The sequence below is a fragment of the Genypterus blacodes genome, unplaced genomic scaffold (assembly GCF_046128005.1).
Source record: "Genypterus blacodes isolate CSIRO-AG114 ecotype Tasmania unplaced genomic scaffold, CSIRO-AGI_Gbla_v1 ptg000076l_1, whole genome shotgun sequence".
Classification (NCBI taxonomy): domain Eukaryota; kingdom Metazoa; phylum Chordata; class Actinopteri; order Ophidiiformes; family Ophidiidae; genus Genypterus; species Genypterus blacodes.
Genome location: NW_027466885.1, coordinates 3,172,785 through 3,233,732, shown reverse-complemented (window position 1 = coordinate 3,233,732; position 60,948 = coordinate 3,172,785). Strand labels below are relative to the sequence as shown.

The following is a 60,948-nucleotide window of genomic DNA, read 5'->3' as shown; positions in this document are numbered from 1 at the left end:
AAGGGCTTGTGGTGCGGCTCCTCAGGACGCGGGGCTCCAGCAGGGCCTGGGACAGGATGCTGGGGCCCCTGTGCCTGATGGGCTCCATGCGGCAGGTTGGGAGCCCGAGGCCCCATGCCGAAGGAATGCTGCAACGTAGGCGAGAGCGTCTCCATAATCTAGAAAAGGGACAAAAAAGTCAGCAAGGTTAAAGACGAAAGAAAAAGAAGACATTTAGCTTTTAACCTGTGGGCAAACTTTACATACATGCAAGAAGAAGATTAACACTGACAATCCTGCACAGCTCCCATAGGAGGATTTTAGTAGAAATGAAAGGTGAAGACAAAAGCTAGACCAGCTGCACTGATTGGAGGGGGTTTGGTTCCAGGTGACGATCGACCAATTAAACACCGGTGATCAACGTCACACTAATGATGCATCAGCTCACCTGAGACGAGGGAGCGGAGATGAGAGGAAAAGAACTAACATCGACTCTGCTTCACTTGCTGTGACGTGAAGACAGACTGACGCTGATTGGCTGTGAGGAACCTGCAGCTCGTCTGCATCGTTGGCTCAGAGTAATACATCCTGTGTGATGTCATATCTCTGTGAAGCTCCAGGCTTATTTCACCTCCAGAGGGGGAATCTGCTCACACGCTGCAGTAAGATACATGTTTGCCCAGTAGAGAATTAATGATAAGCTCTTGTTTGATAACCAGGAGGAATATCTATAGAGTGAATATTCATGAAGAATAAACAAGCTCTGAGGGACCAATTTGTCAGTTAACTGTGTGGTCATCATTTAAGCTGATATGACCTCATCTGGGTCTACGTTTGCTTTCCGGAAGCCTACTCTCAGAGCACATCAGCACTTTTCAACAGCATCATTTCTAATTTGCTCTTGCAGGACATCTGTTAATCTTTACATGAGACAGGATAGAACATAACATGTCCTCGTATTATGATCAAGATACTCTTAAACATTTAAATTACAGGATGAAATTACCCACATCAGATCACACAAACTAAATTTGAATTTGTTCATACAAGAGATGTTCCATGAATCATATCTGATCTTAGACGATGATCTGTTTCTACCCATTAACAGTCAGTTCTCATTCATGCCATGTCTATATTTCTAGCTAAATATTTATCATGTCATCAGGTGATCAGCTGCAGTGTGACGTGAGGCGAAATGAATCCACACTGTCTAAATATGACAACATTTTATTGGAGGCCCCAGACTGTGACAAACCAACAACTGCAGCTCAAGCGTTCTTCCCTCAGCCGGCATTTGTGAAATCCTTTAATAATCAATCGTGCGAGGCTGTGACACTTACTCCCCATCTTAAAGTTTACTTCTTTTTTTTTTGCTTTTATTTAACAAAAAGAGACTCCCTTATCTAGTGCAGTGCTCTTCACCCAGTGCTCTAAATATGTACAAAAATATGATCCTGGAACATTTTTACACCTTTAGAGGGACCTGGAAGAGAGAAAAACATCACCTGGTTAAAACATTTTCAGGTGTTTTACAGGTAATAATTTTGAAACATGAATGGAAGAACGAAAACTAATTCCACCTACAGTTTAACACACTTTGTTCACAGTCAATCTGGGACATCAACATCTTGGTTCTCCTCTGATTGAAGAGCCTGAGAAATGGGAGAGATGTTTACATTTTAAGGTACAAAAACCAAAACTTGACATAGTGAAATTAAGCAGTTAACCTCTGTCCCAGTGCAAATGTAGCTCCTCTTCATCGTTTTCTTCGTCCCGTGGCCTGTGGTACATCAGCGGTTTGCAGGGAGCCTTCCTCTGAGCGCTCGTCTCTGTCCCGTCACAGGGGAAAAGGTTTCAATCATTCATAATGGAATAAGTCACAGACAAAAGCACTTTAAGTGCACTTAAGTAAAAATGTTGGTTATTCAAAGAAGTTCTTCCTTAATGTGACAAGTTTTCTCCTTCGTCATAACATTCCAACTTTGTCATGTTGTGCAGATCTGTAGTGTCCTAACCATGAAGGTCATTTTGGGGCGGCACATTCCTTTGACCTTGTCGTTGCAGGGGGGCTGCTTGTCTCCTCCTGGGAATCACTTCGCCGTCGCCCCACCTGCCTTGGTCTGAGGTGGTCGCATCTTCCCGGCAGAGTCCGTCTACAGAGGAGGACACACACACACCATCTACCATTCACACTGAAGGATGAGTTGTGGTCTAAAGACAGAAAGGGAGGGTGAATGTTTTGCAGACATTTACCTTGACATGTTCTGCACTGCAGCTCTCCAGCCTCTCCATCAGCTGATTCATGCTTACAGAGGTCACGACCCTCCTCCTGCTGCTCAGGAGCCTGTGAAGGATCCTTGTATTGGCCTCTTTTGTACCAAGGCTTTGAAACATGTCTGGGTGGCAGAGGATGGGCCTTCCTGGGTGCAGAATGCTTCCTCACCACCACTCTGACCGGCTGCTCACAGCATCTTCCATATCTGCCTTCTTCCTCCGAGTCCCCCGCTTCATCCTGGTACAACTTAGAGCTGAGAACTTTGCTCCTCGCCGTCCCTTTTGCTAAGCCTTTCCCACAGCAGGCGCACACGATCCTCTTCGCGCCCATCGGCCACACTCCCTCCACTTCTTCAGCTGCTTGAGGGGAGCTGCCGACAACCTCAGCAAGCCTGTTTGTGTACACACGTTTGGGGAAAAGATCCATGTCCTCCAGATCGGTGGAGAACATTTCGTCTCTGGAGGAGAGTTCATCCAGAGACGGGCTGAGGACACTCATCCGCTCGTGGCTGGGCTGAGTGGATAGGTAGTTGTAGTAGTACGGGGCTGCTGGGGAGGAGAGGCGGCTGGCTCCGGCCGCCAGCACACTATCAAACGGGAGCTTGAGGATTTGGTAGCTCGGCTCACTTTTGGCGTCGTCCCAGGAGCGTGCCTGACATTCTGCCTTTGGAATTTTGTTGCCACTTCTGGCGTCCTTGGGTGTCGACTGGCTGGATGAAAAGCAAGGTGCCAATGCCTGCGCGGATGGCAGGATGGGATCTACTCTCTGGGGTTCCTCAGCATTACATTTGGGAACACATGGATTGATCGGCGAGATATCTGTCTGGATATCTGTGACCTCCACTTTGTCAGAGAGGCTCAACTTCTCAAGAGAGCAATGAGAGAGGAACTGCTCATCTCCCGCTGGCTGCTCAAGGTCGGGACACTCTTCGTGGACAGAAGAGCTATCAAGGGGCAGCACCTCGTCAAATCCTCCGGACCAGCACCCCTGGGAGCTCAGGGTCCCTAAGCTCCTGTGGCTCGACTCACCGTCGTACACAGCTGCTGTGGAGTCACTGAGGGTCACTGCGGGCGACTGCAAATGGCTCTCATCAGGCACCGAGGGCAGGACGTGATCAGCAGCCCGCTCTTCACTTTTCTTTTCCTCTCCCGGCGAGAACATTCCAGAAGACTGGGAGGCGACACCCGAGTCTAGTTCCCTCTCAGAGCCGGCCAGCTCGTTGGCTCGGATTTTATCAAGGCATTCGATCAGCTTGGATATGGCGTCGCTGGGGTCCGTCTGAGCCTCTGAACAGGCCATGTCCCGACGCCCGTGATGAGGTGGGGGGCGATGCTGCTGCTGCTGCTGCTGCTGCTGCTGCTGAGGTGGCGGCGGCTGCTGGCGTGGCACGTCGTTCCATGCGGGAGACTGGAAGCGAGGTTCAAACATTCGCCTGTAATCCATCGGATATACAGGAGACTGTGGGAAAACATAGCCGGGATACTGCATGTACTGGTACGGGTGCATGTAGGGACGTCCAAAGTTAAAACCTGTGCAATATGAAGACAAACAGTGTCAGGAACAACCAACTGACAGACTGAGATTTTGGGGAAATTGCTACAGAACAAATTTAACTAAAAAAACACGTAGAATTTAATAACGGCAGAAGTATTCTGGATGGTGCTCTGTAGCATTTGTATTTAAATTAATCAGAATGTCAACTACATAAGTATCAGCCTTAAAAGTGACCATAACCTTCCTTAAAGCTGATCTAGAGACGCTTTGTACCTGCAGGCAAACCGTATTGGCAGTATGGGTTGTTCATCTGCCATTGCTGGTAGTAAGGCAGGTACGGCTGAGACGCAGGCTGGACGTAGAAGAAAGGTCTGGAATGTTGTTGACCTCGCTGCTGTGCACCGCCAAACGCATGTGGTTGTTGACTTCCATCTATAGAAACATGTACATTTAAAGTTTTGAGACAAATACAAATATTAAAATGACATGATAAAAAGCCAGAGCCTTGTTTGCGTCTCATTAAATTGAGGGAATGAATATATGTAGATAGATTTAGTAAGGAGTTATTTACCATCCATGGTCTCTCACTTGCTTTCTTGCTCAGCCTTAACAATAAAACACTGCGAAACAAGAAAATGACGCCGAGTAAAACAAAAGATCCTCCAGCAACTGGAGATTACAGGATAATTCTGCAGCAGTTTCTCGCTAAACAAACGTGAGGAGCAGCACTTCACTCTTCTGCGTCCATGAGGCTCCACTGACTCCAGCAGTCACACGGGCCAATTAGTTAATTAGCTCATAAGTAACACCTGCCGCCGTCTGCACGAGCGCAGATTTGCCGCGTGTTTGACAGGCGCCAATGCGTCACAACGTCACAACGTCAATGTTACCACGGTTCATTTTGGAGTAATGAAAAAACGATCTCAAAGGCATTACAGATTAAGAATATAATATAAAATAAGAAACAGAGCAAAGAAGACATGATTTTTGTAAGATTGAAATACAGTTACAATTGCCAAAAAAATAAATTGTAATCATTATCAATACGATTTATTTCTTACGCACAACGATTAATTTCTTAATTTACAAAACGGATAACATTTACATTTCAAGATAATGATGAATCTACCCTGGACATTTCGTTCATATTTATAATCAGATTTGGAAGAGCTAAAGTAGGGTAATGGAGGAGCTTCATTACTTGTGAAGACAATATGCTGAAATTCAATTACTTTTTCTATTATAATTATTTAATATTTATAATATTACAGATACTCAGATGTGTACATTTCTCTCACACACACAGTGAAACAGCAGATATTCAGAATACTGCAGCATCGTCAGTCGTGTCATCCTCTACATTGTCCAGCAGGGGTCAGTGTTTCTCTGTTAGCCGGGAGTTAATTTTGAGCGCATGCGCAGTATCCTCATTTGGCCTCGTCTTTCGGGCGCTTATGATGCGCTGAAAGGTTGTTTGCTGCAGAGCGCTCTTACTCAACTGTTTAGTTTCTCGACCCCGCTTTGGAAGCTTACTCGTCGCGTTGTGCCCCGCAGAAAAGCGAAGCGAAGGATCCACGCGTGGAGTCCGCCAGCAGGTGACGTAAGGGACATTTTGATCGTTGAACGGTTAAGTTGAAAAGTGGCTCAGTCAGGTAGCTAGCCTGCGCTTATTCAGCTCGCGGTGTATGAGCTAGCGGCGTGATCGCTCTCTAATTTATACTCTTTGTAAGTTTGTGTCTCTGCCGTTTTATTCATAGAACAATCTTATAATAGATTCGATCATAGCGGGGGCTCGGTTTAATAAGCAGTTAGCGCGCACTAGCAGATGTGCTACCTCGTTTGCTAACAGTTATGCTACCCCGGAACTGGGGAGCAGAGGAGCTAGTGCTAGCAGCTAACTTACGGCGGGTGGCGACCGGACGAGTGTCGCCAGCCGAATGTGTGTGTTTGCGAGCCGGGCGGAGAGGAGAGCGAGCGCCGCGCCGATACAACCGCGATTTGACGACTGTGTGTGCTTCGCTTGGTTAACAGCACCGAGTGGTTCCGGTTTAAAAAGGGTTTGTTTTGAATGCGCGAGGAAGCGAAGCGGCGGTTAACCTGCTTAGCTTAGCTGGTTAGCATCAGGTAAGTACATAATGTGTTATCTGTATATACTCGTCAACCGTCGACACACGCGCCTAAAGAGCGGCTCCTACGACGACTTTGCGGTGTTTATGAGCGAACCAACGACGGCAGCAGGGCGACGCCGCGTCCGTGTGTGTGTGGGGCTGAGTGCAGCCGTGTGACGGCAGAGCTGCGGCTGATGGCCTCCGTGAAAGATGAAGGTTGTGTCGTGGAGTGACCGAGTTCAGCAGTGCGTTACCTGCGGGGATCCACGGGGAACGGTTCTGATTCTGGCTTGGCAGACGGGAAAACAACAATAACAACGTCCCGGAATGTGGAGAAGCAACTCATCAGGCCTGTTGAAGTCACGGAAAATAATTAATAGAGTTATGAAAGATGTTGTTTGGATCAGAATGACTTGAAAGCTGCATTCATGTGAGCCATTTATCATTCCATTACTACAATTGGTTCAGAGTCCAGTTTTTGGGGCCCTCTGTCAGTCCCTTGTGTGGATGTGCGTTGCCATAGTAACAGTCTAGGGTCATCTGTAGGCCTCGCCTTTACTAAAGATGTGTACGTTGTTTACAGAATGTATGGAGGAGACGTCACTCTCCGTTCCTGCCACTGCCTGTTGTTTGTTTGCCAGCAGCACCAGCCCGTTGCCATAGGAACGTTGCGGTGGTTCGACCGGCCTCCTGCGTTGATAGAAACGCAGATCGGTTCTTAGAAACGTCCAAGCTGAGAACCAGAACTGGTACCAGCAGGTGGGCTCTCTGCCACTCTGAGCAAAGCAAGAAAGAGAATTAGGGTGAAGTTGAATCTGCATTTTAATCATCATTGTGTCTTTTCCCCCAACATTTGCTCTGTTCCGCTTAAATGGGAGTATTAATGGGATTGTCCACCCTTATCCGGCTGTTGTTTAGTTGTTATTGTCAGATTAATGGCGTCTGTTTGTGCAGCAGCTCCCTTTCGCTCAGACGCTCACGTAGCCTCATGTCTGGCTGTCAGCGAGTGATGGAGCAAGCGAGGGAGGGGTGGAGGGAGGGAGGGCGTGGTGGAGATGAAGGCAGGTGACCTGTCGGGGGGGGAGAGCGGATTGTTGACGGTGCAGTTTGCTCGGGCAGGAGAGGACACAGGGACGTTTGCTGCTGTGACAGGTCCACAGGGAGGGACGGGGTTCACTCTAATGCCCGCCTGACAAACTATCTGCTTTACACGCCGTAGTCAGGTTGGATGGTTATTGGCCACAGTGTGACTCTCCTGCTAAAAGATGGCGACAGTGTTGACTTGCTTTGCATTTGTCTAGTGTCCGTGTCCTCCATGTCGGTCTCACCGTTCCTCTCCCTCTCTCTCTTTGTCGCTTTCCTGTGTTTTCCAGTTGAGCACTGGCGCAGCAGCGTCGCAGACCGCCACCGGGCTCTCTCTACCTCCGCTCCCCCGGCGCCTCCCTGCATGACCTCAGAAACCAGATCAACACGGAGCGACTAGGGGACACGGCCCCGTCCTCACCAAGGACATTTCCTCCGGACTCCTGGCTGGTAGCGGGACACTAAAGCCTCCTCGTCTCATCTTTCATCTCATCTCCAATCAGACGGAGCAGCTGAATCCTAACACCTCCACTTTGTCCGGTGGAGGTGTGGACGAGACGTTTCCCCCCACGTTATCTCTTAATCCTTTCACATTTATTTTCTCCTGGTTGGCTGGAGTCCGGTTCTGCCGGCCGCGCGACTCTCAAAACTGGGGCGCGATTCATGGGATGCAACCATGTCGGATCTCAGTGAGCGCAGGCCAGTCAACACGGACTACGCCGTCTCCCTGCTGGAGCAGCTCAAGTTCTTTTACGAACAGAAATTACTGACTGACGTCGTGCTGCTGGTGGAGGACACGGAGTTCCCGTGTCACAAGATGGTCCTGGCCACGTGCAGCTCCTATTTCAGGTGAGTGCGTCCGGCTGTGAAGTAACGGCTGCTGTTATTGTAGGTCAGTGTGCGATTTGTGCTAGAAGTGATGAGGGAAACTCTTATTGTGATTACAATGAGATCAACACCAACACAGTATTTTCGGGTGCCAGCTACCATAGTACCTCACACTACGATGCCTTTAAATCAATCGGACCTTCTTGCCATTTGGTATCTTCACGTGGCAGAATTTCCTGACGTTGCCAACTCGTTGCTACGGGAGTTTCTCAGCTCGGTGACATGAAATAAGCCGCCTGAGGCAAACGGTGAAGCGCGCTTCGGCGTTTTTGCAGCGTAGTCGTCTCCTACAGTTTCAATAAATAATGCTGTGTGTGTGTGTGTGTGTGTGTGTGTGTGTGTGTGTGTGTGTGTGTGTGTGTGTGTTGTGTGTGTGTGTGTGTGTGTGTGTGTGTGTGTGTGTGTGTGTGTGTGTGTGTGTGTGTGTGTGTGTGTGTGTGTGTGTGTGTGTGTGTGGACGCCGATTACTCCCCGCACTCTGATGGAGATTGGGTTCGGTTACGTTGTGGTTATGTAGCACCGTTGTTGTTAGGAGGTAGGCTGTAGGCACTCGCCTTCTACAGTTACGATAAATAATGCAGCTCGTCTTGGAGCACGAGTTACAGACTCCATACATGCAGGCAGGCTGGAAAACGGAGGGGGGCGTGTGTGTGTGTGTGTGGTTATATATACATATCTAAGTTTATGTAGCCTGAACTTACAAGGAAGAAGTGCGTCATGATAGTGTCACGTGATGCCAATTGAGCATTCACACCCTTCTGGTGGGAATACAGGTGTGTGTGTGTGTAGGGTGAGACGTGATTCTGCCTCGTCTACATGTTCTGTATTTCAACATGGAACAAATGAAGCAATCTCTCTAACCTGTAGCTGTGGAGGAGAATCTCTCAAGGCCCCTGAGAGGCCTCAACGGTGCGCACTGCATTGCATAATGAGGTGTGTGTGTGTGTGTTGCAGTGAATATGGGAAGAGTCCATCTGTACATGACAGGAGCTCATGCAGCCTTTGAACACCGTCTACCTCTCACCCCTCCTCCTCTCTCTCCCTCTCTCTCTCTGCACACTCGCATTCCAAGGAAAGGTCCCCACAACTTGATGCCTCTCTCTCCCCCCCGATCTCCCTCGTCGTTTCCCACGCACTCGTTATCTGGTGCGAACACGCAAAGCATTTCCCCTGCAGAGGTGTTGCCTCTCTCTCTCTCTCTCTCTCTCTCTCTCTCTCTCTCTCTCTCTCTCTCTCTCTCTCTCTCTCTCTCTCTCTCTCTCTCTCTCTCTCTCTCTCTCTCTCTCTCTCTCTCTCTCTCTCTCTCTCTCTCTCTCTCTCTCTCTCTCTCTCTCTCTCTCTCTCTCTCTCTCTCTCTCTCTCTCTCTCTCTCTCTCTCTCTCTCTCTCTGCTTCAGGGGAAAGGGGGAGCGGCGGCGCTCTGGAGGAGGAGGTTGTCTCTTAGTTGACGGTGAGACACGGAAGAAACGCAGGGGGGTGTGTGGGGGGCCGGAGGAGCCTGCAGGGTTGCGTAATCCGGCCCTGGCAGGTCTGGCTCCTGCTGTGAACGGCACACAGACCCAGCAGCTCCCCCCCTCCCCAAATACAGGGGGGCCGAGTTGTTTTGCAGGCAAAATATTAACGCAGCAAGACGCCACAGAGTTCAGTGGGTGCATCACACACACACACACACACACACACACACACACAGGCTGAAGGAGAAGCTGCGCAGCACCAGATTTGGTGTTGGAACGCTCTGGAACGTCTTCTTTGCGTAATTAAATCAAAGGGTGTTTTGTTTGAGACGGGGTTAAAGAGTCCTGTGATGACTGGGCGCTGCTGAGCGGGAGCGTGGAGAGCGTGGGCGGCCCGTCGGGGCCGAGGCAGCGTGGGCGTCAGCGGCCCAGCTGGACTGAAAGTATGCACGCTTAGCCCACTGGCCAGATGCTGACTGTCACTTTGTCGGTCTGAATCACCAGTGAGTCATAAGGAAGTCGGCGGTCATCGAACTCAGACTCTTTCAATGTTGCTGTATTTATTAACACCGGTTTTACAACTGAACACAACCGCAGCTCAGGTCAGCTGAACGAGGCGCTGCTAATCAGGATCAGCTGCTGTGTGAGCGCGTCTTCACTGTCTCAGTCTGAGTGAAGCGATATCTGATCCCTCTCTCTTGCTCTCTCCTTCATCAAACCTCTTCAATAAGCGCCGCAAAGCTTCCACCTGCCTCACTCAGGTGCTGAAGGACGGCTCTACTGTCTGTTTGAACTCGTCTCCGCTCCCTCTACCCGTATGTAGCTCTACGTAGGATAGAGGAACATCAAACCAAACGTCTTCAATAGAGCAGCTTTCCTTCATGTGGCAGAAACAAAACCTCAGTGGTTTAGATATGATTGACTCCCGAAAAACAGCCGTAAATTTGAATGCAGCCTTACTTATGGTATGATCGTTACATTCTGCTCCATCCCTCCATGTGAACATACAGAGGAACCAGCAGGTGTCTCCTTGGTTTGGTTCATTCCCCAGTTTAACGCTGACTGTTTCCTGTCTCATTTTGCAGGGCCATGTTCATGGGCGGCCTTAGTGAGAGCAAACAGACCCACATCCACCTGAGGAACGTGGACGCGGCCACCCTGCAGATCATCATCACCTACGCCTACACGGGCAACCTGGCAATCAGCGACAGCACGGTGGAGCCGCTCTACGAGACGGCGTGCTTCCTGCAGGTCAGCCCACGGGACCACTTCCTGTTCAAAGCGTCTCACCTTCTGAGTATGCAGACTTACAATTGCAGTCTCCTTCTGTCTTCTGTCCCTCTCAGGTGGAGGACGTCTTGCTGCAGTGCAGGGACTATCTGGTGAAGAAGATCAATGCTGAAAACTGCGTCCGCATGCTGAGCATCGGCGACCTGTTCAGCTGCAGCGAGCTGAAGCAGAGCGCCAAGCGGATGGTGGAGCACAAGTTCCCCATGGTGTACCGGCAGGAGGCCTTCCTTCAGCTGTCCCACGAGCTGCTGATCGACATCCTGAGCAGCGACAACCTCAACGTGGAGAAGGAAGAGACTGTGCGCGAGGCGGCCATGCTGTGGCTGGAGTACAACATGGAGGCGCGCTCGCAACACCTGTCCTCCGTGCTCAGTCAGATCCGCATCGACGCCCTGTCCGAGGTGACGCAGCGCGCCTGGTTTCAGGGCCTCCCGCCCAACGACAAGTCGGTGGTGGTGCAGGGCCTCTACAAGTCCATGCCCAAGTTCTTCAAGCCCCGGTTAGGCATGACCAAGGAGGAGATGCTGATCTTCATGGAGGCCATGTCAGAAACGCCAGGCGAGGTCTGCTACTTCATGTACGGGCCCTCGCCGACTACGGTGGTGTGCTACAGCCCGCAGGCGGAGAAAGTTTACAAACTGAGCAACCCCCCGGGTGACCTGCAGAAGGTGGGCACCCTCGTCACCCCCGACAACGACGTTTTCATTGCCGGCGGACAAATCCCACTAAAGAACTCGATCACCAATCACGGCAAGAGCAAGTTTCAGCCGGTCTTCCGCTCGGTGGACAGCTTCTATTGGTTCGACGCCCAGCAGAACGCCTGGGTGCCCAAGACCCCCATGCTGTGCGCCCGCGTCAAGCCCTCCCTGGTCTACTGCGAGGGCTACATCTATGCAATCGGGGGCGATAACGTCGGGGGAGAGTTGAACAAGCGCACGGTGGAGCGCTACGACTGCGAGAAGGACGAGTGGAGCATGATGAGTCCTCTGCCCTTCGCCTGGAACTGGAGCACGTCCGTGGTGGCGCACGACTGCATCTATGTGATGACCCATGACCTCATGTACTGCTACTTCCCCCGCGCTGACACCTGGGTGGAGATGGCCATGCGCAAGACCAGCCGCTGCTTCGCCTCCGCCGCCGCCTTCGGCGACCTCATCTTCTACATCGGTGGCCTCCATGTGGTCAGCAACTCCGGCATCCGCCTGCCCACCAGCACCATCGACGGCTCCTCCGTCACCGTGGAGATCTACGACGTCAACAAGAACGAGTGGCGCCTGGCCGCCAACATCCCCGCCAAGCGCTACTCGGACCCGTGCGTGCGAGCGGTGGTGCTGCTCAACTCGCTGTGCATCTTCATGCGCGAGACCCACATGAACGAGCGCGCCAAGTACGCCATCTACCAGTACGACATGGAGCTGGACCGCTGGTACCTAAGGCAGCCCGTGTCGGAACGCATGCTCTGGGACCTGGGCAAGGACTTCCGCTGCGCCGTGGGGAAGCTGTACCCCTCGTGTCTGGAGGAGTCCCCGTGGAAACCGCCCACCTACCTCTTCTCCCCCGACGGAGCGGAGGAGTTTGAGGTGGACGGGGAGCTGGTGTCCCTCCCTCACGTATAGCTCTGAGCCTCCTCTACCTCGCCCACTGAACTATGGATCTGTAACATAGAGGGGACGGACATGCAGGGGGGAGGGGGGGGGTCGATCTGAACTCTGAGAACTTAAAGGGTTCGACATTATCTGTGTTTCTGGAGGGATTATATGAACTTAACCAGGCTTGCTAAAAGCTTCAGCCCCGACGAGCTCGGAGCCGAACCGACGCCCCTCACAAAAATACTCATAATCTGAAACATTTCTGTCTTTGGTTGGGTTTCTTTCTCTCTCTTTCTCTCTCTCTCTCTCTCCTTCTCATTATTCTGTCAGTCAGACATCTGATATTATTGCAAGTCTGTCATACTGTTTCTACAATGTGATGATCTCAACGTCAACTGATTATTGTGATGAGGACGACGATGATGATGATGATGCACTTATTGGTAAACCTCCTTGGAATGACAATGGCAACTGTACCAAAATCCCTCGCCCTCTCCTTCCCCTCTCTGGTCCTGACCTCTCTCTAACCCCTTTCACCGCTGTTACATCATCCATTCTCTGAAAAGTGACATCTTTTTTGTTGGGACGTTTTGGAGATATTTGGCGTCTGGCTTACCGCGTTAGAATGGAGCCGCACGGTTCTAAAAGCGCCTGTAGCTGAAGTTGAGAGTTCAGTTCCCATGCAGTTACGTTCACAGTTGCCTCAGAATGTGTTTTGGGGTGGATTTGTTGTCCTACAGTCACTTCTGGGTGCCTTCTCTCGTCGGTTTCACAGCTGGGAGAATGCGGCGGAGCTGTAGGGTACAAGACGAGCGTCAGATAGAAAAACAGCACCCAAAGATATTTAGCAGAGATTTTCCCAAACCGTCAGCCTCATCATCGCTTAGCCAAATATCTCCAAATCCCTATGAAAGAGACAGCAATCTGGTTTGGGTCTGTAACCATCAAACTGTCAGTGTGTCACATAGAGGATGGTGGCTTGTGGGTTGGCGGGGCACAGAGCTTCAGAGGTGACTGCAGGTCCAGTCGCCTTACGCCTCTCCCCTCTCCCCTTCCGCTCACGCCTCCGTCGTCTCCCCCCGGTCTCGTCTTCCACACAGCCAGCAGTGTACGCCTCGCTCCGTTCATCATGGCGCCGTCACCGCAGGCTCTCTGCTCCCACACGACTCCAGCTCCTCTCTCAGTACAATCACCGGTTTTTGGGCTCATGCGTTTTTTAATTTTTACTTTCAAGCTGCTGAAATATATATATAATATAAAATATATATTTTTCATATGTTAAAAGACAAGTTTTTTGCGTGGGGGGAAAATAACCAGGTCTATTTTGTATTAGTGTCTTTTTAATTTAATATCAGGCATTACTGTAGTGTGATTGTGGGTAGATCTCCATTTTCCTATCGGATTTTTAATTTTCTTGAGTGAATATCGAGGAATCTTGCTGCTGATTGGTTCTGAGAGGAGAGGGCTGGCCCAGGGCTGTTGCTACGGAAATTGTCCCGGCAACCACTACAGTAGTGGAGAGAGGGGTGGGGGGAGGGGGCGGGTCGGGGAAGGGAAGGGAGGGGTCTTCCTCCTACCTTAAAAACATGAGCACAGGTGCTTCATGACAAACCTTACTAGCATGTTTGGCTGCATCATATTCCTTTGGCACTGTATTTTGAATGAACGTTAATTTATTAAAAAAACATGCCAAAAACGTTCCTGAAACTCGACTCCAGTCTTCGTCTGTCTGTGTCAAAGGCGGTTGTTTGTATTTTAAAGTCACCTGCTGCTGTTTACAGTGTTAATATATGGGGGTTAACGTCCTACACACACTCCTCACATACAAGGCTGAAGGCTTCCTGATGATTGGCACCAAGCTGATTCCATTACGAGACTCATTTTACCAACAGAGCCACAGAGACTCGAGAGTACAAAGAATACAGGACCTCAACCTATCAACTGTCTCTAAGGCCCAATAGGCTTTAAGGATGATTAAAGATACTTTCCACAAATAATCGACATTGTTAACATCTATGATCGGGGTAATTCATCAGAATCTGTATTGATTTCCTGTTTGGTTTTTGCTTCTGACTGCAATTTAGGAGACAATAGCAACATAACAGCTCTTTGACTCTGCGCTGCCTTTAGAGGAGAGAAGAAGTGGATCGATGCATCTCAAAGGATTTAAAATGGCCCCTAAATGAAAACACGAGCGTGGTTTCATCTCTCCTCTGAGGCTTTAGTTTAGCCTTGTGGTGTGAAAGATTAATTGAAAGAAACTCACCAGCAGCGTTTCCTGTCACACAGTGCAGTCAATTGCTTTCACCTGGTGTTCCGATCTGCTTTAGGTACCAGCTGAACGCAATTAACTACACGGCAGGAGGGAAAACCTGGTGTGTCGGGGGCTCACGAGGGACCGGACCGGGTTTGGACCATCGTCACAATCTTAAACAGAGAGAGTGAAGGAGTCAGGGAGCGTAGGGTTTGCAGGGCCGGAGCCAAGCAAACAAACTTCCCCCGGGGGGCCATTTGAGCGGATTATCTGAGAGCCATCCCTGAGGTCGCCAGGTTCAGGGCAGGGGTGTGTGGAGCAGCACGTGGGTCTGTTTTTGTCCAGCCATGTGCTATTGCCACAGCAGCAGCCCCCCCCTTCAACACATTCACACACACACACACACACACACACACACACAGCTTTGTTTGGCTGACCTACATTTGTACCCAGACACAAACTGATGTGTTTGTGTGGAACAGGAGCCCAGAGGGATCCCTGCTCCTTTCTTAACCCACTGAAACCACCACAAAGCTCCGGATTGAAGTGGTTCTTTAATGCAGCAGTATACGATAACGCGTTTTTGTCCGAAGTACATTAAAAGCATCTGTCAAGAAAATAGTTTTTGTGAAACTCGATTCACGGTACAGTCTCATCTTTTTAAATACAAAGTGAAAATATATTGTCGGAGGTTTAAAAAAAAAAGAAAGAAAGAAAATCTGGTGAAACAGTTCAAATCTTCTCTTTGTGGAAATCCAAAACAAAGTGTGAGGGAGAGCAGTGTAAGCGGTCAAAAGGTCAAAGGTCCTTATAAGAGGGGTTAAAGATGGGACAGACCTGTGACTTACACAGAGCATGCTCACTGAGAGGGGGAGGGAGGGGTTACACAAGCGAATACACACATAAATAGAATAATAATGGCTGCAGGCCCCACAGTCTGGGACTTGATCCAGTGTTATCATGACAAAATATGGAGAGAACGCGCGAGTCTATACACAACAAATAAATAAATTAACCGATCTCAAACGACGGGCTTGCTGATCCTACACGCTGACAGCAGACGACCCGGCTGCTTCGCTCCTTCATAGACCTGATGGGAGTTCCGGGCTCCAGCAGGGAGGGTCCATCAGATACACACACACACACACGTTACAGCAAAGCAAATGATCGCAGTAACAGCATTCAGGAGGGTAAATACGTAGTGGAGTTCATCGTTCACTACACTAGGATGCATAATATCCAAATCCTAGCTTATAAGGCTAAAAAAAGACTTGGATGGAACGGAATTGTGCCGTTCTCTGAATATATGGGACGTAATCTGATTGTGCATAATCAGGTTACGGTGAGGAAATGCATGCAGACGTGTTTTACTGGACATTTACGTGCCTGAATAACTGGACTGATCCATGACGCAATCAAGGTTCTATGACCATTTATGGTGTTGACCTTTGACCAAAAATGTTAGTTCTAGTGTTACTGTGCATGTAAATGGACTGAATGAGGCTGGAAGGAAGACTCACATGCTTAACCTCAGGAAAAGAAACAATACTCCTGTTAAACATGTAGACAAAGATTTAAAAGGATTCACTGTGAAACTCACTTAAATTATTATTAGGAGTTAAACTATATACAGTATGCATATATATGAACTATAAGAACTATAAGCCCCACAAAACTGGTAAAATTGCACCAGGTTCAGTTGAAGGACAAAATAAGGCAAGGACGGAGGAAGAGGAAAGGACAAAGGAAAGACAAAAGAGAAGGAAGGAAGTGAAAGATGAGGTGAGCTCCTGAAGCTGTCAGGCAGAACAGAACTATATTTATCTCTGAAATGTTAAAGTAAAGACATGAAAGCACTCCTGTGGTACTTTAAAGTCTTTAAGGTACGACAAGAACCTAGGAGGAAATGTACTTTTGTTACTTTGGGGCTCTGAGGACGCGACCCACCCGGCAGGCGTCCATGCTGTTACTGCGACAACCGTGCTGTTACCGTGCAGGTTTCAGAGACGCACAGGGTTCATGCTGACCTGCTGTCTGTCCACACGCAAACTGTCTTTTTTACAGTCACGTCTCCGTTAGGCGGAGGAGGAAGTCTGGGAAGATGCAGCAAAGTGTGAAAACAGCAGAAACACCCAGAACAGCGTCTCAGCGTCACACAGCTGAGGAGGAGACGTGTTTGGATCCAACACAGCAGCCTCACAGTGGACACAGTGGACAGCCAAGTGTCTCGGCAGTGAGGTGACGAAGACCCGGACCAGCAGGGTCCCAGCCCAGAGTGGGCGGGTCAGGAAGGGGACCTGTCGGGTTTCTTCTAGGATGTGTGTTTGGGCTGGAAGCTCACGTCCTTCTGGGAAAACCAGCCTCGAAAAACAAAACACGCTCAGGCTTCGAGCCGCCTGGAAGGTGGAAGGACGAAGAGGAGGAGGAGGAGGAAGAAGAGACGGGCGCACAGGAGGGTCTCGGGTGGTTTTGTGTGCGGCGGCAGTCAGGGCGTGGCCTCGGCGGCGGCCTCTGGAGACGCCTGGTGGGTCACGGCGGGAGGCTGCGCCAGCGTGGAGAACCAGGACGACATGACCGACTTGGCGCTGGTCAAGGCTCCGCCCACTGACTGACCTGGAGGCAGAGGAGAACCAGCACCGTTACACACACGAGCAGTCAAAGTGCTGCAACTACATCCTGGGAGTCCTGTTGAGTCGAGTCCCATGTGTGTGTGTGTGTGTGTGTGTGTGTGTGTGTGTGTGTGTGTGTGCGTTTCCTTACCCACGGCCTTTCCGGTCTGCACCACGCTGCGACTGGTGGTCATCATGGCGTTTCCCAGCTTCTTCCCCCTCTCGCTGTTCTGCATCGAGCTGCAGGGGGAGATGATGAAGAAGAAGAGTACAGGTTGGTGAATCAGAGACACACCTCACACGCCCTCCTCTGCCCCCACGCGTCACCGCAGCAACCTGTCCTCCTTTCCCAGAAATGCAACGAGCACCGTGGCGGCGAGGGTGCGAGGGGATTATGTAACCGCAGCGAGACCGAGGGGCCGCCGCAGCTGCCGTATCTGATGATCAGAAACGGAAGCGGGCTACGTTTCACAACAAACGGACGTCTAAATGCGGCCGGGGTCTTTGGTCCCACGCCAATGCAAGACCTTTCACATGGATCCCCACTGACCTGAGTGACATTCAGGAGGAATCCTGACTGAAATCCTGCCCCCAGGTTGTACGCAGCCAGAGAGGCGTCGCCATGGAGACCACAGACTTGATATCTCCGTGTCAGGGGATACCTCGATCTGCCACAGCTACATCACTGACACATGACAAGGTTTCATTTAATGTTTCCTTTTTTAATTTGTTGGACCAAGTGGAAAAATTATTCCTCCTGAATTTGATAATTACATTAAATTAGGTTTGGATTAAAACCAGACGTTTTATAACTGCAATTACTGGTAAAAATCGGTTAAACTCAACATCTGATGGGACAAAGAGCGTCCCACTGTATGAGGACACAGAGAAGCGGGGGACTCTGCCTTTGAGTTTGTTGTCCTGACGTGAAAAAAAAAAAAATAATATATATATATATATATATATATAAATACACCAAACCCATCAGTGTCCCTGCCTAAACCCATCCCCCGCCTGTTCCCTGCCATCCAGACTGGAGTCCCTGGTGGTCTTGCGGGAAAAAGAAATCCGTGTTTGCTGATGCAGGGAAACGAGGACAGAACTGTCTGCCGTCCCTCAATGATGACAGGCGACAAGGAAAAAGGCCGACTGAGGGACGAGGGACCGAGGACAGAGGACTCACAGCTGCCAGGACACATTAGAGCTGAGACAAGACAGGCACACTTAAGGTTTGATGGTCGTTGTTGTTTGGAGGAGAACACACACACACGCACACGCACACACGCACAAACACACGCACACACGGCTAAATTTAAATGCTAAACTACAGTTAGTTAGTTAGTGGAAGTATTATATGTGACGCTGAGTGCCAGGGCGAGCTCAGTAGAACAGGACGTATCCAGGCGGTAAGCGGTCCAGGACAGTGAATCGTTGGCATATTTCCTGCCGGGCTAGAATTTGTTTGTGTTTTTGTTTACTGAGGCGTTTACGACAAAGTTCACGGCGGCCATGTCACCTGATACCTGAGGGTAAAGTGAGAGCTGCACCCATCGCCGCCGAGCAGATCTGCCCATGTTTGCCCCATAAAGCTAAGTAAAGGACGGAGACAGACTGGAGAGGGTGTGTGTGTGTGTGCGTGTGTGTGGGTGGGGGGCATTAATTTTGACGCGTAATCCTAGACGCGGGCGCTGTGGCCACGGACGGGGGTCGCCTTTCATCTGAGCTTCCTGGAAAGAAACCCGAGCTCCTGCTGCTGGAGAAGAAGAGGCCGCCTCTGTTTTTGAGAATGAAACTCTCTCATAATTCATGCTGTTGGGCTAATGAGACGACCCTGGGCCCCCCAACCACACACACACACACACACACACACACACACACACACACACACACACACACACACACACACACACACACACACACACACACACACACACACACACACCTTTAGCACGTCTCAGTTAAGACGACACCTTCAATTATAGGCAGGAGGTTTTAGATTCTATTAGCACAGATTAAAAGTAAAACTGTGTCATTATTAATAGCCTCAATGATTTTTAACATTCTTTGTGAAATAATATTCGATAATTTGTTTGGTAATATAGCACCTGTCGTATATTTTAACGTTGAACTATTTCCCATTACGTGCATACTGTACATATTAAAGAAGTGAAGGCAATATGTGAGAACTGCGATGTCATCTGGCCGCCACAAGGGGGCAGCAGCATGTTTGTTTTGGTGGTACCTTGATCAGCAGCGTGAGGAAACGTATGAATCAATACTCACTGTGAAAGACGCAACTTCACGTCTGCCACACTGATCTGGCCTTGGAAAGGGTGCCTGAGACGACAACACACAAGAGCACACACACATACAAAATGTCAATTATGGGATGGAATAAATCACAGTTGATGCTCATTTACAATCCAATTTGCTTTTGTCGATCAACTTTGGATCAATTCAGCTTCGCCTTCACCTCACTACTGATTTCTAGCCAATCAGAGTTTGGTTTGTTGCGCTTTCCCTCCCTGGCCACCTACCCGGGCGTGATGGCAGCCATGGCCGGGTGCTTGTTGCTGTGCCACACCCGGAAGTTGTGTGTGATCTTCCAGGCGGTGACGAAGGGCAGGCCGTAGTCAGCCAGCAGCCTCTCGTTATCTGACAGGAAAGAGCCACGAGTCAGTGAACACAATCAGCCACCTTATTGGATTTGCTTGTGTGTGTGACAGAAATCTGTTTGTATATTACCAATAATAAAACATGAGCAATCTAAGCATGTGTAAGCTCATTTTAAATATCAATTTAGGACTAAAATGAAGAACCAAAGTTAAAGAAAGTCCTTGGATTTCACTTCTTGCCAATATAAATCCAGACTTTTATCCTAATTTTCATGCAAAATGATCACACAACAGAACTGATGACATAATATTCTTATCAATATCAATGGAGATCAATATCTAAGTCTAAGTCCCTGTTCCTATACAGTGAGGCCATAAACATGACCGTGATACAAACATAAATATCTATCTCGCTTTCAACAATCAATATTTGTATCTGGGCTGAATTGTGCCTGCTGATAGTCGATCACAGGACACACACACACAGTCTGGTGGTTGTTACCTTGCTGTATAGCGGAGGACAGTAAGCTGTGGAGGTAGAGACCAAACTGGGCCCTGATCCACTCGTCCCCGCCCTCCCAGCCCGTCCCGTCCAGGAACACGTCGTCCCGGTTGTCCGTCACGTGTTTCACCAGGTAGTCGGCGAAGCGCAGGTCGGCCGTCGTCAGGCTCAGCAGCTTCCGCAGCTCGGGGTCATGGATCTGCACTCGGGCCTCTTCCACCTGCGAGAACACACACACACCGGCGTTACTGCAGTGAATGGCGCCCTCTGGTGGTATAAGGTAGGTGTGTGTGTGTTCGTCTCCCTCTCTCTCATTAAATCAATACAAATATTTGACACTGTACACATTAAACACACATGCACTCGCCTCCACGATGGCGTCGCTCAGGTGCGTCTGCTGGCGGAAGAGGATGTTGGTCGCCCCGGCAACGAAGCCGCGCACCGTCACGTCTGACAGCAGATGATGCTGCTGCAGGGCCATGTAGGGTAGACACAGGTAACCCTGTAGACATGAAGCAAAGGTCAGTCTCTCCAACCCCCTGACTGTGAGGCCGGACTCAACTAGGGACACACCCCATCCGACACACACTACCCCACACACACCACTGTTTGCACTGCAGCCGTTTACTTCTATGTTAGCGTTACATTTGTACAAATATCCGGGTGTGGTTCAAGCATGGCAAGCAGTCCCAGATAAACGCCTGGTGATTGGTGTGAGTGATTGGTTGAGCTCAGACGCTGCGTAAACCTAAATGGTGGGACGATGCCGATGAGCTTTATGCCCTTATGATCGTCTCCTTAACGCTACCTTTACGATGCTTTTTACGGAGAGAGTCGTGGCTTTTACCTTGGTAAAGACGGCGAGGGGCAAACCGTAGTGATCCTCCTCCAGACCCGACACCAGGCCCTGAGTGACGCCGCCTTGATTCCCGGCCGACTGTGGCTGCACCGTGATGGGCGTCCCAGCCTCGGAGTCAAAAGCGCAGTCCAGGTGCTCCGCCTCTTTCCCCTCGGCCGACTCTTTGGGGCTCGCCTCCTCTAACACGCTGGGGTCCAGGGTCTCCCAGTCGCTCTCGGAGGACTCCGGGGAGGTGCGGGAGGGGGGTTTGAGGAGGTTGTTGTCTCCCTCCTCTGGAGGCGACGACTGGGCCGGCCTCCCGGGCGTCTCTGGGCCCTCTGGCTCCAGCGAGGTGCCGGTGATGTCCGTGACGGAAACGGACACGAACTCCTCGGCCCCAGAGACGGCGTCCAACAGGGCGGGCTCCTCGGACACGCTGCCTTTGGGCTTGTAGTGAGACGAGTCCACCAGGCCGTGTTCCAGCAGGCCTGCAGGGAGACAGACTCAACGTCACTGCCTTCAATAATGCAGTTTGTTCCCAAATTTCCAAAAACAAATTATCAAAATTCAATGATATTTTTAAAACAATTATAAATAATGAACATAATAACAATAATTTAATACCAAAGATTTGACCTAAATATACATAATATTACCAAATTCATTGTCTACTTTCCTGAGCTGCTAATTGGCTGAGAAACTTTTCTAAACTTTACATCAAATGTGTCAGTTTTCATGTTTTGTTCACACTAAAACAACAAAGGGACATACTGTATAAATATACAAAGTTCATAATTGTTTCTTTTTGAGTTGCTGACCTGGAAACAGAGATAAAACCGTCATCAGAGAGCCGACTAGTCTGTTGACAGGAGACACGTAGAACAGGACCTGCCCACACACACACACACAAACACACACACACACACAAACACAGAGAAACACACCAGGGTCACTTCCCATGAAGGCACACAAACACCGGAGAGGAAGACAAACGTGCTGCCGTATGAAATCACACCTTCTTCTCCAGAAGAATCAGCTTGAAGAGGATAAGAATCTGTGAAGGTGAACAAAGCAGAATGAGGCTCATCTCATATTACAGAAACTCAAAGCTACACTGCAACTACTCTCCATTCTGCTTTTTGTTATTTTCTCTCATGAGGTCTGTTTTCACTCAGTGTGCACAGCTCTGAGGGTTTTGTACCTTGTGTCGAAACTGTAGTATTAAATCTCTTGGTGATAATCCTGCGGAGAGAGAAACACAAACGGCGGATGAGCCACGAGTCACGAGGCCCGAGACAAACACAGTTCGGGGGAAAGTGCGGCGCCTACCGAGGTAAACCTGCGAGCCCTCCAGAGTCAAGCCCCGCAGGGAGCCGTTCATGTGGTCGTACAGCTCCTAAGGGAAACACACCAGACGAGTGAGTGAGCGAGTGGAGGCCATCAGCGAAAAGCGGGACGACTAAGGATGGGGGACCTCACCTTTAAAATGGAGATCTGCGAGAAGTCTTTCTCCTCGAAGTAAGCGTGTGTGATGAGCTGCAGTTTGGCTTGCAGGAGGCCGTAGAGAGGCTGAAAGGAAGCAAACGCGCAAGACAAAGCCTTCAATGGACGACAGGGAGGCGATCTACACGCCACTGCAAAGCCTCTGAGCCTGAGCCTGAGTTTCTTACCGCCTGATTAGTTGTTTAAACGTGAAGGAAATCAAAGATCAAAGATGACAGTAATTCAATTTGTTCTGACAGCTGATCAGTAATGACAATGTATGCAAGTCACTGACTGACCCTTGACTTAATTTATAGCCTAGACACCCCCGCCTCCCTCCACACACACACACACACACACACTGACTCACCACTCGACAGAGGACACACACGCTTTTCTGCACCGTTTCCCTGGTGACGTCAGCCTGCCGAACCTTTAGGGCCTGCAGAAGGAAAAAGAAATCAATCACAAGCTGTGTGACTCATGGCCCCAGACTGAGACCTGCACAGCTGTGCTCCCATCTCATAATATGTCTGCTGATGTCACCAGCAAAAACAAATCTAATGAAAATAGAACAGGAAACGTTGTGATTTTATCTCATTTCATCTGGCACGTCATCAAAAACCTCAGAAGGAGAAAGACGTTGCAGGGAAAACACACACACACACACACACACACACACACACACACACACACACACACACACACACACACACACACACACACACACACACACACACACACACACACACACACACACACACACTCCCCCCCCCCCCCCCAGACTGACCTTTGCTTCTATTTGGCGATAGCAGGACACTCCATAGACACACTTCATGTCTCCGCTCAGGGGAGGCAGATGAAAGTAAACAGTGTCTGCAAAACAAAAGCCAGCCTTTATGTTCTGACGGCTATGAGGAAAGGGGAAAGGGTTTGTTTTGAATTTTATGCCTTTCCTGATTTAGCTGATTAGTCTTTTTTATCAGCACATACTTCATGCTCCTCTCCCTGCGCGTGTGTGTGTGTGTGGGGTGCTCAAAGTGTTTGGGTGACCTGCGTTACAGGCTGCACCTTCACCTTCACCCTTACTGTGATGGACGGACGCGCTGTGGCAGTTCCTTTGTAACGCTGTAACAATATCAGCTTCTATGTGAACTCTGGCTCGGTTCCTGCCGCCTGTCTTAGCAGGACGGCGTTAAGAGGCGAATGAACCGCAGGGCCGTCACATGACAGCAGCCGCAGCACAGAGAGGGCGAGCGGCTCGGGCTCAGTGTCAGACGCACTCACACACACAGACGCTCGCTCTCACTTTACAGTGGGGATCCTGTTTCAGTATTCAACGCCTGCTTTCAAAGAATAATAACAGTATAATCAGGATGAATAGTAGCTTTGTTATCTTCTCAGCTAACCACATCAGCATGTGGCTCTAGATCGGCTCTATACGCTCCGTGAGGAATTTTATCTCACTTCAACGCATTTATCTCAAAACGTGGATCTGCTAGCCAGTCTGGGTGTGCGGTACCTTCTTGGTAGTTGTGCGCCCCGTCAGGCAGGGCCAGGAAGGGCAGATACTTCCACTCTTCAGGTAGGGAGTGGCTGTCATGGCCTTCGTCGGGGGTGATGGGTGGGTAGGAGTACTCCACCTGCAGGCACGGACACACGCAGCAGAGTTACAGTTACATGCTTACTGACACTCCGTTGTATGTTGCTCTGACATGACAAGGAAGCAGAGAGAATCACTCACTAACCAAGACGGAACCCTCTAGCAAGCTTGTGGTTACCATGGCAACCACCCTGACATTAACAGCCACTCTTGCTACTTCTTAGAAACACAATAGCAACACCTTACTATTTCCTTAACAAACACTGTGTAACCAAGTGTCCGATATGAACCAACATAGTATCACCCGAGCAACTACCTAGAAACACCATAGCGACGCTTTAGGCAGCACTTAATTCTTCCTTAGCAACCACTGTCTAACCAAGTAGTGACCCTCTAAGAACCACCCAAGAACACTATCGCAACCACATTTTGGCAACTTTCATAGCAACTACCTAGATACACCATAGCAACGCCTTAGCCAGCACTTTCTTCCTTAGCAACTACTGTGTACCCAAGTCGTGTCCAGTTATGAACCAACCTAGTATCCCCCAAGCAACTACCTAGAAACTCCATAGCAACGCTTCAGCCAACACATAATTCTCTATGAACCACCCAGACACACTATCGCAGCCACATTTTCCCAACTTTCATACCAACTACCTCAAAACGCCATGGCAACACATTAGCCTGATAGTTCCCTTACATACTTCCCGCCACCCAGAACGCTGTAGAAAAGCCTCAGCAGCCACCTGATGTAAGAATGTTCAGAAACAAGGCGTCAACATCATCATACTGTCGCTGGGGAAACCTAAAGCCGCTCAGACGCTGGACTTTATTCTGTGTTGTGTTTTTCCATCGAGTTTATATAAGAAACTGCCTGGAGAAGTCATGGAGTGAAGGGTTCAGACAGCCGAGTCCATGCCAAGACTCCGACTGGATTAACCTGAAACCTGCAACGTGCACACAGACACACACAACCACAACACACACACACACACACCCAAAAACAAGTATTCACTCTTCAGGCAAGAGGGTAAATCCCTCAGGGCGAGGCTACTGGTGAACGTGGGCAAACAATGCTCTTACTAATAAAGCATCCATGTAATTCCAGGTGGGAAGCAGGTGAGAGAGAGAGATAGTGAGACAGAGAGACAGAGAGAGGGGCAGAGTGAGAGAGAGGGAGAGACAGAGAGACAGAGGAGAGGGAGAGAGAGAGGGGGGGGGGGGGCAGCGAGATAGGGCGCGAGAGAGAGAGAGAGAGAGAGAGAGACAGAGAGACAGAGAGAGAGAGAGAGAGAGAGAGAGAGAGAGAGAGAGAGAGACAGAGACAGAGACAGAGACAGAGAGATTAAAGAGCCAGGAACCCAATCTTGTGATACCCAGCAGGAGATCGCTGCCCCTATCAGATAACCAGAGGCATGGAGCCCATTACCTGAAACAAAGACAATCCACCATCTGCCAACAGGTTCTACTCTCAACTCACTCTTTTATCTCCGACGGAGGGACGGCAGCTGTTTCTAAAAACCTGCTGACCATCCAACCGGCCCCAGAAAGTGGCATTTCAATCGGTATCAGCGAAGACAGATGGACAGCGGCAACAATGCAGCACAGGTGTTTGCTCAAAAGCTCCCGGGCCGCCTTGTGACCTTTACGACCCCCGTAGATTCATTTTGAAGATGAAAGGGAGAGTGTGAGTCAATCAAGCTGAATGGCTCACACGCACTCCCGCTAATTACCAGGTGTAAACGCTGCTATTGTCAGACGAGAGGCCAAAGGTCAACGTGTCAATAATAGACGGCAGTTTAATAGTTACTCAGAGGAGAGGCGGTTGACGGGGCTCCATTAAAACCTAACCTGAGGTGCAAAACAGAATCAATTTGATTGTTTCTTCATGTATGTCTTTGTTACCCATCTGCTTCCAAAGACAATGACAGGGACATAGGACAAAGGACACAGACCATTACTTTCAGACTTTCATGCGATATTGGGCTCCTCAAACATGACTTGACCAAACCTACAGTTTATGATTCAATCATTAGTTTTAAGATTATTCAGAAAGGTAGAAAGACAAATACAAGATGCAAACTGCTCTATATGCAGTGAGAAATAACAAAGAATATTAGTTATTTTTTATCTTTATTTCTTTCAATTCATTCTTCACAATGGAGTAAACTTCACTTTTGATAGACTAGAACCTGCAAAAGTCTGACCGCTTTACCTAATAAATGATTAATGGGTTTGATCAATTATTACTATCCACACTCGTATTTTCCCACAGAAAAAAACAGCAGTAATCGTCTCACAATACCGTCAGTGTATGGACACCAACACAGCAAATGGAAACTAGTGAAATTTGTTATTGTAAGTGTTATTGTAATATTGTCGTTTTCAGCTAAAGTCAAGGGAAAGATGCCAAATCAAACAACAGTGCACTTCTGCGGCCCTGATCTGTTGTTTCATACAGTGACAGTAGGCTTGTGCGTTGTCCAAACACCAATACGGAATCAATCATCGAACTTGCAGTTGGTTGGTGTCTCGTTGTTGGCGTTAGCTGCAGATAGCCGAGGTTTCACTTACCTGACAGCCCTTTTTATGGTGAAACCCAACCACAACGATATGCAGCACGGGTCCCTTCAGCTCGTCTCTGTCCTGTGGCTCCATGCCGGCAGCTCCGTGTTGTTTTTCCACTCCTGCTCAGGATAAAACATAAACTAAATACGACTGTTTGTTGACTCTGAATTAACGTTTCGTCTGCTAAATTCGAGCAGCTGCAAAACACACAAGCACTGAACACCGAGTTTCTCTTCCGCTTCGCCCAAAGAGCTTCGATGGACAAGCGTAGAGACGCGGTGCACACCTGCGCACTTCCGGCTTCGCTTGGCAAAGAATCCATGACATTACATTACGGTCATTTAGCAGACGCTTTTATCCAAAGTGATATGTGCGTTCAACATAGGTAGATAAAAGAACTTCAGGTCACAAGAAATCGTAAGTGCGAATCCATCCGGTTTTTTTCTTTTCTTATTTAATTTAGCGAAACAACATACACATTTGAATATTGTGATGTGTGCGTGTTGAATGTATAACAAACGCAAAAAAACTAAAATTAATCCATCTTTTCTGTCAAAGCTTAAACACATACACATGATGCACACATACATGCAACACACCACTGCAAACTGTCATAAATGAACATGTCATACAACAAGTCAACAAGTCATAACCATAAAAACAGGAGAACATTTGAGAGCAGACACGATGTAACTGACAGATAAATGTAGCATGTCTATAAAATCAGAACCAGAGTGTGAACTTTCTTGACAAGATATGATCTTTGTTTTTTTTCTAGGATTACGTCATGTAACAACACAACGCAACATCGCCCTCCACCGGAACTAAACGGAACAAGAACAGAAAGAACACAATGTCTTCACTTCCTGACAGCATCAAAGCGATTATTATTCAGCATCAGTGACAACCTTCAATACGTGCGACGAAAAAAATGCTATAATTGACGCAGATACGGTAGCAATCCATGTCAATGCTTCTGGATTGATTGCTTTTGTCTTGCTTGTGAAGTTCTAATATCGATTGGTTCTGTCTGCCCGGGAGAGCGCATTGATTGAACATGGCGGCAACACCAGCAACAAACCCGTCACAGTTGCTCCCACTTGGTTAGTATATCATCTGTATTTAAACATTAGTAGTATCACTTTGTGTTTTTCGGGTAGCCAGCAATATGTCAGAATTACAAAATCCGGACGCGTTGTTTAGATTTACTGAGGAAATTCATACATTCGTTCTGTTTGAGAGCTAGCTAACGTTAGCATCACGCTGTCAAGCAGACAAACTCTCACATGTTTGTGTTGGTAGAACTCCTTATTCTCAACGTTTCTCCGAACGAATGGTCGCCTTACTGGATTAAGAACTTGTACAGTGCTAACAAACAAAGCGCACAAAAGTATGAAAGTATATAAAGTGAGGAAGATGTCTTTCTTTACTTGAGTTTCACCTTTGTCTTTCAGAGCTTGTTGACAAATGTATCGGCTCGCGCATCCACATCGTGATGAAGACCGATAAGGAGATAGTTGGCACCCTGCTGGGTTTCGACGACTTCGTCAGTATCCTTTGAACGTATAAATGCAATTCAAAGAAACTTGTCAAGCTCTGTAATTGTATCTGCTGTGCTGTAATGTTACACGTGTGCTCAGCGGTGACGTTTTCCCAGAGTTTGTCCTTAACCGAGTGTTTCAGACATGGTGCTGGAGGATGTGACAGAATTGTAAGTACACATGTTTTTATTCTGTATGTTAAGTCAGTTCCTCTCCTGTATGTTACATAAACGTTTGATTATAACTGTGATGCAGTGAAATCACACCAGAGGGAAGAAGAATCACCAAACTGGACCAGATCCTCCTCAACGGCAACAACATCACCATGGTGCGTAAACATGTGACGCAGTGTAGACACAGGACCACCAAGCAACACAAACCAGACCAATCCCATAATGTCCATAGTAACCTCCTAAAGCTCCAACCCCATAATGTCCACAGTAACCTCCTAAAGCTCCAATCCCACAATGTCTACAGTGACCTCCCAAAGCTACAAACCCATAATCTCCATAGTAACCTCCTAAAAATCAATCCCATAGTGTCCATAGTAACACCCTCAAGCTCCAACCCCATAATCTCCATAGTGACCTAACAGCCACATGCTGACACATGTCTGATTGATCCGTTTCCTCCTGCAGCTCATTCCTGGAGGAGAGGGGCCGGAGGTATGAGTGGAGGAGCAGCGTAGGATGCTGAGGCCATTTCGCCGCACGTCTTTCCTGTTTTATGTTTGGGTCGCTTGCTTATTGTTATTTTTGTTTCATAATCAGGAGGAAAGAGATTTTTTCTAAGAAATGATCAGTTTTTTGTTTGAATAAATGAATGAACCTGATACATCACAATGTTTCTGTATGCATTTAAAAACAGCCCTGACATTTTACAACAAATGCTATAATTCTGTCAATTCCAACATATACCACAACAATCTTCAATTCCTCCGTTTAGAGTGTCACTCAGGAGGAACAGCTGACCTTTAACCTCTTAGCCCACAGCGGGGGTGTTGCTGCATAACCTGCCTCCTCTGCAGTCTCTTGTGTAACAAAGGGAGATGACAGAACGTGATGCAGGAGCGTCACCTAGTGGAAGACGAGGGACAAGACGGCAGTTTAGGGTCGGATAGAAACGATGTCGACTGATCTGACTTTCATGATCTGTGTTTGGCTTCATAAATACCTCAGAGAAATCATTCATCTCAGCTTTCCTGATCGCAGATTCTGCCATCCAGTTTCTCAACACGTATCTGGGATTCACATCTGTAGGAAGTGCATGAAGTTTTAGTTAAGATTAATCTTTCTAAACACAATCATTACATAGTGTTGATTGTGACTTTGATCCTAGCTGTGGTGCCTTACTTTTCATTCTGTGCTGTCGATCCAAGTCGCTGTCATTTTGATGTCTGAATCATAGATAAGTAACATTTTAAAACCACAAAAATGCTTAAAATACCAAATATTCTTCTAACATCCAAGCATCCCATCTCTTTGCTCACCTGCTGAGACGGAGCAGATACATGCTGAGCCAATCAGTGAAGAGCTTGTGGGATGAAAGGTCATCAAGAGCCCACATCTATAGAGAGGAAACACAATACACATTAAATTTCCAAGTAGTCCAGCATGTTGGCTACTGAATCACTACTTCACCCTTCACATACAGTCTATACAGAGAACACAGTGTCCTAAACAATATGACACAAGTCATTCATTTTATGTTTTCCTCATTGATTTGCTGCTCGAACCGGCATATAGCGGGAGGATGTTACGGGATATGAAGAGCGCGTTAATCCACATGAAACTTCCTAACCTGTGTGAAGTCCCCGTTAAGAAGCTGCTTGGCCGAAGCTTCACTAAGCTGCCTGAAGGTCATAGTGAAGTCTGAGCGCGAGTCCTCCATCATCTGGAGGGATGGAGACACAGATAAAGGAAACATCACTTCAATTCAATTCAGCTTCAGCAGAGAACAGAACAGTGAAGAACGAGTGTGACCAACAATAAACAGAGATTAAAGTCTATAAACATTAACAGTATAAAATATAGAAATTATGTGATGACATAATTCTGTATGCAGTATGAAAGTCCTGACCTTCAGGAGGAAACCGATGAGGTAAGCATCCTCCTCCCCCTCCTCCTCCTCTTCACTAACGAGCCCCAGCTTTGCTCTGAACAGCTGCTGAATCCTGAAACACACTATCAAAGTCAGACATGCAGCACCGCCTCGCTGTCTGAGTACAGAAACGCTGCAATACGGCAAGAAAACTGAGCCGAGACGAAGGTCCACACGATCACACAGCCTCACCTCATCTGGTAAACATCGTTGTATCCTTTTAAAATAGTTTGAGCCCTGAACAAACACAAGCAGAGAGGTCAGGTTAACACAGGAGCAGAGAGTGACACAAACACCGAATATCATCATTCCGATCATACGTCGATTAGCTTTTTACCCACAATCACGTATTGCTTGTCAATAAAGATCCTGTATCAAACAGAGGGTCATCATGTTACACTTGCCCCTGCTGCTGCTGGGGGCTCAGTAGAGGATGAAGAGCCTGCAGGAGCTTCTCCAGGTTGAACAGTCCCACGCTGGCCTGAGCTCCGATTCTGTATCGGCCCTCATCATCAGACGTGTTGGGGATGAAATCTGCAAAAATAAGAAGACTGCGTTTAAGAGTTTACAAATAACATGAAAAACAGAACTGTGACATATCGGCAATTGTACATACTGGGGTTATATGACTCCATGAAGCCAAAGGGTCCGTAGTCAATGGTGATGGAGAGGAGACTGAAGTTGTCTGTGTTGCACACGCCTGTGGTGATGACACACAGCAGATATCAGCTGATGTTGGTGGAAAGTGCCTCGTAAAATGTTGTGTGAAGTGAGTTTGTTACCGTGCGCAAACCCCACTGACATCCAGCGAGCAATCAGATGAGCCGTTTCATTCACAACTGTGCCATAAAAAAACTGCAAACACACAAGAAAAACACTTTGATTCAGACTTTAGAAAGCTTTTAATGCAGATATTCTACGTGTAACGCAACAGCCACTCACCAAATATTTATCTGGGTCATCTGAGCCAATGGATGGAAAATGTTCTTCAATCACAAAGTCTAACAATTTCCTAGAACAAACAGGACAATCACATGAACTTTCCAGGCACAGCAGGGAGCCAAGAGCGGAGCTGGAAGGGAAACTGATCAAGCAAGCAGCCTCACCTCAGAAGGTCAATTTCTCCATTTCGAGACAGAATTTCTAACGATCCGATGCGAAACCACGACTTGGCCAACCGGAGAACAACAGCGCCTGGAGATGTATGAACAATTGTCACTTCTCCGTATTCAGTGAAAGTGTTTGATTGGGATGAGTTTAGCTGTACCTCTCTCTGTGTTCACATTGCCATTGTAGAACTGATCCCTCAGCACAGGCTCCTCGCTCACAATAAGACTAAAAGCAGTAAAGCATTATGGGATAAATGAGAGAAAATACTCAACAAAACCACCAATCTGTCAGGTCATGTTTCAACTTTATGGAAGTTTTTGAAAATCTTCATATTCCAAGTCATCATCTGATCCAGAATCCTGGTGTTTCAGTGTTTTGGCAGATTTTACAAATAGAGAGTAATGATGTCACCGGTGTCTCTCACCTGGCGGCCCTGCTGGTGGGAATGCCCAGGAAATGCATCGCTTCACTGCACAGGAATTCCCTGACTGAGGAGCGGATCACAGCGCGACCGTCTCCTGATCTGTCAGGACATATAAGCATATTAACACAATGCTTGTCCGTATGTTTACTTTGTTACCCAAGGAAAGCAGATTTGACCTGGAATATGGTGTTTTGCCAGAGCCTTTAAGCTGGAGTTCCCATGTTTCTCCCCTCCTGAAACGTGGGACAAAAAAATAGGCTTTAAGTAGACTAACATTTTCAAACAGATGAAAGGATCTAAAATGAAGAATCCTCTCACCTGTTGGTAAACTGACCGAGGGAATGTGCTCGGCCGTCGCCCAGCTGACCTGCCCAGTAGCCAAACTATTGTAGGAGAGAGATGCTGAGTCAGATTAATGATTAATACAGATAGCCTTTGTCAAACTGAATCATAGCTCCAAACCAACCTGGTGCCCCCCGTATCTGTGAGCCAGAGGAACAGATCCCGGAAACAAAACGCCACCGCTGGCATATTGTGAGAAATCATCTGTCTGGGTCACAGCCACATCCAAATCTAAGATCCAGTCAAGGACATCCTGCAGAGATACATGGTGACAGATGAACTCCTCATGTTACTCACAGTGCCTGAATACAGTAGATTAGAAGCTCTGTGATGCTGCGGTAGCACCTTAGAAACTGCTGCCAGCCTCAAAGGTCCTTTCATTGGAGTTGGAGTTGATTTGGAGAAGATGCAGTCGTTTACAGTGCGGATAAAGTTGCTGTCAACCTCGTCGATAGGAAACGCTCCTGCAAAAGGACAATAAAGCTTCTACTTTACTGATCTGATTCATAGTGACCTGTAAACATGTGAGAATCATTTCTACCTTGAAGCTTCTTGCTGGACAGTCTGAAGTGGTCCAGGTCACGTAGGAGGTCTGCTGCACTGGTGTTCCACCTGGACCTAAAGGCGTGTGCGGTGCTCTGGCTGCCTGATGCCTCCACCTCACCGCTGTGGCAGTGAGGGTCCGCGACTTGGCAAAACTCCAGGACGTGTGCGGGTTTGAATCTGGTCGCTGCCACCAGAGCACAGAGTAACACGCAGCTGATGTTCCACATTATCACTCAGAAAGTACATCTACTGTGAAAACCTGAGAAATAATGAGATCAGAAACAGCTGCAATCCATAATTATTCCTATCAGTAACTAAACAAATCGGTTGAAAATACTTATAGAATTGTTGGTTTACTTATTTAAAACTTATGTCGTGCATTTGTTATACAGTAAATGACTAATTACATAAGCAAATGAAAATAACAAATAGATTAAACATACATAACAAAGTGCGTCTTACTCTGTAAAATACAATTCAGGGTTTATTCTCGGTTGAAAATACTTATAGAATTGTTGGTTTACTTATTTAAAACTTATGTCGTGCATTTGTTATACAGTAAATGACTAATTACATAAGCAAATGAAAATAACAAATAGATTAAACATACATAACAAAGTGCGTCTTACTCTGTAAAATACAATTCAGGGTTTATTCTCGGTTGAAAATACTTATAGAATTGTTGGTTTACTTATTTAAAACTTATGTCGTGCATTTGTTATACAGTAAATGACTAATTACATAAGCAAATGAAAATAACAAATAGATTAAACATACATAACAAAGTGCGTCTTACTCTGTAAAATACAATTCAGGGTTTATTCACCATAAAGATCCCGGCATTGTCCGTCTTAGTGTAGTTTTGTGTTTCCTGCTGACTGTTATATGTTACGCGTCATATTTTCCTCTTAAAGAAACAATTGCTAAAGTTTCTGCTGTTTTGGAGATACAGTTACAGCGGGCAGCTGTGTTTTCTGGTTACCAAATCAAATTCTCACTTCCTTGTTATGACACGTGATCCACTGATGCCTTGTCTGAGTTCAGCCAATCACAGGTGTTGTGTCATATTTCAGCGCATAAACCAATCACATTTGGACTAATTTAGAAATAAGTGTTAAACACACAGAGTAAATTTTGTCAATAACTTTGTAGAATCAAACATTTAGTCGAGTCATTAACCTGTTAACTACTGACGCGGCTCCACCTGATTCCACGCTACAGGCTCCTGTCCAGTAGGAGGTGACATACGCGATAAATTAGAAGTCAGCCGCTATTTTATATATATGACGAAGAAGAAGAAGTAGCATACCGTTCCTGGACTAGTTCCCCAGTGTAGCAGCTATCTGTGCTAAACCGCTAATGCTATCGAAACACGTGAGGTCCTTGTGAAAGCAGCTGTTTTTGTTTCATCATGTCCTGGGTGAAGGCCCTGCCTGTGTCCGGCTGTGATGGAGACGTGTTTGATGAAGACGCGAATGATGTTGATATTCAGAACAAAGAGTGGATGATAAACATGAAGAGGCGACTCAGGGTAACGTAGCTAACAGACTTTAGCATGTGTGTCTCCGAGCTTCCTGTTAGTTTTTTTTAACAACACAACACGATTCTGACAGATCTGAGGAACAGCACAGGACAGCCCGGGCTCCGAATGGGGACCAGGACGGAGAATAAAACATTGACTTACTCGCGTGATTCTTCTATTAAATCATAAATGTCGCTCATAACTGAAACTGGGACTTTAACAAAGTTCTAACCGATCCTGTTTGGGCTGTATAATCTTTATCTAATCATGTTTGACTACGTAATTTGGTAAAAAAAAAAAAAAAAAAAAAAAAACGAAACTCGTACTTAATACAGAACATATAAACAATACAAACATACAAGGAGAATAAAGCTGTGACGAATGTGATGTTTACAGTATTTGGGTTCCTTAAACTCTAATTCAGACACTCAAGCTTGTTATTTAAATCAACCGTGTTATGAAAGCAGCGTCTTGTGTTCCTGTGTCTTTTCTGTGGACAGGATGGCTATGTGGATGGTGCAGATTTCGGGGAGGACGCTGCTCTGGAGTCGGGGTTCAGCGTGGGCCTGAAGGAAGGAGCGGCTCTGACTGCAGGGGTGGGGCGCCTCAAGGGGATCATCAGGTAAACACACACACTGCACCTGTGTGTAGGACTGAGCCCAAGGTTGGAGGCAATGTTGGACATGAACATGAATGATGGCGCGCCATTGTAACTCTTCTTTCATCAAGAGTTTCTTTTGTCCTGATCTGTTTTGTCTGTCACAGTCTCCTCTCTCTCTCCTGTTGTGTCTCACACTGTTGCCTCTTTGTGTCCCTTGTCATAGCGCTATGTGGTGCTGGTGTCAGCTCCAGCATCCGCAAGACCCCATCCCCGCATCTGTGGCCGACCTCCTGCAAAGTGTGATGAAGCACGAGGATGCCATCGTGGACGGCCTCAGGAGGACCTATGAGAACCCTCCTCCCACTGAGAGCGGCATCTCAGAGAATATAGCGGACATGGAGGTGAACGAAGGAGGCTGTGGAGAAGAGGGAGAGGCAGGCTGTTGCAAGAGAGGAGAACATGATGACATGGAGTTGAGCCGAGGAGATCCTGGATGCTGTGGTGAGGGAGGCAAAGACACGGGCTGCTGCAAGAAAGGAAAACGCAACAACATGGATGGTTCTCATCAGACACAACATCTCGGCTTTGACTTTTCTCAAAACCTGAACCAGCTTCTGCAGCGCTGCATGGACTTGGTGAGGGAGCTTGGGTTGCCACAGGAGCTGATTGGACACATACAGGAGATGAGGACCGACTGATATGAAGCTCTTCTTCTACTGCTATGTACATTTTGTATGATATTATTTAGCATTCAATGTTTTCTGTAAGGGTTTTAATTTGAAAATAAAGGAATTTGTAAGATACGATGTTACACAAATATGAATGATTAATGACCAACATAACACAAACACACACACACGCTGTCTTTTGTTGTCCAATTACGTCTTTCACTCTTTGCTCTGAACACACTGTCTGTGGAGGTTGCTAGTTTCCGAGCGCACCCTGAACGCCGCATTGCTTTGTTTAGCGCAGAGTCATGACGTCATTTGACACGTTCGCACCGAGCCGTGACCCCCGCTGCTGCTCCGCTAACGTCAGGCTGCGGCTCGTACCCACGCGACGCGACACACAACTGCGGAGAAAACGCACTGAATCTCCGCCACGTGCGACATGAGCAGCGGCGGCGGACGGACGGTGACGCGCTGCTGAGGGGGGTTACTGGGACCGGAGAAACTCTGCGGCGGGCTGCGGCGCATGTTTGCAGCGTAAGTTTACCCGTGCTAGCTGGCTAGCTAAGCTTAACCTGTTTTAAGACCAAAATAAAAGTGAAACCGGATTCTTCCCAACAGAGAAACTACCCACCGAGGCTGCGTTGCTTTATTTACATTATTTAATGTCTTATTTATGGTTACCGCGACACGTGCATGTTTTCGTCGTCGCTCCCAGACTTTCCCACTGTGTTGACATCAACAGACCGATAGCGTAACCTCGTATCAGTCGAGTTAATTACTAATCTATTAACATCGACGCCGCCATCAAACACTATTCGCTGCGGTTGTTGGTAATGTAAATGTACACAGAACAACAGCAGCAGCAGTTGCACGTCGTTCTTACGGAATTGCGCAATGTCTCCACACTTCATAAGACGAGTTAATCCAGTTTAATTGAAAGGCGTGTCAGGAAATGTACAGAGGTACCTTGAGGTCACGTCACATGTCAAAATCTAAACTAATATGATAAATGATCTCAGTTTCAAATAAGGAGTCTGATTCACGTCTCAACATTCAGAGCATGAAGTGCTTTGGCCACATGATGGCGCCAAACACACTCTGATCACATGTTTACCATCGTCTCCTCAGGTACAGACTCTACCTGGAGTCATGCGTGCTTACCGGCTTTAGCGCCCCTCCGGCTCTTTTCCGGCCCAGAGGTCAAAGGTCGCCGTCCAGCCTACAACCTGCCTGACCTCCTGCTCAGAGGGAGCAGATGGGGAACCACTGCTGTCCCCCTTCCAGTCCCTGTGGCACCGTGGAGGAGCGGAGTGGTTTGCTGCGAGATGAATCCAAGCAGGGAGCGGCAGCTGTGGGAGACGCGGACGCGATCGCTCTGTTTCAGAACAGTCCTGAAGCTGAGGACATGAGGTGAGGGACGGCTCTGTGTGATCATTGTTTATGGCTCACTTCACTTGTGTATTGTTGTATGTAACATCCCTGTTTCTTCTTCTGTCTCCAAAGGATAAGTGAGAAGACAACGATGAAGGAGGAGGAGAAGGAGAAGCAGGAGGAGGAAAAGGAAAAACAGGAGAAGGAGAAGCAGGAGGGCGAGAAGGAGAAGCAGCAGGGGGAGGAGAAGAAGCAGCAACAGAGTGATGAAGCTGCAGAGAAGAAGGCCTGTAACACTCAGGAGAACGGACCTTTACTGCAGAAGGAGCCCTCACACACAGCAACACCTCCGCCCAGCAGGGGGCCTGAACTCAGAGCACAAGAAAAAGAAGAAGATGATGTGAAGGGAATGGCGGCAGGCCCCAGACCGGCCGAACCGCAGCCACGCACTTTAGACTCCCCGCAACCAGAACCAACTGCAGCCGAACCAGAAGTGCTTGCCGCAACCAGCGCGGCGCCAGTAAGACAACATCCGGCCGCGTTCCAGGAGAAGATCCCAGACGCCGTCGCACAAGCAGTGCCCGAGGCAGCGCCCTCCCACAACCCTTCCTGTCCCGAGGCGGACACGCAGAGAGAGAGTGAGGCACCAACGCCCCACAGCCCCGCCCAGGAAGCGCCCAAGAAGGAGGTCGCGGCGGAGCCTGTGGGCGACTTTCCTTCATCCTCGCCGAACTCTGAGGTCCTTGCAGCAGTTTGCCAGGTGCCACAGAGCAACACAGAGGCTCCCAGCAGGTGAGCCACACACAGCTCAGCTTCACTTCCTGTTCACTTTATAATGAGAGGTAGAAGGAAGGATGACGTCATTTATTCACCACCCACACAATCAGAATCAGAAACATGAAGCATTTTTACTTCATAAAGTCATTTTCCCGTTTGATGATTCAGCTTTAATCCCTTGTGTGTATGTGTGTGTGTAGTTCTGTGCCAAATGAAGCCGTCTCAAAAAACGGGAGCTCGTCGGGGTGCGAGGAAGAGGAGGAAGCCCCTGAGGGCGCGAAACCCTGTGACACCGTCAAGCCTCCTGGTGGATCTGAACCTAAACCTGAACCTGAACCTGAACCGACCTGCTGTGTGGAGGGAAACTGTGTCGGGAGGCCGCTGACCTCAGCTCCAGCAGAATCCAGCCCGAGGTCAGCAGGTTCACATGTTGTGAAAGCAAAGCAACACAGATGTTGACATGAGCTGCTGCTTGTTTTTGTTAGTCTCCGTACGGCCACTAGGGGGCGCATGACTTCCACAGTTAGCCCTAAAAAACACATCAATGTTGGTACAGAGTGATTTATGAGTCCAAACCTCTGCTGCTTCCTTTAGAACTTGTTTTTCTTCCTCATCTTCATCTTCTCTGCAGTTGTAAATGTGTTTTTGTTTCGGGAAAAAGAAAAGTAATAAAGTTTGTATTCTCTTCCCAGTAGAAAGCAGAAGCTGGATCAGGATCAGGATCAGGATCAGGATCCAAAGCCAGATCCAGATCCTGAGCAGGCCTGCATCAGCCTGAAGGAGGTCGCCACTGTGGAGAACACAGAGCAGGATCCAGGGGAGGAAACGGCGCCGGACGAGCAGGAAAAAGACAATGACGTTCCCAAAGCGAGGGGGGTTGAGGAGGCTGAGAAGGAAGGGAAGGACATGAAGGAGAAGGAGATGAAGAAGGAGGAGGAGGGGGAGGCTTCAACAAATAACGGCGAGGCGGACGCAGGAGAGCTGTATCAGGAGCTAAATGGACAGGAGGAGACGCCAGCGAGTGTGTGTGCTGAGGCGGAGGACAAAGACTCAGACGAAGACAGTTTTGTGAACAGGTTTGTGTGTTTGAGTTGTAGATGAAGCGGGTCAGAGGTCACAGAGGAGCGGCTCACTGGTGTTTGTGCTTCCTCGTAGTGATGAAGATCTGTACAGAGGAGTGGAGGAGCTGTCGGCCTCACCGGCGTCTCTGCTGGGAACACGTCAGTGCCTCCACGCCACACACACACACACATCTGCCAAGTAGAGCCCAGTAGGAAACACACACACAGTCACAGTGGTGCTCTTGTTTGAGTTGTGTGTGTGTGTGTGCTCAGTTCCAAAGGTGGAGGACAGATGCAGTTTGGACCCGGTGGTTGACGTTCTGTCGTACAGCAGGCGAGAGTGGAAAGGAAACACTGCCAAGAGCACTCTCATCAGAAAGGTCGGTGCCTGCAGCCTCCCTAAAGCGTCTCCCAATTTTGATTTCTCTGCGGCTAAGCCACTTCCTGTTTTGTCGTTGGCGTCCCTGCAGGGCTACAGCGAGATGTCTCAGAGGTTCAGCAGCCTGCGGCGAGTCAGGGGGGACAACTACTGCGCCCTCAGAGCCACGCTGTTCCAGGTGCTCTCACACAGCGCCCGGCTGCCAGCGTGGCTGCAGCAGGAAGACGTCGCCGTGGTGAGAGCGGGGTCCAGGGGGGGAGGAGTGGGGTCACAGGTCGTCTTCCACATGGTCATTAAGGAAACCTAAACACAGGAGGAAGCAATGAAGCTGAAGCACCACACGTCTGATCTGACGGCCGTTATTCTTTTGGTGTTTCCAGCTGCCTAAGGAGCTGGAGGCGTGCGAGGGCCTGATGAGCCAGTGGACGTTTCCCGCAGCGTGTCCGCAGGCAGACGGGCCGGGGGACGCCGCCCAGCAGCTGAGAGGCTACGTGGAGCTTCTACGGGACAGGGTAAGACCCGGGATCTGGGGGCGAAACCATCACAGGCGAGGTGGGAAAGGGAACGCCGACTTCACAGAGCAAGCGACCTACAGCGTTTGGAGGCGTGTAGGACGCATTAGTGTGTAGCGTCTGCACGTCTAACCAGCTGATCTATCTTTAGCTCGGCCGCTAACTCACAGAGTAGGGATGTTGATGTGATTGCTTCCATATGTTGAGGGGAGGGAAGTTTAAATGCGGCGCTGTGCCGTCCCTCTGGGCCTCCGTGTCGTTAAAACACTCCGCTTCTTCTTTAAAGAGGCTTTGAGAGTAAAGACCCCCCCTCCCCCTTCTGCGGCCTCTTTACGTTAACAACAAGACGCCTCCACGCAATTTACAGTCGCTGGAAGCTCGTTAGGAATTGAAGACATTCTTCCTTCCAGGTGTCGTGTGCTCGCTGGACTCCAGAGTGGGGAAAAGGTCTCTGCTGTGTTATTCTGGTCCGCCTCGGCCCCACAGGGATGTATTTATAACGCTGCACATTCTATTTGGAAGAGTCCGGTCAGCCGCAGCCCCTCGGTGACTTTGTGTGTACATACAAGGGGGGAGGAGCTACTGCAGAAACTAATAACATTACAGAGGAATGCTGTCCTCGTCGTTAATCAGGTAAACTGGCAGATGTTTAGTGCTTCCTTCCACACCAATGATAAGAAAGTGGGGCTGTAACCATGGTTACCACCACTTCAGACCGCAGTCCTGCCGCTCTCAACTAAACACCAGCAGACTGCACAGCTTGTTACATGCGGGACGTTTGTCTCAAGTTCTCACCACTACCACCACCTCTATATATTCGTCACACACACTCTCTCTCTCCCAGTGGCAGGAGGCGGTGGGCTGTGCGTCGGCCGGCGAGCGGCAGCGGCTGTGCGAGCGTCTGTTCCGCGGCGGCGAGGAGGAGCTGGGCCTGCTGGAGGCGCTGAAGCTGCTGATGCTGGGCCGGGCGGTGGAGCTGCACGCCGGCATGCAGGCCGGCCGGGACGTGCCGCTCTTCTGCTGGCTCCTGTTCGCACGCGACTCGTCCGGGTGCCCGAACTCCTTCCTCTCCAACCACCTGAGCCGCGTGGGCCTCAGCGCGGGACTGGAACAGGTAAGGGAAACACACACACCAACACACACAGAAACACAAGCCGGTCTGCCTTTCTCAAACTGCAGGAGGAAGAACTGATTTGGGAACAGTTCAATCTGGCGCCGGAACCTAGTTGCACACAAATTGGCGTGTTTAGATTCTTTGGCGTTTTGCTTTTCTAACAGAGGAGCGCTTGAAAGTCCTAACATGACCCCGCACAGTTCACCTGCTGGGGTGTTACAGGTTAAAACAGGTCGTCGTGAGATCGAGCCTCACCATCCCCAAAATCCTCAGCAACAACAACAACAACGTGCTGGCGCTTGTGCTGCGTTTCCTGCTATCAGCTTTTGTGGCAGCAGCCTCAGGGGAGGGAGGGAGGGGGGGGGGGGGTAGTTACGCCTACAACTGCACCTTTTTCTGGGCACCTTGTTCGCCCTCTCCCTCTCCCCCCCCCACCCCCACCCATAAACCCTGTGTGTGTGTGTGTGTGCGCTCAGGTGGAGATGTTCCTGCTGGGATACGCCCTGCGCTGCACCATACAAGTTTACAGACTGTACATGGCCGACACGGAGGAGTTCGTCACGTATTACCCGGACGACCACAAGGACGACTGGCCGACCGTGTGCCTCGTCACGGAGGACGACAGACACTACAACGTCCCGGTGGAGGAGGAGCCTCCGCCGCCGCCTCCGCCGCCGCCTCCGCCGCAGCCAGAGGAGCTCGACTCCAGCTGAAACCTTTTTCCTGCCATAACACTCGAAAAAAAAAAAAAAAAACTCTGCTCAGGTCAATTCAGATTAATATATTTACGCCAATTTAAAAAAAAACCTTGATTTGAGACCATGTACAAGATGTGATTTTACTCATTTTGTACACACTGTACTGTATCCAGAGTTTTCTATCTCAGTGTGTGTGTACATACATGTGGCTCTCACGTGGAAGGATCATGTCGGGGAAATTCCCAATTTTTGTCGTGTGAAGTTTTTGAGTTTACAGCGGCGGGAGTAGCTCGTTTCTTTCCCATCAGGAATGAATACGTTTGATTTTCTTTTTTTTTAGCAAAATCATCATCATGCCAAACTAATAGATGCTTTGTGTTTACACTGGAATATTCTGCTGGTTTTTCTTTTCTTTTTTTGCGCAGTAAGGTTTTGTTTTTCTGTCATACGTGCATTTAAACGACGACGTACTGAAATCTGATTAACAGCCGATTTTGATCAGGTTTAAACCACAGCTGACGCCCGATACGACATCAGAGGGAAGATGGTCTGTGTGTCTGCGTGTGTGTCTGTCTTTGCAGATGTGTACGTGAGACTTAATGTGTAACATGTTGCCTTTAACCAAGCTGTTCTGAGGTAAACCTAAAACTAAACGTGCCAATGTTGCTGCAAACGCTGTCAACTCTCAGCCACCAGCCACTGGATTTCAGTATTAAAGGCGCGCTCGGTTCCTCCATGTTGCCTTAGTAACGATGCACAAAACGAATGAATGTTGGTTCCTTATCGACGAAGCAGACGGAAGGCGATGAGCTGAGCGGCGACATCGATTTATGCCATTTTACAGAGATGTTCTTGCACTTGTCAGATTTTTTGGATGGCATTTAAATAAAGAGACTAGAAGTTTTGTAAAAGTGTTTGTTCTGTATAATAAAGCAATTTATTTGCCAAATAAGAATGCCTATACAGTATATACAGTACATGATACGACAACCCCAATACGCTACCAGGAAAATAGAAGTGCTTGGCAAAAAACAAAAGTGGACTCCCAGACTGCATTGTGACAGTGATGAGGCGAGGGATGCCCGACCCCTCAGGGAGTTTTAAATAGACACGTTGCATTACCTATAGAAAACAACAATCTGTACATTTGTTTCTGTAAAATACGATTGCACAACCCAACAAGTCCCACGAGATGTCTTTAGGATTGGATTCAAGCGAGGCCTTGCAGCTTCATCTGGGTCAAAAACAACATAAAATCAGGATCTCTACTTTGGTAACTCCACTCCCCCTGCCGCCCAGGAGGGAAACGCCCCCTCCTAGCTGCCCCCGCCCCCTCCCCCTCCCTCCCTTCACCAGTAAACACCTGAAGGTTGTTAATGCACCCTCAGATGTGATGATGCATAACTATGAAATCGCTCCAGAAAAGAAAGAAAAAGAAAGATGGGTGGACATGAAGGTATTTACAGTGATGATTGAACACTTGGAGGTGCATGGCTTTCTTTACAGTGTGCGTTATGGTGGGAAGGTCGACGCGTACGACGACCTTAGAACTCTTATGTGATGTTCATTATCATCAGGAGAACCTCGAGAAAGAAAAAAAAGAAAAAAGAATGCTGGGGTCCTCTTCTTCTCCAGCTCTGTCACTCAGCGCTCTCCTCCTCTCTTCGTCGCCTCCACGTGGGAGCACTGAGCTTTACCTTCCTCTCTCTCTTGCGCTCTCTCCCTCTCTCTGGCACGCCTACTCCTCCTGCTCCTCGTCCTCCTCCTGGAGCTCCTCGATGGCGTCCATCTGGGCCCTGGAGCAGACCTCGCTCATCGGGGCCGAGTCCTCGCCCTCCACCACCAGCTCACTGGACATCTCGCTGTTTTTCTGAAGAAAGGAAGGGAAGAAATGATCAAAGTATCTGCAGAAAACAGACAGACAGACAGGCAGGCAGGCAGACATCCATTAGAATAAACAATATTAGGCTTTTATATACTATTACTTTCAGAATATCTATTTTATTTTTCTGTCGTCACTTCTGTTCCATCCTATATTTTGCCTTGTCAGCCTCAGAGCCGTAAAAAATGTTGTACTGTTGCTTTAAAACGCGATAGCATGTTGCGACCTTCGTCTACATTTTCGTTCCGGTCGTCTATTAGAGAGACAATCACACACACACACGCAGGCTGTTGTTCAAATGTTCAGCACAAACGACTAGCGGGCTCATATTGATGAATAATTGATGATGTGGATTTTGAAACTAAGTAGCGTGATGCGAGTGTGAGCCGCAGCCTGCAGAGCCTCATTTACACAGCAGATTAGCCTTCAGAGGGGACAAACAAATGACAGCATTTTAATGTTTTGGCTATGATTTAAATTTCAAAATAGGAAGCTATGATAATGGATTCAGGCAGCGCAGGAGGGAGAGGATTGTTTCCTAACCCTCTGCCTTATGGGATTATTTGGCAAATCAAGACGGAAACCTTTTTGAAACCTTAATCTTTGGTGCTTAAGTGAAAGCAGACTGAGCTGTGTCACCATGGAGACGTGCCAACACTTCCAACAAGTGTCCAAAAATCATTACACTATCGGTTAAGACGTCTCCGGCTTTCAAACTTCATCCCTTCCTCAGCCCCAGGGTGAAGGTGAGTGTTAGCCTGGCTACAGACCGGCTCGTTCTCCAAGCATGAGGAGTGAAGTATGATGAGAAATGAAGCAATGCCAGACCTCACGTTGAGATCGGCGCCTCCTAATCACGCGTTCCTTCAAACTGCGTCTCTAAATGACAGGTAGACGCAGAGCACAGGACGCCAGCTGGCTGCCAGGGCGACAAACTACACGGCGAGGAGGGTTCATCCAGTTTGGTGGTGGAAATTATTATTTATACAGGTCACAATGCTGAAGAAAGATGCAAAAAGACACACAGACACACACACTCCCACACAAAGGAGCCACGCCTATCTAAGAACAGTTAACGTGCAGGTTCAAACAGGGTTGTAACAAAAGAAGAAGAAGAAGTGGTTAGAATGTTGAAAAGGTCAGTGGATGAAGCACAGCTGTGTGTGTGTGTTTGTGTGTGTGTGTGTGTGTGTGTGTGTGTGTGTGTGTGTTTGAGCCTCATGAACAGTACGGTGGAAATGCAGAAGTTTCCACACGGACAAACAAAGGTGGCCTCACCTGTTGTCGATAAACATAGCAGGCCGCTATGGCAACCATGGTGGACTCCCCTATGAAGCCGGCCAGGAGGGATCCGACCCCGAGCGTGGCTCCGTGAACCCTGGAAAGGAGGCAACAGAGGCCTTTAACTGCTGGAAGTGACCTGTGTGTGTGTGTGTGTGATGCATCAGTCAGAACGGCAGCAGCTCCTGACTGGAAACGTGACTCTGCTTCGGCCGTTTCTGCTGGCAGAGCCGTATTTGTCTCCGAGGCGATGCTGTGTGAGTAACGGGGCGACCCTCAGTCACAGAGGTCGCCGGGCCGTGTTGACTTACCCCATGTAAGGCAGCACCACTAGACTGGTGATGAGCACGATGATGCGCAGCACCGAGCTGGGGGCCAGGACAAAGGTCTTCTTCAGGGTCATGAGCCATCCAGTCAGATGAGCCCGAACAGTCACTACACACACAGAGAGAGAGAGAATGAGAGAGAGAGAGAGAGAGAGAGGGGAAATGGAAAGATCAGGCCACTGGTATGAGCCACATCCTGCTTAAAGCCACAGGCGAAGCAGGAAGCCGAGGGCGCTGAGAGAAGGGGAAACACAGCTTGGGCGCTTCACGTGACGGCGCGCTCCCTCAGCTCACCTGGCAGCGGGAAGAAGGAGAAGATCCGGAGCGGGACCACACACAGCTTGGCGAAGGCGTACTCCACCCCGATGACGTCCACCAGGATCTTCTCCGACACGTGAGGACTCCAGAACACCACAAAGCAAAGCTGCCAAAGCGTGAAACAACGGAAGATTAATTGCGAATTAGCCGCAGCACAATAGAACCGCCCGCCGCGCCTCATTAGGATTCATTAGCTGATTATCCTGGAGGGCTTTCAGAACGGCGTGGTGGCTTTGAAGCTCACACACGACCGGCACCGTTATTGTTTCCAGGAGCAGTTGGGACACGTGCGGCGCCATTATGGCAGTAAAGAGAGCGGGCAGAGCGTTTAATAGCAGCAGAGACCCAGAGAATCAATCAGATACATGAACACACACACACACACACACACACACCGTTTGTTTACACTGCTGTGATGTGCAAACTGAGTCACACTTTGAAGTAAAACAAGGGGGAGGAGGGAGGGGAAAGGAATGCAGCACCAAACTAAATCACCCAGAATCCTTCACTCCTTTGGACACACACACACACACACACACACACACACACACACACACACACACAGGCTTTGATGTGGTTTCGTGGCCCGAGCAGAAACATGCAAACACGTTTCTCCTTCCACCTGATGATGTCATTTGGCGTGAAGCTGCCGTTGATCATCCTCTATAACAGGATGAGCGCCGCTGGATGAGCCAAGCGGTGTGCGGCGTGGGTCGACCACCGTCTCCCCGTGACTAAGCGCTTCGTTTCCCTAATCAAGGTGAGACATCCTGCGTCCTCTGCACAGGGAGAGAGGATCGAGGCCGAGCGAGCTGAGACACGCCGGCCGTCTGGTACTGCTTGTTTTTCCAAAGAGTACTTAGTGTACATAGGCCGTGTGTAGGCCTGTGCCTGCACACACACACACACACACCCACACACCCTGCGAATCCACATCTGGTGCTTCCTCCTCCTCCTCCTCCTTAAAGACCAACCCGTGCCCACAAACTTCCTGTTTTGCTTCTTCTGCAGGCCCATAAGTGGGGCAAAGGCTCCCCTTCTTTGTTTACTTTGTATCGTCGCATCAAACCCGTCTCACACACTTTTGCAGCGTTCTGATCGCCCCCTCATCATCTCGCCGAGCCGTTTTGCTGAGACCAACTCGTCGGGGGCTCTGGGAATGCGTCAGCCAATACGTTTTATGTGAAGTCCTATTTTATGTGGACTCTTAAAGTCTGGCTGGGAGCGTTAGTGAGGGGGGGGAACAAAAGCCCCATCGCCTCTTCACAAATTCCACCCTAATGCGTCTCTGCAACATGAAACTGTGACAGAAAGGCTCAGGGGAAAAACAAGAGCGCCTGCGAGGAAACGCCACCCGACCGTCGACACATTTCTACTTGAAACGTGATGAAATCTCCTTCTTAAAGAGCAGAGTTTCCACGTTTGGCACACGGCAGCCCCGGGATCACACGGGATCCAGAGCAGCACCTTTTGACAGTCACCTTTGGCACAGTTGGTGTGAAACTAGGTCAAACATGTCGGTGCAGGACGCCGTCACGCCTGACAGAGTTACAACCTGAGCTCTCACTCTCCATCACAACAAACACACACACGCACACACAGGGAATGGAGGGATGGGCAGCAAAACAATAAGCGATGCCTCCGTTTCCTGTTTCCAGCGCGTGCATTAAAGGTCCTGTGTGTCTCAATGAAGGACACGTAAACAAATACAGAAAAGAATGTGATTGGGAATTGAATACTGGATCATCACGCTGCCACATGCTGAGGGGGTCAAAGCCTTATGAGCTCCACACGCTGTAATAAACTGCATAATAGAGGACAGATTGCGGATTTGAACACAAACTCATACACGCTCACTGTGATCAGACTGGTCCTGGTCTTACCGTGAGAGATATCGCCAGGCAGCAGGATGTAAACTTTTTGATGTGCAGTTTGGTGACGGGGGTGGCGGCGTTCAGCTTGTTGCTGGGATTGTTCTGTTAGGGAGGAGAACAAACAATGAGTGAGGTGAGAGAGGGGGGAAACAAAGCCGGTGACAACAAAGTGACGGCGCTAGAAGGCGACCCGGCAGCTAGGGGGGAGGGGGTTTACCTTGTCAAAGGCCGGGTACACGGCTCTCAGCTCAGTCAGCCAGCCGTACGGCATGTGACCCACCGGGTATGTGGCTGTGAGCACCGCCACCGCCTGGAATTACAAAGTCAGAGGAGGTTTCAAGTCATCAGCACGCCACGTTGGAAATGTCACACAGGACAGAATTAGTCACAGCTGGCAAGCAGACGCACAACCAAAGTCACGCGTGTCTGTTTCTTCCACAAAAAGTGTGATGGAATAAAGGGCGTCGGCTTGTTATTGTGTCCCAAATAACAACAGGCAGCGCAAGGCTTTGAGCAGGGAACAGCACGGGGCCGCGTCTTTGAATGTTTTCACTCAGTGTAATTGTGCCCCGAACTCCACATGGACACGGTGAATCACCAAAACCACTGGCAGCACAACGTTTGTCAAGGACTTCCAGTTCATTCTGGTAAACAGCTTTGTGTTGCGTCTCTGTAGTAGTTTGGGTCTCTGCAAGGCGGAAAGCTCCAGAGAGAAAAGTGTGCGTGTGTGTACGTATGTGTGTGTGTGCATCTGGCATTTCATCTGCAACAACTTGAGTGGAGAATTAGGCCATTTGTGTTGCTGTAAAGTGTGTCTTAATGATGCACAGACAGCTGCTGCGACACACTGAGGAATACATTTGTGGGGCTACTGATCGCTGTTATGTCCGTGATTGAATGAGAACAACACATGATTTGTATTATTTTCAAAGCAAAGCAGACAGTATGTACATATTTAGCGTATTAAATGTCGGACAGTCCCACCTCTGTAGCGTCAGAGGTCCCTTTGAGGTCCCGGGACACAAAGAGGTTGACGATGGGCCGGCTGATGCGCTGCGTGGCCAGGATGAGGGCCAGAGGCCACCAGAAGCTCAGCATCTTCTTGATGGTGGCGTCGCCCTGAGAGGGACAAGACAGGAGCATGTGAGAGGGACGCCTTCTTCCTCTCAGGCCCGCGTTTGACCACGTTACAAGAGGAAGCTCTTACCCCCACGTCAAGTCCACTGGAGTCTGGGATGCTGTCGTGGATGTTACAGTAGTAACCAAGGCCGACGATGCTGAAACGGACCAGAGCACCCATATAGAGGGAGAGGATGGGGATCAGCAAGGGCTCCACGCACTGAAGGTTACTGTGGAGGAGGATGGCCACGAACACAATCTGAGAGAGAGAGAGAGAGAGAGAGAGAGGGCGAGACAGAGACCCAGACAGGAAGAGAAGACGCCATCAACAACAAGCGGAAAAAATCAAATCAAATGAAATAGCATCAATGAGCATGAGATCTGGTTACCTGAGCCACGACATCAGAGATGGACGCCGAGCCCACGATGACGCTGTACTTGTGCTTGAGCAGAATCCCAGCGTGAATCCAGGCCTTTTCAAGACACAAACATACGCACGGACACGTTAGCCCAGATGTTTAGCCCAGATGTTAGCCCCGGGGGCTAAAAACAAAAGCTTATTCTGAACCCGTTTCTACAGCCGAGCTGAGCTATAAAACACCGGGCGGAGGCTTAGAGAGCGTGTTTCTAGGTCAGCCCGTCTCCTGCACGATCACGGGGGTCACACACACACACACACACACACAACGACTCCATGCTGCTAAAGTCTCTCACCATGGCGTCAAGCAGAGGGAAAGCAGCCAGGTACAGGAAGGCCTTCCTCGTCTTGTGCCCCACAGAGTTGTCCACATGGTGGAGCTTATTAATGATGTAGTAACCTAAATCTGTGTAAGCTGCGGGACAGGAAGGGAAACACAGGTGAGCAGATCATTACAGGTGTGTGTGTGTGTGTGTGTGTGTGTGTGTGAGAAGGTGCTGCATCGTCTAACCCGTCGTTATCTATGAAGCTGTATCTAGTGCATGTGGCAAAATGGCTCCTATGTAACTGTAAAGTAATAAAGTGGATGAATGAAGTGATCGCCATGGTTACGAGGTGTCAGAAGGGTGCAATAGGACACATATAGATGCAATGAAAAGCAGGTTTAAGTGAAAACGTACACACACACACACACACACACACACACACACACACACACACACACACACACACACACACACACACACACACACACACACACACACACACACACACACCTATCAGGATGTGCAGGACGAAGGCGATGATCCCGGCCGCCACCATGCAGAACACGGCCTTCCTCCGGTCCCGCCTGCTGTTGACGAACACCAGGCCCACGTTCTTGAAGTCGCTCATGGGCCCGGTGAAGAACTTCATGAGGGAGTAGGCCAGACCGTAGCTGGCCAACATCTCCACTGAGTCCCCTTTGACTGTGGCTATGCCTCTGTTGAGGGCCTGAGAGATAGGAGCAGGGTGGGGACACACACAAGAGGGGGGGAGAAGCTCAATTTGGTGTGTGTGTGTGTGTGTGTGACAGCTCACATGACCGTGACTGTGCCTTTTTTTAATCTGTGTCCAGATGACAACTGCTGCTCCGCCATGACCCCAGACTGAGTTCATCATCGAATCAAAAGCAATATGCCAGTAAACACAGACCTTTGACTTGCAATGAACACACACGCACGCACACACACACATGTACGATCGCCAAAAGATAGCCGATACCGATCCAATTCCGTGCAGCTTTACCTTGAAAACAAACACTCTAGCTGCCACTTTACTAATGCAGGACTGTGCTGCTATTTATACCAGCTAACAGGGTCAGTGCAGGACCTTAATCCTCACCTCTACAACACTGTCTGTGTGTGTGTGTGTGTGTGTGTGTGTGTGTGTGTGTGTGTGTGTGTGTGTGTGAGCAGGCTCTTTACCCTCTCTCTATCTGTACCTGTGCAGGGTCCCTAAGGGGAGGGCAGACACTATATATATATCTCTGGTGTGGCTGGGAGGGGAAAAGGAAATGTCCCAGTGTGTGTCCCAGCGGGGAATAAGACGATTCAAACACACACACACACACACGCACAAACACACGCACAGTCTGCATAATCCGCCATCATCTACAATCAGGCCTCGACTCTTCTAACTGATTGATCCAGAGGCAGGTGCGTGTGTGAGTGTGTGTGAGCGTGAGTGTGTGTGAGTGTGTGTGTGTGTGATTGGACATACGGGCCTCTGCCTCCTATACAATACATATTGTGTGCGGGGGTGGGGGGCACCCCTGCTAGCTTTGTTAGCACACACAGCCTCTGTTAGCGGACACACTGGCTCCTCTCTCGTTTAAGGCGGATTGTAATCCGTAGATTCTGGATGTTTACACCCGAGCAGCTGTTTGCTGACACACACACAAACACACACACGCCGTTGCGTTCCTAAAATGAAGAATAAAGCAGATAGCCGCTAGCTCTGTGTGACGCCTTCTCCCCGGCTGATCGCGGGTGTGTGAGAGGGTTAGGATGTTACCTGCTCGCCGAGGTCGATGGCAACATTGGTGATCGCCAAAGGCACCAGGAAGCGGAGGAGAGGCCAGTAAGGGCTGAGGGATGGAAACTCCACCATAGTGCGAGCCGAGATGACAGAGCGACGGGCATCTGCCTCGGCCCCGGCCGGGAAAAAGAGGAGAACGAGCGAAGATCAGCGGCTCTGGCGCGGTCACGGAGCACCTGGAGCGGAGAGGAGCGGACAGGAGCGGAGAGGAGCGGACAGGAGCGGAGAGGAGCGGACAGGAGCGGCTCACAGCGTCGATGCTGCGCGGAGGCGAAGGTCACAGCAGATTTCAGAGCGGCGCATCTTCCTAAGCAAACCGTGGCGGAGGGGGAGGAGGGAGAGAAGGGAGGATGATAGCGGGCAGCGCTGTTATCTCGACGGAAACGCGGCGGACATGACCCCCCTCGAAGACTCCCGGGCGCGTATGTTGGGTTCGGCTCAGCTTCGTGCCTCTTCGTGCTCGGCAGGCTGACGGTGTGACGGTGTGACTGGCTGCTCTCGACCCTCCCCTCGCGTCGAGATCACCGTTCGCCACACGTGGGCCAGGCATCCCGGCCGTGACGTCATCACCGCCAAACCTCGCTGTTATTGTTGTCACGGCACGTTAAGAGATAAACTTTACACACCATCCACACCCTAACCCCACTATATTAGTGTTTATACTAAATGTTGAGCCACTAATCTATTTTGCGAGTATAAACTGAATAATAAGTGATTAAATCTCAGCTCATTCACACTTGATTTATGAAACGAGTTTATATATAATAATGTGGACATGTTTGCTTTTTGGACCTTACGAGCTCTATTTGTATTTCAGGCTTAAAGACGAAATTTCCCTTAAATGTAAAAAAGAAAAAAAATACACAGTATGAAAGGGTTAATGTCCCATAAAGCGCAACCAGAAACTATCACTAACTAACTACACTGCCTTAATGTGAATAAACACACTCGGCGTTAAGAAGTACAGACGCAAAACTATAAATATCAAGAACAAATGTACGATTTATGTTTTTAATAATTCAGCTAAAACGTCTTTTGTAAGATAAACATTGACGTGAAAATAGGGCAACACTGACCCCTGCTGGACAAACGGGGAACCAGGAAAATAGTCAATTTAATATTTTGAGTTCAAACATAAATGAGGTCAAACATCTAGATCAGGGTACAAATGGAATAAGAATGGAGATTTAAGGTGAATTTGGTCTTTGAGTCAGAGCTCCATTTACCCAAAATCAAACGTCACATAAATTATATAAACATAGGTTTAAAGGCAAGAGAGCCGTGTGACTTTTTATCCACTTTCTTTCCCATTCCTCCCTCCAGCCTTTAAAACTCTGATTACTGCACTTCCATGTTGGACTGGGAACATGCTGCCTTTACGGTCTAATGAGCTGTGTGCTATTAAGTTTGTATAGAGCTCTTGTTGTCTTACACAAAAGGAAATCAAACCACAGTAGTATTTTAATGACACCACACAAGGCCTTTTAAAAGCAGACGGTCCGAACGCTCCGGGGCCGGTAACAACCGCGCACTCAGACTCATTTGGCTCGTGTGTTTCTGGGTAACAAAGCATGTCCAGGTGTTCATATGTGCATACGTTTGGCTGTAGAAGTGAAATCTGTGCTGAAATGGCCCGAACCTACTAATTACTACCATGCACTGAGTACTGCACTACGTTTGTGTGTGTGTGTGTGTGTGTGTGTGTGTGTGTGTGTGTGTGTGTGTGTGTGTGTGTGTGTGTGTGTGTGTGTGTGTGTGTGTGTGTGTGTGTGTGTGTGTGTGTGTTTCGAAAATTATGAAGCAGCAACTTTGGACGAGATCTTTGTTGCTGGTATGAACGTAACCATTGTGTTTTTGTTTTCCATTGCTTTGGGAATCAAGGTTTACAAGTTTCCCAAATAATAAAGCGTCCGTGTCGGGAACATACGCCATACAAGAAACCAGGAAACCACAACCATTTATCGGAATTCACCGTTTTGTGGATTTTATAGCACACTGGCTCCGGCGGGTCTGTGCTCTGTGTGTGTTTGTGTGTGGTGTGTGTGTGTATGAACTTTTTAGAAGCCAGAGCTGCTGTCAATATTGGCAGTGGATTAGGAATCTAGACGGAAGTAAGTGTAGGCCTGAACAATCCTTTTGCAAGAATGTGTTTGAAGATAAAGATTTGGAAATGTCACGGTTTCCCAGCAAAGGTGTTCATTTGAAGAATTTTTATTGATAAAAAAAACACACACACAAACTGACGTCAACATTTCATATTCAATAGATTTTTAGTAGATTAAGTAAATAATCACGCCCTCTAGTGGTCACGCTGCAGACTCACAGTCATTGGCTTTAACCCCTTAGTCCTCCGATTGACTCTTGACCCCAGACACTCGTTCCACTGTCTTACGTGCCCCAACCAAGTTCAAAAACAAGATGTGACCTCTCAGAACCCACATTTCCTCTGTTACAGAAACTTAAATGTGTCATAAATCTATGAGGTGACGCTCATAAAGCAACGTATAGTCTTAAATTTGAGGAAAAGCACACACACACACACACACATCAGCTTGTTGAGCATCATTAACTCATAATGTGAAACATTGAAGCGTTTTAATCTCTGAATCAAAACAAAACAAGCCCTCCTTCATCCTTAACATCAGATCATGAGTCTGAATATATGAGAATCCTTCATTAACCCTCAGATTAGGCACTTACTGAATTTTAGGTTACAACTGACGGCGTGTGTGAGCGCCCTGTCAGCTTGTGTGGGTGTATTCAGGCGTGGAATGACCCTTACTGTTCAGGATGAGAGCTGGGGAAAGTTGAAAGGCCGTGGAGTTTCAAACAGCTGCAGCTCCTCAGCGATGCGGCTGTCGTCTCCATTAGAGCTCGCCGCCTCCGGAGTCTGAGGGGAGGGGGTGGGAGGAAGAACCAAATAAAGCACGGATGGAAGTATTGGAGTGGAACGAGCACGCACAACATTTCTGTGCTCATTCATCTGTTGGGTTGGTGTACTGTTCTGGTTGGAGCGATGTATTGAAAGGGTCGCCAGGTTTTATTCGATTGGTTTTCTTAACATTTCAACGGATGGGGCAGGGAGTCTTCAAACCACAGAGTCAGATTGTAAACATCAGACACAGGTTTGGGCTGTTTCATTAAGTAAAGAGTAAATCCACATGTTATATAGTCTGTGTGGTATATCAGAGGTAATGGACACAGTTTGACTGGCAAAGGAACACAATCAAACCTCACCCCGCCTCTTACAAGCAGCACTTATCAGAGGAAATGATGCCAGCCAGTCTCAAAGCTTCCTTCTGTGCGTCTGGGGACTCTGAAACGCAGACAGTAACACAAGAAACATCCGGGGCTGATAAACACAATGACCGCGGTACATGGATCTGGTGGTTATGATCCCTATCCTCCACAGCATCCCAAAATGAGGAAAGGGGAGACGGGAGAAAAGGGATGAAGGCGCAGGCGGGAGGAAATGAGCCCAGAGTTCCGTTATGGGACTTCCTTTAACGGTAAAACTGAGAAGCGTAAACTCATCAATCCTCCTTTTCTGTGCTCGTCTCCTCCTCTCTTCGGGCTTTTGCTCCATTTGTCTGCTCCTCTGCCACTGCTCATCTATTGATTTATTTCCTCCTTTGAAACCACAGGCAGCAGACACTTATGCGCCCATTACCATTACTGAGCCTCACACCCCTCAGTCATCTTAAAGAGGCTCCCTGGGTCACAATAAATCCCACCGAGTCTTTACGTGTTAAAAGGACTGAAACAGATGCAGCACAGTTCTGAGAGAGAAACACTGTTCATAACATCAGCACAGCCTCTTTATGCACAACTCAGGAATAGATTAAAATTACAAGAAGAAGCTTTGGATCACTGCTTTGAAATATTTATAATTCTGTATACTTAATTAACAAATTAGTTTAATATTCTCTCAGCTTCTGGATGGTTTGTGACCTAAACAAGCTTTACTTTTAGTTGATTACCATAAATTATTACATAAAAACAATTAGTACAAATGCAGAAATAATGTCCAGTGTTTTGTCACCATACCATTTTTTAACTTAACCCATTTGCATTTCCTGAATGTTGTTTAGACAAAACAATAAAGTGTGCAATAAATAGAATAAAATAGAATAGAATAGCGTTCATTGTCATTGTACATGATAATACAATGAAATGTATTTGTGCTGTGCCTGAATCTTTGAACAGTAATAAATAAACAGCAATAAACTATAAATAAACAACTATAAATGAATAATAAATAATAATAAATAAACCCATAGGGTCCCATAGCTCAAGATGTCTCATATGACATGTCTCCACATCCCACATGACATCAAGACTTCTCACATGACATCAGGACTTCACACATGACATCATGACATCCCATAGGACATCATGACATCACAACATCACATGACATCACACAACATCACATGACTTCATAGCTGAAGATGACCACAGCTCAAGATGCCCAATATGTCCAAGATGCCCAAAAGTAAAGCACAAAAATAATAGTTTTGTTGGAAGATGCATTAATTAACAATCCTCTGCAGCTCTGGAATGTGAACGCTAGCAAATCCCGACATTGGAAAAGGAGAACAAGCAAGTAATTGTTGACTTGTGTGTCTTTTAATCGAATTATAAGTCAACTGATTCACTGATAAAAAAACATCTAAATCCCAACATTGCTGGACTTTATCAGACAGTCTTGCAACTCGTTCCAGACCTTACGCGTGTGTATGTGGACAACATATGTAAATATTTTTCATAGATTTAGTTTGAAAGAAAAAAAGCTACAGTATTGTATTGTACTAGTTACCGGGTGTCAGTCAAACAAACGTCTCAGCGCCTGGCTGGCTTGGTGCTGTCCATGCTTAACGCGTCTCATCCGGCAGAGGGCGCTATAAGGCCGTCCAATCCCCTCCGCCTGTAGATAAAAGCACGTCTCCCATTCAACAACAGCGTCCATATAATTCATTTAATTGCTTCCTTCCTGAAATTAATTGGTGTCAATCCATCTTAAAAAAAAGTGAAAGTTACAAGAGAAATTGTTGTTCTATTCATTTTTTGGTGCGGATGTGAACATAGATGATTCATAAACACACCAGATCCTCAAACACTGTAATTGAATTCACCTGTTTGGACTAATTGGCTGCTGTCAGAACCTGCAGCTGGACTGAAAGTTGATACACCGGTGAGTTGTGCGGCGCTTTCTCCGCTACGCTTCTGCACTATTATGTGTCGTGTAAGACAACCGTGGCGCTTTATTGCAATTTTCGGCCGAAAAACGAGCAAATGTCGTATTTTTAAACGCTGATAGGATTAAATAAGCTATTGTTCCGGCAATTCGCTGTAGATGTGTGTGAATTACACTGTAACCCACCCTCGATAAGAGACGTGGCGGGTTTCTGGGGGCGTCTTAGGCAGTTTGGGGGGTTTTCGGGTGTAAAATAAAGAAATAATTCTCTATAATCGCCACTTAGTCGCTACATTAGTATTTCCCCCGTGTCTCCCGTCAATGGCAGCGCGAGCCTTTACTCTACTCTGACCCCTCCCCTCTTCTGCCGCGCGGCGAAGTAGTCCCCGCGTAAAGATCAAGAAACACAATAAACGCAAACACTTTATCTCAATTAACGTATTCGCCCCCGGTACAAACGGCTCTGAGGTGATTTATAGTCGGAACACTTTTGGTCGTGTTGTAGTTTAATTTTATTAAAGCCCAACCGAGAGTGTTTCGCGGGAAAGAGGGAGTGGCGGAAGGATACAAGGGTGAGGCGGTTATAGTGAGCTTTTTATTGAAGGCGGCGGACCGCTCAACTCTGATTCTCATGCTGCCGCTGACAGGCGCCGCGTCCCGCTGCAGCGCCGCATGTCCGCTCACTGAACCAGCGCGAAGCTTAAGGATTTAATGTCACTGTCCTGTTGGAATAACTTTACCGCTGTGAGCTCTCGCTGTTTGGCTCGATTCCCCCGCGCCTGCTCTCCACGACACGTCCACATCTAAGGTAAGGAGCGAGCTTGTGGAGTTTGTACGTCATGTTCCCACACACACACACTCAAACGCACACACACACCGGCCGGCTGAGAGTGAAGGCTCGGCGTGTTGGTGTTTTATTTTTGAGTGTGTAAGGGTTTTATTTCCCTTTTGCACCTAAATCCCCCTCCGGGTCCCCGGTGACGCGGCGGCGGCTGGAGCAGCAGCGGTGCATGCATGCGGGGCGCTGCTGCTGCTGCCGCTGGCTGGATGTTGTGGAGCGCCATGTGATGCTGCTTACACACTTCACGCTGAGGGCAGGAAAGGTGCCAAGCAGCTGCGCGTTACTCTGAGCCTGCACACGTTCACTATACAACTACTAACATCGACCATTTTGTTTTGTTTTTTCTCTCCTCCAGCAGCGCCGCTACACGGAGCCTGACTTCAGACTCATCATGACGCTCAATTCAAGTTTGCCGAGTAAAGACTACGACTACGATTATGACTCGCTGCAACCGTATTTCTACTACGACAACGAAGAGGAGGGCTTCTACCCTCAGCAGCTCCAGCCTCCGGCACCGAGCGAAGACATCTGGAAGAAATTTGAACTGCTGCCGACCCCTCCCCTCTCCCCCAGCCGCCGGCCGTCCCTGTCGAGCCTCTTCCCCTCCACGGCGGATCAGCTGGAGATGGTGAGCGAGTTCTTGGGCGACGACGTTGTCAACCAGAGTATCATCTGCGACGCCGACTACTCGCAGAACTTCCTCAAGTCCATCATCATCCAGGACTGCATGTGGAGCGGCTTCTCCGCCGCAGCCAAGCTGGAGAAAGTAGTGTCTGAGCGTCTCGCCTCCCTGAACGCCGCTAGGAAGGAATCGGCGGCCGGTGACAGCGCCGGCGCCGCCTCCTCCGCCGCCTGGAGGCTCAATAGCAACTACTTGCAGGATTTGAACACGTCTGTGTCGGAGTGCATCGATCCCTCGGTGGTGTTTCCCTACCCGATAGCCGAGACGCCCAAGCAGAGCTCCACGCCTCTGCCTAGTAAGGATCTGGCTCTGGACACGCCGCCCAACAGCAGCAGCAGCAGTTGTAGTGACTCAGGTAAGCGGAGAATCTGATATGAACGCATTCATGAAATCACTTTCCCTCCCTGCTGACGCTGCAAAGATTATCCAGCCACTTAAGATGACCCAGTGTAGCTCTTTGTTTGTCTGCTCCCTGATAATTGAAGTGATTTGTAGCCTGGCTGCCAAGCAGGAGGCAGTGAAAGTGTTGAGTAGGCTGCTGTTAAAGGGTCTGGATGAAATGTGAACTATCAGCTGATGTGTGGAAGGCGAATGGCAAAGGGATTGCTTACATTCTTCCCCCTCCCTTCCCACTATGGCATGCAGTGTGGATTGGAACTGTGATGCTTGAGCACTATGTGATTGTTTTTTTCTCTGTGCTGTGTTGCAGAAGATGAGGATGGAGATGATGATGAAGATGATGATGAGGAGGAGGAGGATGACGAAGACGACCAGGAGGAAGAGGAGATTGATGTGGTTACTGTGGAGAAGAGGCATGCGGTGAAAAAGATGGACCCCAGCCCAGCTGAGAGCAGACACACCAGCCCAGTGGTGCTGAAGAGGTGCCACGTCTCCACCCACCAGCATAATTACGCCGCCCATCCTTCCATGAGGCACGAGCAGCCGGCTGTCAAGAGGCTGAAGCTGGAGAGCAGCAGCGGCCACAGCAGGGTCCTCAAACAGATCAGCAGCAACCGCAAGTGTTCAAGTCCCCGGACGTCTGACACGGAGGACTATGACAAAAGGAGAACTCACAATGTACTGGAGCGCCAGAGGAGGAACGAGTTAAAGTTGAGCTTCTTCGCCCTGCGGGACGAGATCCCCGAAGTGGCCAACAACGAGAAGGCGGCCAAAGTGGTGATCCTGAAGAAGGCGACAGAGTGCATCTACAGCATGCAGTCAGACGAACAGAGACTGGTGTCGCTCAAAGACCAGCTGAGGAGGAAAAGTGAACTTTTAAAGCAGAAACTTGCACAGTTGCAGGTTACTCGTGCTTGAGTTTGAATCAAACTTTTTGCTTTTTGTTTTTTTTTGTTTTTTTCTGTTAATGCAAGTTCAGACTTAGTGTGTACAGTTAATATTGCATGCAAATGCAAAAGGATTAAGTTTCTTGGAATCTTGTTTGATTTCAATGTTAAAACTGCCTCAATTGAAGTTTATGGGTGGATTAAATATTTAAAGTTTATTTTTATTAATAAAATATTAAAAATTGGGCTACCCTGTTGAGGACCCAAACTAAAATATAAATTTTTACGTTTTGTATATAATTAATATTTCCTAAGAAAATGTATTTTTGGATCTCAATTGTCTGGATGTTCAGACCCAGTTGTTTTCAGTGTTTGGTTTTCCATTATGTTCCTAGAATCTTTTGAAATATAAAGACATTTCTTCTTGAATCTTGTGTCTTGGTTCTTCTGGTACACAACACTTCACTCAACAGAGCTCCACTATGAGCCGAAACGTGATCATGTGCCGCTGGGAGTGCAGGTTACAGTAACATGGAGTCGGCAGCAGTGAAAGATGAGCCACACATATTAGTGCCTCCTTCTCTATCAAAGCCTATAGTGATGCTCATGGCTGTAAGTGGTTTAAGTGGTTTAAGTTTAAGCTTAACACTGGAGATTAATTGTTCCTAGCGCTTAAAGTAGAACAAAGCAGACAAATGTAATATAATTGTCTTAAATTTGTATTAACGGCGTCGTAAAGAACGAGATAAGCAGAGATGTGATCCAGAGAGAGAAGTGACTTGAAGGTGCCACTCCGGCTCAGTTCAGTCTTGAGTGTGGGTGACGCCCTTTAACATCAGAGTAATGCACCAATAACACTATGGAGACAGTCACGTGTGTGTTATGGGCGCAGTCTGGCTTCAATGTATCCTAGAAAACCGAATACTCAACTGCTGAATCACACGCGCGCTCAGTGAAGTTAACACACTTCACATGAGTCAGATTCATTGTTTATGCTAATTTAGCAGATGTAATGAAAACATATCAGGCACATGCAGATGACACACAATCCATAAGCACACTTTGTTTGTTTGCAAACAATGAAGTCTTATCAGCAGTAAACGTGTCGATCGTCAAGTGTGATCTAAACAAACACTCGTGCACAGTAACTTGACTGTAAACCTGAGCAGGCGCGCAGCTGAGGCTCGTTATTAAAGGATTAATACACAGAATTTCTCCTGCACGGTTTTCCAGTCTTGCCATGACGTCACGGGGCTCTGTGCAGCGCTCCCCTGAGCGAGTGGCGCGGCGCGTGGTCGCGAGCACATGGAAGTCGCGTCGAGATTTTTCTGCGTGTGTGAGAGACGCGCGAGCGAACACAAGAGAAAAAAGGGGAATAAAACGCAGGACAAGACCCGAGAAGAGACAAGAAGAAGAAGCCGGTAAGCGCTTTGCACCGCGCGGGCATCACTCCTCACCTCATTCTGCTATTCTGTTAGATTAACATGCCAGATGAGAGGAAGTGAAATGAAATGATTTTGCGTTTCCGTTATAGCAAAGCTGATTTAAAGGGACAATAGACATCATAAGGACTTTGAGGGGGTTGAATTAGATAGAAAACAACGCGTCCCGTGCCACAACCTGTCTGAAACTATTGTTCTCAAGTGTTATTTACGACAGCTTCTCTATTGTCTGTGCAACTCCATTTTTCTATACAGTAAGAGATTAATACTGCGTCATTTGTGTTAATCCATTGTTTGTTCATCTGATCACAATGGTGATGTGCTTACTTTGCTGTTCTCTATTCAAACTCTCATTGTATACTTGAGCCTCTATTCTCTGTGGACCACCAAACCTGATACTGCCTCAAGCTTTGTTTTCCTTTATCTCTGCTGTCACTGGTTGGATTCATAACACAAAGATAATAAAAGGGGGCTATGATATCATAGCCGATACACTCACTTATCCCGGAATTTATAGGCTGTTTTATGCAATATGTGACTCGTTTATGCAGCAGAGAAAGAAGAGCTGTAAACTACTTTTATTTATTTCCCTCTTAAGTGGGAGAGGCCTGAGAATGTGAAAGGCTCTCTATAAAAGCACATTAGCCAGCAGTGATGGTGCATATCTGAGACGTGAGGGAGCCTATAGGAGCACAGAAGTTGGGATTAGTGTCATAATATAAACGTTCTGGGTGGGTGGGCCGGTGTAACAAGCAGGGAAGGTGTCTTGTAACTGGATGACCTGGGTTGAAGCCCATGTGG

General features: G+C 48.3%; 9 protein-coding genes across 17 annotated transcripts; 5 read left to right on the top strand and 4 right to left on the bottom strand.

Moving 5' to 3' along the window:
- Positions 1-1,223: 1,223 nt before the first annotated feature.
- On the bottom strand, positions 1,224-4,500 carry buc (bucky ball). Of its 2 annotated transcripts, none has more exons than XM_076158277.1 (7): positions 4,320-4,500; positions 4,022-4,180; positions 2,233-3,783; positions 1,995-2,159; positions 1,707-1,808; positions 1,564-1,631; positions 1,224-1,462 (listed from the first exon to the last, which is right to left on the bottom strand). In XM_076158277.1, the coding sequence occupies exons 1-6, from the start codon at positions 4,324-4,326 to the stop codon at positions 1,600-1,602; spliced, it is 2,016 nt and encodes a 671-aa protein (XP_076014392.1). In that variant the 5' UTR covers positions 4,327-4,500; the 3' UTR covers positions 1,224-1,462; positions 1,564-1,599. The 2 variants fall into 2 exon arrangements, with proteins under 2 accessions (XP_076014392.1, XP_076014393.1); XM_076158278.1 differs by having other exon boundaries at positions 1,995-2,132.
- Positions 4,501-5,099: 599 nt separating this feature from the next.
- On the top strand, positions 5,100-13,866 carry kbtbd2 (kelch repeat and BTB (POZ) domain containing 2). 3 transcript variants are annotated; one of them, XM_076158033.1, is made up of 4 exons: positions 5,100-5,343; positions 7,230-7,788; positions 10,366-10,531; positions 10,627-13,866. In XM_076158033.1, the coding sequence occupies exons 2-4, from the start codon at positions 7,616-7,618 to the stop codon at positions 12,184-12,186; spliced, it is 1,899 nt and encodes a 632-aa protein (XP_076014148.1). In that variant the 5' UTR covers positions 5,100-5,343; positions 7,230-7,615; the 3' UTR covers positions 12,187-13,866. The 3 variants fall into 3 exon arrangements, with proteins under 3 accessions (XP_076014148.1, XP_076014147.1, XP_076014149.1); XM_076158032.1 differs by having other exon boundaries at positions 5,100-5,348; XM_076158034.1 differs by lacking the exon at positions 5,100-5,343 and adding an exon at positions 5,365-6,615.
- Positions 13,867-14,954: 1,088 nt separating this feature from the next.
- avl9 (AVL9 homolog (S. cerevisiase)) lies at positions 14,955-26,884 on the bottom strand. The gene is made up of 16 exons (XM_076158035.1): positions 26,640-26,884; positions 23,982-24,102; positions 23,250-23,335; positions 22,830-22,901; positions 22,457-22,546; positions 22,307-22,373; positions 22,179-22,219; positions 21,993-22,031; positions 21,796-21,865; positions 20,987-21,465; positions 20,507-20,641; positions 20,140-20,359; positions 19,560-19,677; positions 19,306-19,359; positions 17,174-17,262; positions 14,955-17,026 (listed from the first exon to the last, which is right to left on the bottom strand). The coding sequence occupies exons 1-16, from the start codon at positions 26,721-26,723 to the stop codon at positions 16,899-16,901; spliced, it is 1,893 nt and encodes a 630-aa protein (XP_076014150.1). The 5' UTR covers positions 26,724-26,884; the 3' UTR covers positions 14,955-16,898.
- A 566-nt stretch (positions 26,885-27,450) lies between these two features.
- Positions 27,451-29,021, top strand: lsm5 (LSM5 homolog, U6 small nuclear RNA and mRNA degradation associated). Its single transcript, XM_076158363.1, has 5 exons — positions 27,451-27,736; positions 28,088-28,183; positions 28,317-28,344; positions 28,430-28,502; positions 28,813-29,021. The coding sequence occupies exons 1-5, from the start codon at positions 27,691-27,693 to the stop codon at positions 28,843-28,845; spliced, it is 276 nt and encodes a 91-aa protein (XP_076014478.1). The 5' UTR covers positions 27,451-27,690; the 3' UTR covers positions 28,846-29,021.
- Positions 29,022-29,112: 91 nt separating this feature from the next.
- LOC143006981 (protein nucleotidyltransferase YdiU-like) lies at positions 29,113-33,712 on the bottom strand. 2 transcript variants are annotated; one of them, XM_076158360.1, is made up of 20 exons: positions 33,505-33,712; positions 32,692-32,942; positions 32,496-32,614; positions 32,275-32,403; positions 32,127-32,191; positions 31,985-32,041; positions 31,809-31,907; positions 31,542-31,609; positions 31,381-31,468; positions 31,217-31,286; positions 31,057-31,129; positions 30,891-30,974; positions 30,679-30,808; positions 30,467-30,511; positions 30,254-30,347; positions 29,975-30,067; positions 29,664-29,740; positions 29,527-29,570; positions 29,348-29,427; positions 29,113-29,250 (listed from the first exon to the last, which is right to left on the bottom strand). In XM_076158360.1, the coding sequence occupies exons 2-20, from the start codon at positions 32,921-32,923 to the stop codon at positions 29,128-29,130; spliced, it is 1,770 nt and encodes a 589-aa protein (XP_076014475.1). In that variant the 5' UTR covers positions 32,924-32,942; positions 33,505-33,712; the 3' UTR covers positions 29,113-29,127. The 2 variants fall into 2 exon arrangements, with proteins under 2 accessions (XP_076014475.1, XP_076014476.1); XM_076158361.1 differs by having other exon boundaries at positions 32,692-32,955; positions 33,523-33,712.
- Positions 33,713-34,093: 381 nt separating this feature from the next.
- On the top strand, positions 34,094-35,622 carry otulina (OTU deubiquitinase with linear linkage specificity a). Its single transcript, XM_076158173.1, has 3 exons — positions 34,094-34,227; positions 34,719-34,840; positions 35,043-35,622. The coding sequence occupies exons 1-3, from the start codon at positions 34,108-34,110 to the stop codon at positions 35,515-35,517; spliced, it is 717 nt and encodes a 238-aa protein (XP_076014288.1). The 5' UTR covers positions 34,094-34,107; the 3' UTR covers positions 35,518-35,622.
- A 199-nt stretch (positions 35,623-35,821) lies between these two features.
- On the top strand, positions 35,822-41,730 carry LOC143006764 (uncharacterized). 4 transcript variants are annotated; one of them, XM_076158041.1, is made up of 11 exons: positions 35,822-36,024; positions 36,619-36,900; positions 36,994-37,653; positions 37,839-38,051; positions 38,334-38,714; positions 38,794-38,858; positions 38,973-39,079; positions 39,170-39,313; positions 39,459-39,590; positions 40,435-40,704; positions 41,181-41,730. In XM_076158041.1, the coding sequence occupies exons 2-11, from the start codon at positions 36,746-36,748 to the stop codon at positions 41,415-41,417; spliced, it is 2,364 nt and encodes a 787-aa protein (XP_076014156.1). In that variant the 5' UTR covers positions 35,822-36,024; positions 36,619-36,745; the 3' UTR covers positions 41,418-41,730. The 4 variants fall into 4 exon arrangements, with proteins under 4 accessions (XP_076014156.1, XP_076014157.1, XP_076014155.1 ...); XM_076158042.1 differs by having other exon boundaries at positions 38,331-38,714; positions 39,468-39,590; XM_076158040.1 differs by having other exon boundaries at positions 38,331-38,714.
- A 586-nt stretch (positions 41,731-42,316) lies between these two features.
- On the bottom strand, positions 42,317-51,204 carry LOC143006766 (progressive ankylosis protein homolog). Its single transcript, XM_076158044.1, has 12 exons — positions 50,676-51,204; positions 49,397-49,613; positions 48,917-49,035; positions 48,592-48,675; positions 48,291-48,461; positions 48,068-48,202; positions 47,301-47,393; positions 47,093-47,185; positions 45,186-45,315; positions 44,877-45,000; positions 44,563-44,662; positions 42,317-43,272 (listed from the first exon to the last, which is right to left on the bottom strand). The coding sequence occupies exons 1-12, from the start codon at positions 50,769-50,771 to the stop codon at positions 43,141-43,143; spliced, it is 1,494 nt and encodes a 497-aa protein (XP_076014159.1). The 5' UTR covers positions 50,772-51,204; the 3' UTR covers positions 42,317-43,140.
- Positions 51,205-56,509: 5,305 nt separating this feature from the next.
- LOC143007008 (transcriptional regulator Myc-like) lies at positions 56,510-59,134 on the top strand. Of its 2 annotated transcripts, none has more exons than XM_076158395.1 (3): positions 56,510-56,704; positions 57,093-57,774; positions 58,132-59,134. In XM_076158395.1, the coding sequence occupies exons 2-3, from the start codon at positions 57,129-57,131 to the stop codon at positions 58,734-58,736; spliced, it is 1,251 nt and encodes a 416-aa protein (XP_076014510.1). In that variant the 5' UTR covers positions 56,510-56,704; positions 57,093-57,128; the 3' UTR covers positions 58,737-59,134. The 2 variants fall into 2 exon arrangements, with proteins under 2 accessions (XP_076014510.1, XP_076014509.1); XM_076158394.1 differs by having other exon boundaries at positions 56,511-56,704; positions 58,129-59,134.
- Positions 59,135-60,948: the final 1,814 nt, after the last annotated feature.

Bases quoted from the DNA above. Each gene is read 5' to 3' on its own strand.
- LOC143007008 (XM_076158394.1), top strand. From the start codon at position 57,129: ATGACGCTCAATTCAAGTTTGCCGAGTAAAGACTACGACTACGATTAT. The intron at 57,775-58,128 runs GTAAGCGGAGAA...GCTGTGTTGCAG, and splicing joins CAGCAGTTGTAGTGACTCAG to AAGATGAGGATGGAGATGAT.
- LOC143006766 (XM_076158044.1), bottom strand. From the start codon at position 50,771: ATGGTGGAGTTTCCATCCCTCAGCCCTTACTGGCCTCTCCTCCGCTTC. The intron at 49,036-49,396 runs GTGTGTGTGTGT...CCTGTCCCGCAG, and splicing joins CGTCCTGCACATCCTGATAG to CTTACACAGATTTAGGTTAC. The intron at 45,316-47,092 runs GTAAGACCAGGA...ACGCTTTGGCAG, and splicing joins GCCTGGCGATATCTCTCACG to CTTTGCTTTGTGGTGTTCTG.
- otulina (XM_076158173.1), top strand. From the start codon at position 34,108: ATGTCCTGGGTGAAGGCCCTGCCTGTGTCCGGCTGTGATGGAGACGTG. The intron at 34,228-34,718 runs GTAACGTAGCTA...TTCTGTGGACAG, and splicing joins ACATGAAGAGGCGACTCAGG to GATGGCTATGTGGATGGTGC. The intron at 34,841-35,042 runs GTAAACACACAC...CCCTTGTCATAG, and splicing joins CGCCTCAAGGGGATCATCAG to CGCTATGTGGTGCTGGTGTC.
- LOC143006764 (XM_076158040.1), top strand. From the start codon at position 36,746: ATGGGGAACCACTGCTGTCCCCCTTCCAGTCCCTGTGGCACCGTGGAG. The intron at 39,080-39,169 runs GTCGGTGCCTGC...GCGTCCCTGCAG, and splicing joins AGAGCACTCTCATCAGAAAG to GGCTACAGCGAGATGTCTCA. The intron at 39,314-39,458 runs GTGAGAGCGGGG...TGGTGTTTCCAG, and splicing joins AGCAGGAAGACGTCGCCGTG to CTGCCTAAGGAGCTGGAGGC.
- LOC143006981 (XM_076158360.1), bottom strand. From the start codon at position 32,923: ATGTGGAACATCAGCTGCGTGTTACTCTGTGCTCTGGTGGCAGCGACC. The intron at 31,908-31,984 runs GTCAAATCTGCT...ATGTCCTGACAG, and splicing joins GGCAAAACACCATATTCCAG to ATCAGGAGACGGTCGCGCTG. The intron at 31,610-31,808 runs GTGAGAGACACC...TACTGCTTTTAG, and splicing joins CCCACCAGCAGGGCCGCCAG to TCTTATTGTGAGCGAGGAGC.
- avl9 (XM_076158035.1), bottom strand. From the start codon at position 26,723: ATGGAGCCACAGGACAGAGACGAGCTGAAGGGACCCGTGCTGCATATC. The intron at 22,902-23,249 runs GTCAGTCTGGGG...TTCCTTCTGCAG, and splicing joins ATCGCCAAATAGAAGCAAAG to GCCCTAAAGGTTCGGCAGGC. The intron at 20,642-20,986 runs GTAAAAGCCACG...TCATGTCTACAG, and splicing joins CCCTCGCCGTCTTTACCAAG to GGTTACCTGTGTCTACCCTA.
- buc (XM_076158277.1), bottom strand. The intron at 2,160-2,232 runs GTAAATGTCTGC...TGTGAATGGTAG, and splicing joins GCAGTGCAGAACATGTCAAG to ATGGTGTGTGTGTGTCCTCC. The intron at 1,632-1,706 runs GTTAACTGCTTA...CCCATTTCTCAG, and splicing joins ACATTTGCACTGGGACAGAG to GCTCTTCAATCAGAGGAGAA.
- kbtbd2 (XM_076158033.1), top strand. From the start codon at position 7,616: ATGTCGGATCTCAGTGAGCGCAGGCCAGTCAACACGGACTACGCCGTC. The intron at 7,789-10,365 runs GTGAGTGCGTCC...CTCATTTTGCAG, and splicing joins ACGTGCAGCTCCTATTTCAG to GGCCATGTTCATGGGCGGCC. The intron at 10,532-10,626 runs GTCAGCCCACGG...TGTCCCTCTCAG, and splicing joins AGACGGCGTGCTTCCTGCAG to GTGGAGGACGTCTTGCTGCA.
- lsm5 (XM_076158363.1), top strand. From the start codon at position 27,691: ATGGCGGCAACACCAGCAACAAACCCGTCACAGTTGCTCCCACTTG. The intron at 27,737-28,087 runs GTTAGTATATCA...TTTGTCTTTCAG, and splicing joins GTCACAGTTGCTCCCACTTG to AGCTTGTTGACAAATGTATC. The intron at 28,503-28,812 runs GTGCGTAAACAT...TTCCTCCTGCAG, and splicing joins ACGGCAACAACATCACCATG to CTCATTCCTGGAGGAGAGGG.